We start from the raw sequence: 72,089 nt of genomic DNA, 5'->3' as shown, positions 1-72,089 counted from the left end.
AGCACAGGTAATTAAAGCAAAAATAGACAAATGGGATTTCATCAAACTGCTAAAGAGCTTGTGCACTGCAAATGAAATAATCAACAAAAGGAAGTGACAATCTATAGAATGGGAAACAATAATGTACAAGCTATATATATGGCAAAGGGTCCCAAAATAGATAAATATTCATTTTTTAAAGCCTCCGTACTTGGTGTAGTAAATCATACAGGCTTTGATGTTGAGCTGCATACTAAGTCTACTGTCCAGTCATATACCCTCAGATGCAATAGCTAACTTTTAAAAGCTCAATTTCCATAATTCTGAAATGTAGAATTGTGGTACAAACTAAACATATTAGCTATAAATGCTTGGCATAATGCTTAGAATATGGAAGGTGTTCACTTCCAAGAATGTTACTTTCATATTACCATTATCACTGAAACAAAGACTCTGCATGTTCTTTAAAGTATATTAACTTAGTATTTTTCCTAGTCATTAGCATTTCCTCACGTGATCTCTGATCTATCAGCCCACAATTTATCCAGAATCTATATTATTTTAGTGGCTTGAGCCATTAAACTACTTGGGTCACATTAAAGAATCCTTTCTTTCTGTTTAGCTTTGTCTCATTGATCAGTTGCAGTGCCTGAAGGTCACTCTTATCATTCTATTCTCTAAAACTCATGGCCTTTTCTTGTTTCTTATGCTCATTGATTCTTGTGCAGCCTGTGGGCTATTGCCCATTCTCCCTTCTTGAAATTATACTTATTCTATTGTCTCCCATGATGTTGCACTGACTAGTTCTTCTCATACCTCCTTACAAGTTGTTTCTTTTTCTTTGTTAGCTCCTTCTCAACCTCTTCCTACCCTTTAAAAATGAGAATCCCTTTTGTTCAATCCTTAGCTTTGATCATGTCAGTATTTGCCTTCTTTCTCTGTAATTCTTTCAAATAAATAAATAAGTAAATCTTAAAGAAAAATGAATACTTACAAAAGACTTTCCAGGCATCAAATAAGAGTGGCAGGTTATGTTAATTTTTTTTAATTAATAGGGTTAGGTACGACTGCTAGGGTAACCTAGAGTGTAAGTTGCTTGTTATAACCAAGATGGCTGCAGTCGGGTCAAGCTGGATCCCCGCATTCTACCAGGACTGCCTTACTAACCTTATGCTACTCTTCAGACCAAGCCCAAGCCCCATTTCCTTAGTAATGAGGATTCTTACTCTCTGGGCTTGAACTAATCAGTGTTTCTTTAAAAACTTCCAATAATTATTACTCAAATCATTCTTTAGGTATTTAACAAAGTGTTGCCTATTGAAATCTCTTCCATTATTGCTTGCTATTAAATGTTATATTGTTGGGGCCGGCGCTCAGTGGGTTAAAGCTCTGGCCTGAAGCACCGGCATCCGACATGGGTGCCAGTTCGAGACCCGGCTGCTCCACTTTCCATCCAGCTCTCTGCTATGGCCTTTGAAAGCAGTAGAGGCTGGTCCAAGTCCTTGGGCCCCTGCACCCACGTGGGAGACCAGGAAGAAGCTCCTGGCTCCTGGCTTCAGATTGGCACAGCTCAGGTCATTGCAGCCAACTGGGGAGTGAACCATCGAATGGAAGACCTCTCTCTCTCTGCTCCTCTCTGTGTAACTCTGACTTTCAAATAAATAAATAAATCTTTAAAAAATTCTATATTGTTGCTTAAGTTTTCATGTTTGTAAATATTTTACCTTCAACTGAATTGTTTACTTATAAATTTTTTAATTTATATATAGTGAACAATTTTGATATATTTCACATATACAGTTTAAGAGCATAATGATACTTTTTGCCCTACCCCCCCTACTCCTACCCTCTGTTCTTTTCCTGTTCTTTTAATTTTTACAATGACATATTTTCAATTTTCTTTATAATGACAAGCTTAAGACTCCACTAATTATGGAATTCAGCAAGTAGTAAGTAGAAAAACCACTGTTTCTCAAGATTTATAGACAAGGGCTATAAGCAACAATTAAATCTCAAAATGTCAAGTTTGCTCATATACATTACTTTTTTGCACTGGATGCATGGATTAATTTCTGGTGTCTCTAGTCTGTTCTGTGGAATGACGTGCTTATTCTTCTGCCAGCTGTTTTGATTATAATCACCCTATGATAATGTCTTTTTTTTAAAAAAGAACTGTTTATTTATTTGAAAGTCAAAGCTACACACAGAGAGAAAGAGAGGCAGAGAGAGAGAGAGAGAGAGAGAGAGAAGTCTTCCAATCACTCCCCAATAGGCTGCAATGGCAGAGCTGCACTGATCAGAAGCCAGGAGCCAGGAGCTTCTTCCTGGTCTCCCACATGGGTTAAGGGGCCCAAGCACCTGGGCTATCTTCTACTGCTTTTCCAGGCTATGGCAGAGGACTGGATTGGAAGTGGAGCAGCAGGGACTCAAACTGGTACCCATATGAGAAGCTGGCACTACAGTCAGTGGCTTTACCTGCCTTGCCACAGTGCCGATCCCTGTAATAATGTCTTAAAATCAGGAATTGTGATGTGTCCTACTTTATTTTTATTGTTTAGAATTGCTTTAGCTACCAGGGGTACTTGTGATTCCATATGTATTCTTCCAATAAATGAACATGGAAGATTTTTCCATTTTATGTGTATGTGTCTTCTGTTTCTTTCCTTAATGTTTTATAATTTTTGTTGTGAGATTTTTCACATCCTTGGTTGTTGAGGTGGATTAGTTCTAAGAGGAGAAGCACAGTGAGGGCAAGAGGCACGGAGTCACAACACAGATACTGGGAGTCGGGTGAAAGTGGGCTAGAGGTGAGCAGTTCTCAGACTCATTTATTTCAGTTGGTGCAGCAGCTTATATAACCGAGGCAGCCAATCCGGTCAAGGGGCTGTTTATGCTGTAACCAATCACTGCCTGTTGCTATGCAGGCTCCTTTGTCAGGTGGGTTCCAAAGCCATTCCTGAGTAACTGATGCTTGCTTGCCAGCGGCCATCTTGGTACAGGCTTCTCATTCCACCACACTTGGTTAAATTTATCCCAAGGCTTTTAAATTTTTTGTAGCTATTGTAAATAGGATTGACCTTACATAACTTCTTTCTCAGCCATGGCATTGTCTGTGTACAAAAAGGCTATTGATTTTTGTGTGTTGGTTTTATGCCAACCTTTCTTATGAGTTCCAATAATCTTTCAGGGGAATTTTTGGGTTCTCCTATGTATAGGATAATATCATCTACAAACAGAAATAATTTGACTTCTCCCTTTCCCATTTGTAGTCCTTTGATTTTTTTCTTCAATTTAGTTATGGCTAAACTTTCCAGAACTGTATTGAACAGTGATGATGAGAGTGGGCATCCTTGTCTAGTTCTGGACCTTAGTGGAGATACTTCCAACTTTTCCCATTTAATATGGTGCTGGCTATGGGTTTGTCATGTTGTCTTGATTATGTTGAGGTATATTACTTTTATAGCCAATTTGCTCAAGGTTTTTTAACATGAAACAGTGTTATATTTTATCAACTGCTTTCTCTGAATATATTGATATAATAATATGATTTTTATTCTTCAATTTGTTAATGTAATGTATCACACTTATTTATTTGCCTATAGGGAACCATCCCTGCATACCAGGGTAAATCCCACTTGGTCCAGTTGAATGGTCTTTCTGATGTGTTGTTGGATTCAATTAGTTACTATTCTGTTGAGGACTTTTGCATCTATATTCATCAGGGATATTGGTCTTTAGTTCTCATCTCTGGTTTTGGAGTTAAGGTGATGCCAGCCTCTTAGAGTTTAGGAGGATTCCCTCCCTCTCAATTGTTTTGAATAGTTTGAGAAGAATTGAAATTAATTTTTCTTTAAAAGCTTGGTAGAATTCAGCAGCAAAGCCATCCAGTCCTGAGCTCTTCTTTGTTGAGAAAGTCTTTATTACTGACTCAGTCTCTGTTTTGTTATTAGTCTAGTTAGGTTTTCTGTGCCTTCATGACTCTTTTTTTTTTTTTTTGTATATTTTGTGTGTCCAGAAATCTATCCATTTCTTCTAGATTTTTGAATTTTTTGATATATAGGTGCTTGTAGTAATTCCTGATGATTCTTTTCATTTCTCTGGTATCCATTGTAACATCTCCTTTTATCATCTCCTATTTTATTAATTTTGATTTTCTTCTCCTCCCTCCCCCCACACTTTTTTGGTTAGTTGGACCAATGGTATATCAATTTTTTTTTTTTTTCAAAAAACCAGCTTGCCATTTTATTGATCTTTTATATCATGTTTTGTTCTGTTTATTTCTTTCCTAATTTTTATTATTTCTTTCCTCCTACTAATTTTAGCTTTGGTTTATTCTTGTTTTTCTAGATCCTTGAGATTCATTGTTAGATCAATTATTTGATGCCTTTCCAATTTCTTGAAGCAGGCACTAATTGCTATAAACTTCCCTCCTTTTAAAGATTCACTTATTTTATTTGAAAGGCAGAATTACAGAGAAAGAGGGAGAGGCAGAGGGAGAGAGAATGAGAGAGAGAGAGAGAGATCTTCTATTTGCTGGTTCACTCCCAAATGGCTGCAACGGACAGGACAGGGCAAGGCTGAAGCCAGGAGCCAGAAGCTTCATTCAAGGCACCCACATGGGTTCAGAGGCCCAAGTACTTGGGCCTTTCTTAGTTGCTTTCCCAGGCACATTAGCACAGAGCTGGATAGGAAGTGGAGCAGCTAGGACTTGAACCAGCGCTCACGTGGGATGCCAGTTCAATGTGCTGCACGATAGCATTAGCCCTTAAATTTCCCTCTTAACACTACATTTGCTGTATCCCATAAGTGTTGATATGTTGTGTTGTCATCTTCATTCGTTTCCAGGAATTTTTCTATTTCCTTTTTGATTTTTTCCATGACCCACTGTTTATTCAGCAGCCTGTTGTTCAGTGTCCATGTGTTTACAGATTTTCTAGAGTTTCATACATTATTAATTTCCGGCTTCATTCCATTTTGGTCAGAAAAGATACATGGTATGATTTCAATTTTTTTGAATTTGCTGAGACTTAATTTATGGCTTAGCGTATGGTCTATCTTAGAAAAAGTTTCATGTACTGATAAAAAGATTGCTTTTTCTGCAGTTGTAAATTGAAACATTCAAGAGATATCAGTTAGGACTATTTGGTCCATAATGAAGATTAGCTCTGTTATTTCTATGTTGCATTTTGTTTAGTTAATCTGTCCATTAATGAAAGTGGGTTATTAAAGTCCTCCATAATTATTGTATTGTTGCCTGTGTCTCCCTTTATATCATTTGTTTCAAATAGCCAGGTGCCATGATCCTGGATAAATATACATTTACTATAGTCACATCTTCCTGTTGAGTTGATCCATTAATTGTTGCATAGTACCCTTCTTTATCTCTTTAAAAAATTTTTGTATTAAGGCTTATTTTGTCTGATGTCAGGATGGCTACTCCAGCTCATTTTTGCTTTCCATTAACATGGAATATCTTTTCCCATTTTTTCACATTTAGTCTGTATATATCTTTTTTGGTGAGGTGTGTTTTTTGTAGGCAGTAAATAGATGGGTGTTGTTTCTTAGTCCATTCAGCCAGTCTGTATTTTTTAATTCAACAATTTAGGCCATTTACATTCAATGTTACTATTGATAAGTAACAACTTGGTTCTGCCATTTCCCCATAAATACACCTACTGTTTGTTTTGGATTTACTTTGTACTTGTACCAGGAAAATTTCTGCCTTCACATCCTTTCATAATTTTGACTGTGTTTCTGTGTGCAGCACATTCTTAAGCATCATTTGTACATCTAGGCAAGTGGTGACAAATTCTTTCGATTTCTATTTGTTATGGAAGGTCTTTATTTCATCTTCATTTATAAATGAGAGCTTTGCTGGGTACAGTGTTTTGTATTGACAGTTTTTTTTCTTTTGGGACTTGGACTATATCTCTATTCTCTCTTAGCCTATAGAGTTTCCTTGAGAAATCAGCTGAAAATCTATTTGGATTTCCTTTGAAGATAAACAGGTGTTTATTTTGTGTACATTTTAGGATCTTTTATGTTTTACTATTGAAAGCTTGACTATACTGTGTCATGATGAAAATCTTTTCTGCTCATATCCTTTTGAAATTCTATGTGCTTTTTGTACCTGAATGTCCCTATTTTTCTTCAAACTGGGGACATTTTCTGCTATTTTTTCACTGAATAGGTCTTCTAATCTATTCTCTTTCCTCATCCTCAGGATTTCCTAAAACACATATGTTTGGACATTTGACAGTATCCCATAAATCTTGAAAATTATTTTCATTTTTTCTATTTTCTTCTTTTTTTTGCCTGAGATATTTATAGGGATTTGTCTTCTAGCTCAGATATTTTTTCTTCTGCCTCACAGAGTCTGTTGTTAAGGCTTTCCACTATAAATTTACTTGACATATAAAATTCTTCATTTGCAATATTTCAATTTGATTTCTCTTCAAAATCTCTATCTCCCATCAGAATTTCTTACCCATGTTATGTCTGGATTTTTTTAACTTATGTATTTGATTCTCTTTGTTTTTGAATAATCTCATGATATTGTTTTGAATTCTTTTGACACATTTAATCAATCTCTTCATCTTCACTTTCTAGTATTGAGGTGTTGTGTTCCTTTTGGGGAGTCACATAGTTTTCCTTGTTTATCTTTCTTGTATTTCTACATTTATTTTTAGGCATTTGTGTAAACACTGGTTTTCTCCTTTGAGGGCTTTGATCTTTGAAATATTCCTCTATGGCTTTGTGGAGTTTCTGCTCCTTCGACAGATATGCAGAGGCATGTGCTAGGGGTTGGCAGGGGGCTCTGGTCAGTACTCAAGGGTGGGGCAAGGGTCCAGAGTGTCACCCAAGTTGTGCATGGTAGATCGCCTCTAACATCAGTAGAGGGGAGGAGGTATGATTGCATTGACTGTTGTGATCACAGCCTCAGTTTTCTCTGCCAAGGTGAACCAACTGCTCAGAGTTAGCCAACAGTGGTTATGCACCCCATCCACACAAGTGCACAAACCACACAGAGTATCCATATGCTCCTCATTGTGAGCACAGAGCCCTCCCTGAGGACATATCCCAGCACTCATGGAACTCTGAGCCTCTGCAACCTGACTCAGTGACTGCCCAAAGATCTGGCCATAGCCCATGTTCCAATATACAGTCACAGAATGCCCACAGTCACAGGTCACAGGGCTCCCAAGTCACAGCAAGGTATCTAATCTCAGCCCCACAAGCCTCCCTCATCACAGAGAGAGCCACAACATCCCTATAGCCAGCTGCCTGCCCAATGGAAGTTGGTCAGTGCTCCAACTTAGCAAATTGAGTCCAGTCGCCTTGCTCCAAGAAGACACCATCCCCTCTTGCCACCAGCTGCAAAAGCTACCAGTGATGTCCCACTCACTGCCATGTGCTTGTACTGTCCCTGCTGCTCCACAGTGTCTCTCTTATTTCTGTAGAATTCTCACTTTAAACTTCTGACTTTCCCCTGGGTACACAGTTTCTCCTCTTTTCTTCTGTTATCTTCTTGTAATCAAAATCAGCATGTCTTTTTTCTATTAAGTCATCTTGGATAATCCCACTTCTTTTTTTTTAACTTTTATTTAATGAATATAAATTTCCAAAGTACGGCTTATGGATTACAATGGTTTCCCCCCCATAACGTCCCTCCCACCCGCAGCCCTCCCCTTTTCTACTCCCTCTCCCCTTCCATTCACATCAAGATTCATTTTCGATTTTCTTAATATACAGAAGATCAGTTTAGCATACATTAAGTAAAGATTTCAACAGTTTGCTCCCACACAGAAACATAAAGTGAAAAATAATAGATGATTTTTTAAATGATGATGAAATCAGATCAGACCTATTGTCATGTTTAATCCCAGTGAGAGTCAAGTTGGGAATTGATAATTTCTTTCTTTTTTTTTTTTTTTTACAGAAGATCAGTTTAGTATGCATTAAGTAAAGATTTCAACAGTTTGCACCCACATAGAAACACAAAGTGAAAATATACTGTTTGAGTACTAGTTATAGCATTAAATCTCAATGTACAGCACATTAAGGACAGAGATCCTACATGAGGAGTAAGTGCACAGTGACTCCTGTTGTTGACTTTACAAATTGACACTCCTGTTTATGGCCTCAGTAATCTCCCTATGCTCCAGTCATGAGTTTCCAAGGCTATGGAAGCCCTCTGAGTTCTCCGATTCTTGTCTTGTTTAGACAAGGTCATAGTCAAAGTGGAGGTTCTCTCCTCCCTTCAGAGAAAGGTACCTGCTTCTTTGAAGACCTGTTCTTTCCACTGGGATCTCACTCACAGAGATCTTTCGGATAACCCCACTTCTTTAAAAATGGACAAGTTTATGCTCTTCATATCTCACAGAGCATTTAAAAGTAAGTTGCATATGGTAGGTTCTCAGTAAAATGTTGTTCCCACTATTTAACTTGTTGTCTACAGAAGTCCAAATGCACTCACTTTTAACAGTTTGCACATATTCAGGATCATCACTTCATATTCTTCCAGTTAACATGATGGTCCTACAGCTTTGAGAAAGCATGGTTTCATACTCTGTTTTTTCTTCTTATACCACTACATGCATCATTTGCCTTTTACTCTATAATTAAGCCAACTGACTGAGATTTCTAAGTGTTGAGTGTAAAGAGGTAGATTAATTCCACTACAGTTATGTGAAATAAGAATTTTATTCCTCTTACCCCCCACATATCTTACTTAACAAAGTTGTGAAAAAAAACCGGGCTTAGTTACCCATGGTTATTTAAATTTGGTGTTACTGAAAATACTCAAGGAGTTGGTGCTGAGGCAAAGAGGGCTAAGTCTCCACCTGCGGTGCCAGCATCCCATGTAGAGCATCCCATACAGGTACCAGTTCATACCCCAGTGGCTCCTATTCTGATCCAGCTCCCTGCTATGACCTGGGAAAACAGTAAAAGATGGCCCAAGTGCTTGGGCCCCTGCACTCATGAGGGAGACCTGGAAGAAGCTCCTGGTTCCTGGCTTCAGATCAGCCCAGCTCCAGACATTGCTGTCATTTGGAGAGTGAACCAGTCAATGGAAGACCTTTCTTTCTGTTTCTCCCTCTCTGTAACTATTCCTCTCAAGTAAATAAATAAAATCTTTAAAGATAAAGAAAGAAAATACTCAAGTGTTTTGAAAAGGAATGAGTGTGATATGTTCATTGACGATATCTGCAAACTCTGAAATACAATTAACTATAAGGACAACTATCATCATACAGATTGTTTTCTTGTCGAGTGGTTAGTGATCTGTGCTCAGCTGCTCAACTATCTTATTCTTGAAAAAATTTTTATTTATTTATTTGAAAGGCAGACTTACAGAGAGAGAGAGGGAAAGAGAGAGAGAGAGAGGTCTTCCATTTACTGATTCACTCCTCAAATGACCACAACAGCCAGAGCAGGGCCAATCCAAAGCAAGGAGCCAGGAGTCTCTCCCAGATATCTCACGTGGTTTCAGGGACCTAAGCACTTGGACCATCTTCCACTACTTTCCCATGCACATCACCAAGGAGCTGGATGGGAATTGGTGAAGCTGGGACTTGAACCAGCTCCAATATAGGATGCCAGTGCCACAGGCTTAACCTATTACATCACAGCACCAGCCCCCAGCTATCTTCTGGTTCCAGTTCACATCCAGCCAACTTCACTCACACACACTGAAAGCAAATGCTCTCTTGATCTAACTTGCTAGATCAATCTAAGATAGATTGGGAAGTAAATTTCTTTTCCTGTGCCAGTTTCTGCTGATTTGTCATGGCTGCCTGGAGCTCAGTGATGCAAAGAATTCTAAAGTCAGATCCAAGTTCAACAGGAAGGACCCAATAGAGAGTATGCCATGGGCACCAACATGTGTTGGCAAATGTCAAAATATATTGGCACCTGAACCATGAATTTGCAGTTCCTAGCCAAAGCAAGACACAATATGCTGAATTCTTCAACGGCAAAGATTCTGCTTTGTTTATTTTTATACTTATCTATCCCTTCTTTTCTATTGCTTAGACTTAGTCCAGTGTCAGCTGTGACTTTGGCGCCATTTGAGAGGCACAGTTGGTAAGATGTATTTATGCTGGAAGTAAACATATGCACCATTTCCCACTTTTGTGAAAATAGTCCCAATTGTCATTGGGGAATCTATCCATAATTCATGTGGTTCCAGGGGAAACAACTCTTACACAAGCTCACTGTGACTCATGATTCAGGCCACTCAAAATATCAATTGCATTTCTTGACAACTGACTTGGGAAGGTCATATGATCCTATCAGAGTCAATGAGATACCTTGGAATTTTGCTGGGATATTTGTTACAGAAATATTGTTCCCTGTATCTGAAGTTTAAAACTATCTTTCTATCACATGAAGTTGAAACTCCTTTGGAAAAAAAAGATTGATTGATTGATTGATTGATTGAATGTCAGAGTTACAGAGAGGGAGACACAGAGAGAGATCTTCCATCTGCTGATTCACTTACCAGATGGCTGCAAAGACTAGCACTGGGCCATTGAGCCAGGAGCTTCATCCGGGTCTCTCACATGGGTGACAGGGACCCAGACATTTGGACCATCTTCCACTGCTTTTCCCAGGCACATTAGCAGGAAGCTGGATCAGAAATGGAGCATCCAGGACTTGAACCGGCCACATATGGGATGTTGGCATTGCAGGTGGCAACTTTACCTGCCACACCACAATGCTGGCCCTGAAGCTGAAACTTCTAAGCTAAGAAAGAATGACCAAATCAAAATGTGATGATATCGATGGTCATGATTATATCAACTGAACCCCTAGATCTATCATTCCTGAAGCCCTGACCAATTCTCTTAAATAGGTTCCTTTTTCTGCTTAAACCTTTTGAGTTTTCTGTCACTCATAACTGACACAGAGATCCTGAGTTAAAAACTATAAAGACCTGAAGCCAGAATATGGTGCATCAGTTTAAGCCATCACTATCACAAAAGGCAGCAGATGATGGTCAAGTGCTTGGACTCCTACTACCATGCAGGAGAACCAGATGGAGTTTCTGGCTCCTGGCTTCAGCCTGACCCAGTCCTGGTTGTTGTAATCATTTGAAGAGTGAATAAGCAGAGGGAAAATCTCTCTCTCTCTCTCTCTCTCTCTATATATATATATATATATATGTGTGTGTGTGTGTGTGTGTGTGTGTGTGTATCTCCCTCTCTCTCTCTTATTCTCTATGTGTCTCTTTCCCACCCCCATCTTCTGATGCTCTGCCTTTCAAATAAATATTTAAAAATTTTTATAAAGGCATTCTTGGTCTCCGAACAACTGCAAAAAAATATTATCTACTGAAAAGTCTGGGAAAAGTCTGTGTGGGAGGTATTTATGCTGATGTTAGGAAAGATCATATTCTGGCAACAGAAAACATAGCAGTTGCAAAGCAGAAGTTCTGGGAAGTGACTACTCGTTGTGTCTGTGTTTTGTTTTATGTCAGTGCTCTCTTCTGTAAGCAGTAATAACTGAGGATACTCTAGACACTTTACAAGTGCTTCCACAGCTGTCCAGTCAGGCCAGTAGGGAAACTTGGCAGCTGAGTCAAGTGCAACCTCCAAAAGCAAGAGAAGGTAAGATGGACCAGGCAGCTGTGGGAAAAGTTAGTTGCTATCCACAGGTAGGATCCAGGTACCAGGAAGAGCCCTCTAATCTTACACACGTTGAACTTTTCCATAGTAGATAGGGCAGTCATGGTAGGGCAGGTTCAGGTTACAGCCCTGTAAACCATACGTTCTCCATATTGGATTCAGCCAACCACAGATCAAAAATATTTGGGGGGCTAGTAAAATGGTGCAGCAGGTAAAGCCACCTCCTGTAGTGCTGGATTCCCATATGGCACCAGTTCAAGTCCCGGCTACTCCACTTTCAATCCAGCTCTCTGCTATGGCCTGGGAAAGCAGTGGAAGATGGCTCAAGTTCTTGGGTCCCTGAACCCACATGGAGGACCCAGAAGAAGCTCCTGGCTCCTTGCTTCCTACTGGTGCAGCTCCAGCCATTGCAGGCATCCAGAGAATGAACCAGCGGATGGAAGACTTTCTCTCTCTCTCTCCTCCTCTGCCTCTCTGTAATTCTCCCCCTCTGCCTCTCTGTAACTCTACCTTTCAAATAAATAAATAAATCTTTTAAAAAGTTCTAAAAAGAAAAACTTGAATTTATCACACATCAAGCATTATATTGAATCCATGTGAATTAAGTGGGAGGTATAAACTTGTATCAGGTATTACAAATAATCTAGAGATGATTTACAGCACACTAGAGGATATATGTAGGTCATATGTAAGTACTACTCCATTTTCTATTAGAGACTTGGGCATCCTTGGATTTTGGTATCTGTGCATGTTTCTGGAATCAACCCCCTGTGGATATTCAGGGACAACTGTGGTTCTCAGGATGAAAGTTATCCGCAAAATCATCTACTCTCACTGCATTCTGGCAACTTTGTTGCATTACTTGAATACTGGATTGAGTCAGGACAATGCCCAGAGGGATTTGCCCATTGCTTAGGGGGCAGTTGGACATTATTAATATTGTGTAACTTGGAGAAATAGTAGAATCTTGGCCACAAGTTATTCTCTTTGTCTCATGTTGATATTTTCCCCCGCTAAAAATAGTAGCTTCCTGCTTCTCTGAGATCAGGCTCAGAGGACGTCTTAACGACAATGTTGAAATACTTACTTCAGCTGCAGGAAAGTAAGTCTGTTGTGTCTCAGCAGAGTTGCTGTTGCAGTAACGCCCCCACAAAGGCCTGGAGGAAAGGCACACACAAGGATCTACAAAGGGAAACACAGCCAACATTCTCTTTCTTCTCTCCCTCTCCCTCTTTTTTTTTTTTTTTTTTTCTTCTTCTTTTAGCTCTGAGCTATGGATGTGCTTAAAAGTCTGAATGATGAGGCCAATTCTGAATGGTCATTGTTCATTGGGGTAAGTTCAAAGGTATCAGAAGTCAGCCTCTGAGACTGAAGGGAAAATGCTTTCTACTAAGCCGCCAGAAGAATTTAAACTCAGAGGGCTTCATAGAAATTCAAAGCAAACCCAAGAAGGAAGTTGAAGATTGTTCCCTGACGTCTGGAAAGATGACTTTTTTTTTCCCTGCAGGCAAATCAAATTCACACAGCTGTGCCTTTAGAACAATTAGACACACCTAGAAGATCACACTGAGATGCCAAGAAAATGTCCCCAGGAGAGAAACAGCGAGTATTCTGACATCATAAGCACTGATTGACTTTTATAATTCTGAGATCTTTTCATGCAGGTTCTATTCAGATAAAAAAAAAAAAGCAAGCATCTGTGCCGAATGCCTAAGTGTTTTCTCTCTGCAGTGGGCTGGAGCAGCTGGCAAACATGATTGAGGACTGATAAACCCGTCCTGCCCATCACTTCAGTGCGGTCTGCAGGGCAGAATTGGAAGGATGTCTGAATTTTGAGAAGGCACTAATTGCTCAAAGGATGAAACGAGTCCTCTGAAACATAGGCCAGTGCCTTGCTGAAATCCAGGATGATGCTATCCGAACCTCAGAGAGAAAACCTACTGACAGAGAAGAGACGCACACACACTAAGAATAGGAGGGTGCAGGAAGATACACTGACAGGGACTTGACAGGCATCAGTGAAACCTTCAAGAACTGTACCCAAAATTTGACAGTCAAGCATGAAACAGAACAGCAAAAATCTGTTTCCTAAGAACTATTGGAAATCAGGTTACTGGTTTAAGTACAAGCCTCTGATGTTCATCAGTTCAAGGAAGGCAGAGGAGACGGTACCCAAAGGGCGTTTAACAATGTCCCATCGTCACTGTCAGCATCACTCACCTGCCAAGGAGAACTGGAAACCTGAACTGGGCCCTGACTCACTTCGGCACAATGCAGTCAACAGCTATCTGATAATTTATCAGCATATGAAACCCCTGTTACCAGGCCATGACACCAGGTAAGGGCTGGAAAGGCCAGATGCCATCTGAACCAATCAGAACTGGGGACTTCAATCACCACTGCCATGTTTAATGGAACCACAATGCCTCACATTGAAGGATCTCGAAGATCTTGGACCACCAATGATCATTTCTCACACCTACTTTTAGCTGCAGATTTGAAGGAGGGGCTGGCATTGTGGTGCAGCAGGTTAAGCTGCTGCCTGCAGCACCAATATCCATACAAAGACCAGTTTGAGTCCCAGCTCCTCTACTTCCTAGCCACCTCCCTGCTAGCATGCCTGGGAAAGTAGTAGAATACGGACCCACGTGGAAGAACCAGATGGAGTTCTAGACTCCAGCCTTCAGCCTGACCCAGCTCCAGCTGTTGGGGCCATTTGGGGAATAAACTAACAGATGGAAGATCTCTCCCTCTCCCTCTCCCTCTCCCTCTCCCTCTCTTTCTACCCCTCCCCCTCCCTCTCTTTGTTTCTCTGTAACTCAATTTTTCAAATAAATAAAATAAATCATTAAGGTAAAGTTTCGTGGAAAAAATGCATGGATTTCAAAACTTTCGTAAAATATCTTATATGCTGTTGATGGGAATGTAAATTAGTACATCCATTATGGAAAATGGTATGGAGAATTAGATCCACCAGATGATCTGGCAATCCCACTACTGAGTATACAGCCAGAGGAACTGAAATCAGTATGTCAAAGAGACATCTGCACTCATTCCCTTGTTTATGTCAGCACTACTCACAAAAGCCAAGATATAGAATCAACCTAGGTGTCTACTGAGAAATGAATGCGTAAAGGAAATGTGGTATATATACACAATGGGATATTTTTCAGCCACAGGAAGGAAATGAAATTCTACATTTGCAGCAACACTGAAGGAACTGGAGGATATTGCGTTAAGTAAAATCAGACAGATACAGATGCATGTTGTCACGTAAAGTGATCACTTGAAAAGTTGTTCTGAAAAATGTAGAAAACAGAATAGTGGCTACCAGAGCCTGACAAGGATCCAGAGGAGGGTGGATGGAAACAAGACGGTTAAGGGGAACAGTTGGGCAGGAGCAATAACTAAGGTTATCCAGCACAGTAGGATGAATTTAGTTGACAAAAACTAATTGTATATTTCAAGATAGCTAGTAGAGAAGATTTTTACTTGTTGAATGTTGTGGTTAGTGGTGCATTAAGCCTGTGATTATAGAGTGGCTGAAATTATGTTTTTGTAAAAATTCTTAAAAAAAAGAAAGGAAGGAAGGAGGGAGAAAAGGAAGGAGAAAGATGGGTGAAGAGGAAGAGGGAGGGAGGGAAGTATGGTTATCCTTTAAGAACTGTGCCTATGAACGATGTGAGAACTGTTTTGAACGATGTGAGAACTGTTCTCTGTATATTAATTTTTAAAAATTTTGGATGGTTCCAACACAAAGAAAATAGTAAATGTCAATTGTGATAGATATGCCAATTTTCCTGATCTGATCATTACACACACTGTATACATGTATTGAACTATCTACCTCTACCCCATAAATATGTACAATTACTATGTGTCAATTAAAATAGAAGTATATTGTAAAATAAAAATAAGAACTAAAGCACTTGAAAGTGAAAACAAGGGAACAGCCTGACATCTAACACACCAAAATATGTCACAGTAGGATCTTCTACTCTTAATCCCCATCACCAGTGGTATTTGCAACAAGAACGGATGAGGCAAATTAAATAAAGAATGATAGTTTGGGATAGTTATTTTACACCCCAAGTGAGCAATTAATGTATTACTGCTTTCTGGAAAAATATGATCTAAACAAATAACAACATTAAAAAATCCCAAGATTATTCAGTATGCATAAAAAACACATTAGTCTCTGGCAACATCTCCAGGAATTAATTGAGTATAAAATATTGTGCAGAAATGGGGGAACACTTGCAGTAATGAGAAAAGATGATGGTTTTACAAAAGGCAGCACCAAGCCCAGCGCCCTACTCCCCTCCCCTCAGCTCCCTTTTCTGCCTCGTCCTTCTGCTGAGACAGCAATGCACAAGACTGTAAACAGAGAGCATGATTTACAGATGAATCACGGCTGTGTGGCCTACAGCTCCAGCGGAACTCGGGAGGGAACCACTCTGGATGGTGACGGCCTCATTACTGGCGTTGTGAAGGCGGCAGCCTGTCTTCTCTGAAAGATAAAGTGGTATTACGCACACTTCATAGGGCAAATTAAATGCCTTTGAGCTTATTTACCAACTTGAAGATGGTGCTGTTCTCCATGAACTAAAGCTTCAAAGCAAGATTATGCAAATAACTCATCCTGTGTCCCCTGGGTGTAGCAGCCTTCTGCTTGGCTGGGTTTTTGACTTTTGGGGTCTTTTGTGTGTTTCACTGGGAGGGAGAGAGCACTCGTCAACTTTGCAGCTACTTATCATGGAGATCCTGAAACTTCTGGGTCACCTATCACCAATGTGCCAGGTTCTTAGTCCATGTGTATACATGATCTCATTTAAGGACAATAACCACTCCTTGAACTAAATAATATGGATCCCCAGTATACAGACTAATGCACCAAGAAAGCAAGTTTCTGCCCCAAGGTCAAAAGAAATAGTAAATGACTGAGATGTTGAGAACTCCCTTGTACCCACTTCACCACCCCAGAGTCACCGCTCCAGACCTGCAGCTTTGCACACTGCTTCAGATCCACGCAGGAGCGGCCACATAAACACATCTGCAATGTTCCCACTTACCCAAAAGTGTTCATGTGTCAGTATCCGCATGGGAGACCAGGAGCAAGCACCTGGCTCCTGGCTTCAGATCGACGCAGCAGAACGGCCACAGCGCGCTGGCCATAGTGGCCACTTGGGGGGTGAACCAACGGAAGGAAGACCTTTCTCTCTGTCTCTCTCTCTCACTGTCTAACTCTGCCTATCAAAAAAATTAACACACACTTTTGGATTATTTGTGAATGTACTTGCTCAGGTTAGTGCAGAGAAGTCGAACCACATTGAAGGAACCTGGTTCTCAATGTGAAGACGAGGTGATGCATCCGTGTCTCTGTGCCACCTGTAGTTTTCTTATAGTGGCAAATCGGCATGACTCACCGTGGTGGGAACAGCGAGCATGAATAGCTGTGTCTGAAACTTCATAGGTCTTTAATGTGCTAACTTTCTGCACACCTCTGCCTCCCAGTTTGGCTGAGCAAATGGTCACAAGAAATCACTGTTTTCCAAGAACAGCTATAGAGATGGCCAAGGCCAAGGGTCAGCGAGTCCTAGGAGCTCGTCTCAAACTTCTGCATCAACATCTTCCAGGGGAAGCAGAGCCAGCACTCGGAGGGTTAGGCTCAAGACCTTCCACAAGGCAAAGGCCTCTTCGAGCTCTCATGCTTTATCAATACCTATGGAGATCTTCCATTTGTGCTTATTAGAAATCCACATCTTTCAACATAAAATATGATTTCATATTTCGTATCTACTTAGAGCTGAAGCTTCAAGAAGATGCATCCTATGGCTCTGGCAGTCTGTACCACATTGCAGTCTGAATGCACAAATACAGACTAGAAAGTCCTTGGTTCTTAAAACTTCAGGCAAAAGAGAAGAGTGGGGAGAAATGGAGGAAAGAAAGCTATACAGCTAAGTGCAGCCAAATGTACAGCAAATTAATAACAAAGACAAACCCCAGCCTGCACCATTTCAAACAAGATCTGCAGACGTGGGTGCTCTGAGTCCCAATGGTGCAGACAGCACCACCCCATATCCCAAGAAGGGGCCCTTGCTGCTGGCTGGACTTCCCAGGCAGGGCTCCCAGGCTGGACCCAGGAGGGAGGCTGACTCACTGGACTGCAGACTAGCCTGGAAATCCCTGGAGGGCCCTTCCAGGCTGCCCTTCTTCAGACGTGAGCTGGGCAGGTGAGTGCCGCACTGCTGTTCTCAGGGACCTGCCGTAGCTGTCCTTGGCTTCACAGATCTCCTGAAGGGGATCCTTTGTGGAATGGGCCCCAGGGTGGAGAAGGAGTGGCCTCCACAGTGCGGTTCTGTGACACACAGTGCAGGCTGTTGTCACCAGGCCTGATGTGGCCATCGGTGTATGTCTGTGAGGGTGGTTGCCATGGCACCAGGCCTGTACACAATGAGTTCCATGCTGAGAGTAACACCCAGGAGTTATACTGACTGTGTGATGACTTGTACAGGCCATACGAAGTGGTGGGGCCTCAGAGACATCCTGGAAGGTGCTAGCGATGACACCAGAGCCTGAATAACTCTGGGGGTTCTGGGAGGGGATAGACAATGCAGGGAGGGGCAGGGAAAGTTCTGGAAGGTTGTGACAGAGGGAGTGTTGCTCCAAAGGTTCCCACAGAAAGAGCCATCTGTCTCCTTTCCTTGCCAGATCTCCTTGGCCCCCAGCTTGGCTTGCACTGTGCCTGTCCTTCTGCTGGGGCCTCCATGCTGTCTCTCCTCATCCTCACCACCACACCTCTGCCCCTCTTTCTGCTTTCCAAGCTGCTCAAGGACACCACCTTGGTGTCTGCCAAGGGACCCCGAAGCACTCCCCTTGATGCTCACATCTTCATACACAAGGGTGACACAGAGACGGTGCGTATGTGCAAGGTGCCCTGACAGCAGATCAATAAGCCATACCTGGACAGGGAAAGCAGGGTGGCACGTTTTAAAACAATGAAGCTAAAATAAATCCTACAATTTCCAAGTGCAGAAACGTGTCTACACTGAAGCTACTATGCCTCTGTTCCCTCTCAAATACTTAGGCAGTAGGGGGCTGGAAGGTTATAATATTTTCTGGTGTGAAGACAAAATAAAAAAATAAGAGGAAAATAAAGGAGAAAGGGGAAAAGGGAAAGAGGAGGACTCAAGAGCAGGAGAGAGAGGCCACTGAGGAGTGAGCTTGTGGAGCCAACACCCACAGCAGAATATGAAGACACGGTAAGAACGAGGTAAGACTGGATCAACAACCTGGACTTCCCACATTCGAGCTACCAGAGGAAATGTACCTCCTGCCCCAGGAGGGCAGCGACAACTAAGATTAACATGAAATGCATTACGTGTAGGCACTCCTTCAGTGCTTCCCTTTCCAAGGAATTATTTTGTAGAGACAGACAGAGCTCCCATTTGTGGTTTACTATCTAAATGCCTCCAGCGGCTGCGGCTGGGCCAGGGCCACACTCAGGCCCTGGGAAGTCAATCCAGGTCTTCCCTCAACATGGGAATCTTAGCCACTAGAGCAAACATCCATCTCACTTGCCGTGTTCTAATTCACCTGAAGCTCACAGAGATCCTCTGAGAAAACAATATTATTCTCCACATTTATGTATGTGGGACCTGGGGTCAGAGAAGGCAAAAGTCGCACAGCTGGTAAGTGGCAGACCCAGGAGTTAAACACAGGTGTTCTGACCCAGAACCCATCAGCCTGATCACCACTCTCTCAGGAGTATGGATGCTATTATTGGTAGTGTAAAATTCCACTGCTACTATGGAAAATAGTATGGTGGTTACTCAAAAAAATTGGAAATAGAATTGCCCTGTGTCCAACAGTTCTACTTCTGGTCATATATCTTGAAGGACTGAAAACAAGTTATCCAAGAGATATGCGTACGCTCGTATTCAAAGCCATGTCACTCGCAATGGTCAAAAAGTAGAATCAATCCATATGTGTATCAACGAATGAGAGGACAGCAACATGCAGCATTGACATATAATGGAATATTATTCAGCCTTAAAAAGGAAGGAAATTCTGCACTTGATGAAACATGGTTGAAACTTGAGGACATTATGCTAAGTGAAATAAGCCAGTCACAAAAAAGATAAATACCGTCCATGAGTAGTCCGATAGGTAGAGACAGAGATGGAGGGGGGTTGACAGGGACTGGGGGAGGTAGGGAATGGGGACTTATTATTTCATGGGTACAGAGTTTCAGTTTTGCAAGATGAGTCCTGGAGACTATGCACCAATGTGAATGAATGCATTTAGCACTACTAAATCACTGATTAAAAATTGGTTAAGATGGTAAATTCTACTTGAATTTTTAAAAAATTGGTTAAAAACTAAAAGATCATTGCAACTCTGGGGCCATAAGAAGGCATTGCACGTTAAGTGTTACCCAGCGCATGCGCACAGTGGAAAACCCATGCAGACACAGAGCAGTGGGAAGCAGTAGGGTACTGCAGAGACCTTTCTTCTCTCGACCTTTCTCCTTTTCCTTCAACTTCTTCTTCGTCTGCACACTTGGCACCAGGGCCTGTTGTGCAGAATCGGGCTCATTTGCCCTTTCTTTTCTGCCCTCTCCATCTCTCTCAGCTCATACAATCTGCCTTCTTAACTCATCTCTTTGACTTCACTCTTCTCTTTCCCTCCGATGCTTTTGTATGCCACTTCCACTCAAGTATTTCTTTTTTTTAACTTTTATTTAATGAATATAAATTTCCAAAGTACAGCTTATGGATTACAATGGCTTCCCCCCATAACGTCCCTCCCACCCGCAACCCTCCCTTTTCCCACTCCCTCTCCCCTTCCATTCACATCAAGATTCATTTTCAATTCTCTTTATATACAGAAGATCACTTTAGCATACATTAAGTAAAGATTTCAACAGTTTGCACCCACATAGAAATACAAAGTGAACAATACTGTTTGAGTACTAGTTATAGCATTAAATCACAATGTACAGCACATTAAGGACAGAGATCCTACATGAAGAGTAAGTGCACAGTGACTCTTGTTGTTGACATAACAATTTCACAATAATCTTTATGGCATCAGTAATCACCCTAGGCTCTTGTCATGAGTTGCCAAGGCTATGGAAGCCTTTTTTTTTTTTTATCTTTTATTTAATGAATATAAATTTCCAAAGTACGACTCATGGGTTACAATGGCTTTCCCCCCCATACCGTCCCTCCCACCCACAACCCTCCCCTTTCCCACTCCCTCTCCCCTTTATGGAAGCCTTTTGTCCACTCAAGTATTTCTACAAGACCTTTGTTCCTATGCCTCCACCTGCCCAATGAAATACAATAATCCCTACTCACTGGATCTAATCCCAATACCCTTTGCAGCAAGCCTCATTTTTTGTCACTCTTTTCCCTGAGTGTCATCTCTAGCTGGATCAAGTTGCCCATTGATCTCCCCACTGTGTCTCATGCTAAATCTCCCCATCTTGCAAGTTACTAAGAACCCTGTTTTCAACTGCCCACGAGCAACCTGGAAGGTCTCTGCCCTGTCCTTATCTGTCATCAGTATGAGCCCTAACCCAGGAGTTACTCAGTGAGGAGGGGTCTGCCATCATCTGCTTCTCACCCTGACCTTGTGGTTCTCTGAGTGTCACTACAGGGGTAAAAGCTCTCGTGTGTTTACTGTGGTTTGTGGGAGAAATGAAGTACATCATGGTGTTGGAGGAGCTGTGAATTCACATAAGTCTGGGGCCTATTAGACCTCCTTTCTCTTCCCCACAATTTAATCATCTCCTTCAGGAAGCCTTCTCTGGTTATTCGGAGGCTTGATGTTCTCTGCCCTCTCTTGGTTCTAATGGCAAAAGAGGAATCTTTCCCCCATAAACTCTTAGCACAGGCGATATGCTACATGATACCATTTGGAATGGCTGCATTTGAATGAATGTCACCTCCAGAATCTGGCAGAAGACAACTTTAAAGCTTAGGAAGCCGGTCCTCCATGTCTCTTGCTTTTACATCACCAAGCACAAAGCTGAACACATTGCAGGCGCTCAATGAAGGTCATGAATTCTTCATCTAGAAATAGAACCTTGTGCTCTCAAGAGTACATGATGAGCCTACAGTGATCCTCCCAAGAGGACAGATGTCATCAGGGAGACGTGGCCCATTCCAGTGAGTCACCTTGCTTCTCCTTTACGGCCATGTACTTGCCCAGTTTTTCTCTTTTCAACCTGTAGATGATACTGACATGACTTAGGATGATCAGTGATTCAGGAATTCTGAATCAGTGCAGAATCAGGAGTGGGGAAATTCTGAGAAAGTTATTTCTTTTTCACATTATAGTTTCCTTATTCCAAAATAGGATTAAATTGGGGCAACACCAGGCACTGTAAAGATTTGTTATCCTGGGGCTGGTGCCATGGCTCATTTGGTTAATCGTCCACCTGCAGCACCGGCATCCCATATGGGCGCTGGGCTCTAGTTCCGGTTGCTCCTCTTCCAGTCCAGTTCTCTGCTGTGGCCCAGGAGGGCAGTGGAGGATGACCTGAGTGCTTGGGCCCCTGCACCCACATGGGAGACCAGGAGAAGCACCTGGCTCCTGGCTTTGGATCGGCATAGCTCTGGCAGTGGCAGCCATTTGGGGGATGAACCAACGGAAGGAAGATCTTTTTCTCTGTCTCTCACTGTCTAACTCTATCTGTCAAATAAATAAATAAAAAAAGATTTGTTATCCTGTAAAATCCTTTCGCCCAACACACTCAAAATGTTACATAGCTTTTTAAAAAATATTTATTTTATCTGTTTCAAGTACAGAGTGACAGAAAGGAAAGGAGAGATAGGGAGAGAGAGAGAGAGAGAGAGAGAGAATGAGAGAGATTTTCTATCCACTGGCTCGTGCCCCAAATGGCAGGGATGGACTACACTGAAGAGAGGAGCCTGGAACTCCGTCGGGATCTCCCATGTGAGTGGCAAGGCCCCAGATCCTAGGGCCAGCTTCTGCTGCTTTCCCAGGCACATTATCAGGAAGCTAGATTGAAAGCAGAGTTATCAGGACCTAAATCTGTGCTCTGATTTGGGATGTCAGCTTTCTAAGTGGCGTCTTAACCCCCACACCACAATGCTGGTCCCATAATGTTAGTTCTCCAGTTACCCTGGGTTAATGTAGGATGGAAGGAGAATATCGTGGAAGTCAAATCTGCGGGGGACTCACACTCCACAAACCTGGTGGCAACAATTGGTTTGCTCTACCCAGAAAACAACTTCAGAGAAATAGGAGACAGGGTCTCTAACGGCATAACAGCATCAGAATCACTGTCCTTACAGTCCTGGCAGGAGTGGGTGGGTCACCAGGAACCTGATCAGGAAGCCACGCCCTGGTGAGGATCTCCTAGATGGCTACCAATTATGCATGGCCTTTACTGAACATTCTGGGCTGGCTTCTCCTGGAAGCACAGAGGAGGACAAACAATCAAATACAATCCTCCCAGCCCTGGCACAATAGCCTTTTGCTTTGTCTATTCTCTATGCAAGAACATGGCAATTATTTTCTGAGCCAACGTGTCTGAGCAGTAAAGTATTGCATGATGAAATGCAGAGATATAATTAGAATATCAAGGCTAATGAAACTAATCATTTCAAATTAAGCCCATATACAACCATGGCACCACAAAACTGTCTTCTTCTCTTTGCTATCTTAGAAGAACATCCGAGATGCCCCAGGAAAAATTAGCTGTCTGTTCTGGGAGTTAAAAATGCTAAAAAGCCTCATGCACAGAACATACTGCATAAGCCTTCAGTGAACCACGTGAAGCTTCTATCAACTGACAGCAACCTCTCTGGAGGTGGCTGACAGTCCCCAAGGTGCAACCTGGCTGGCACCACACACACAAGGATATCAAAGCCCCTATTCCCTTTCTTTCTTTGCCTCATCAGACCACAGTCCTCGAATTGTAACATGTGTGTCACCAAGGAAACCATGGCAACCTCCGTGCTTCTGTTGAGCCTCGTGTCTGCACACAGACGGAGAAGTCTGCTCAGCCTACAGCTGAAGATCCGAAGTGTGACGGGGGAAAATATTCCATGATCTGAGGAAATGGATCCGTAGCTAGGATGATATGCTAGAGTGTACTCACAAGTTACTAAGGGCAGTGTTGGGCTGAAAAAATTCCCACAAAGTTCCTTAAATTAGGAAGCAATATTGGGCCTAGTTAATGGGTTAAACTCCCAGGTGAGCAGCACTTTGGGGTTTGCTGTATTTGATTGTCTGGTTCTGGTAGCAGTGCCTAGTGAAGTCCTAGGTGTCTTTGCTGACAACCTTGATTGCCTACCATTTTGTACCCACTTGTGTTGAACCCCCACGCACAGGCTGTTGAATTTAGCTGTTTATGGAAAAATTACACTGACCGCATGCTTAGACAGAAGGAACACAATACATTGCTTATTTTGTATCTGCAAAGCTAAGCAATGTGGAAAAAACCAAGCCTCAGTCACTTCCATCAGGATAAATGAAGATGCTTCAAAGTAACCTTAGGCCAAGCATATTAATCTATAATCAGATAAATACTAAGAGGACATTAACTGCATTTTAGAATTCAATGCTACTGAATGTGTCATCTGAGAATTCACTAGAAGGAGATAGCTTATTGGAATTGCTTGGGTTTGTCAATCAAACGTTGCAGTGGAATCTATCACTGACCAGTTACTTCATTTGTAAAAGTAGACATCTCCTTAGTAGGGGTATTTCAGTTGCCCCTTTGTATTTCCTCCACAATACATAAGCCAAACTCTTGTCCATAGTTGATGTCCAGGAAATATTTCTTGAAGAAATAAATGAGTCAAAGAATGAGATAGTTCACAATGTGTGATTTGGCTGCTGAATGAGGAAAGCAATGTAAAATCATTTTTTAAAGCTAATAGATAATAAACATAAGAATTTGTACTTGTGTGCAGTGGAGGATGGCCCAAGTCCTTGGGCCCCGCACCCCATGGGAGACCAGGAGAAGCACCTGGCTTCTGGCTTCGGATCAGCACGGTGTGCCGGCTGCAGCGGCCATTGGAGGGTGAACCAACGGTAAAGGAAGACCTTTCTCTCTGTCTCTCTCACTGTCCACTCTGCCTGTAAAAAAAAAAAAAAAAAAAAAAAAGAATTTGTACTCGTGATAAGGCAGTTGCTCTTTCTTTATCAATGCCAACTTATTTAATCAATGGAAATAAATACGCCCAAATAACACTTACCTGGTCAGTTCAATCAAACAACCAGAGATGCAGTAGAAACATCGGCTTAGCCAGGTAATTCTTTTTAAGTGTTATCTTTTTATTTTTATTTGTGAGAAAGAGAGACAGACAAAGCTCTCATCTGCTTGTTCACTCCCAAAATGCCCACCAAGGACAGGGTTAGAACAAGGCCAGAGCCAGGAGCTGGGTACCTAGTCCAGGTCTCACATATGGGTGGCAAGAACCCACCAACTTGAACCATCACCTACTGTCTCCTGGAGTGTGCAATTTCAGAACACGGGAATCAGAAATATAGCCCAAACCCAGGTACTCCTGGTTCTTGCACATTCACCCAGTATCTTAACCACTAGGTCAAATGCCTACCCTTTGACCAGACATTTGGATGAAGTGCCTGAGAAGTATAGTTGACCTAGTTGGTCATTTTGTAGTTGATGTCCAGTTTGCCTTGGTGATGACCCGAAGTTCTTCTTGGGAATCAGAAGGAAGGAGAAAGAAAGGCATGGCGTTGTCAAGAAAATTTTGGCTGAGAGATAGGTGCTTTGTCTTCGGACTTCTGAGAGGTTTTCTGGCTATGTGTTCTGGCAGGGACTGGTCTGCAGGGACCGGACTATTGCATTGGTCCCAAACTCTATGTACTCTTCCATGCTTTCCTCTATATTGCAATCCCCATGCCAGAAGGGAGACGAGCAGACAGAAGAAAGAAGCAGCATTCCATGTCCTCTGCTGGTCATGCCACCAACAGCACTAGAACTGTGACCAGCAGTCTACTGGCTTCCTGGGTGACTGTGACCTCTGGCAGTATCAGGCCTGGTTTCACCAGCATCAAAACAGGGTGTCCTAAGCTCCTGTTCAGAGGGGGCATAAAGATTCAACTGCAGCTGTGGCAGCAGCAGCATCTTCAGCAGCTCCGCCGAGAGCAAGGGGCATCAAGGTTCCAACCCAAGCTGTCTTAGGGGCGTCGCTCTGCCTGTGCTCCCCCAGCCCTTCCAACACATCTGTAACCTTTTCTATCAAGCCCTGCTGTTTGAAGCACCCAGCGCAGTTTCTCTTTTCCTGCCTAAATGCCAACACATTCCGTAGCAATACCCCTCCCCGCTCCCTGGGCAATCTTAGAGGGGCAAGGGAGCTACAGCCTGCTTCATCTAGGAGGTGAACAAGAAAAGGAGAATCGAATAGAGTACTTACTTTATGAAAATCAGCTCTAGTTTGAAACATCATGAAATTTGACGAGACACCCTTAAGTCAACCAACCCATTACGACATTCACTCCGCAGATGCTGTGCTGTCCCGCAGAGAGCTCCGGTGAGGAAGGAAGGACAGACTCTCTCAGCTGCTGGGATAGCATCCTACAGCCCATCCCAGCCGTCAGCCCTCTTCAGAATTTTCCTCTGCTGATGAAAATTTCCTCAGCAGAGGTCACACCTCCTTCCAGGGGCAGCCCACACTCAAAGACCGATCAGAGGGGGCTTAAAGACCCAACCTGTGTTCTAAGATGAAGGGGCAGCCCAGCTCCAGAGCTCCCCCACGGAGCCAGCTGGGGCATTTGCCGGGACTATGCCATGGCTTAGGATACTCCCTAGCACCCCTCCCCAGTGCTCACCTCTGCTGCAGAGTCTGTAGCTGCAGAGACCAGACAAATGGACTGCGTTAAAGGACACCCACACAGCTCACAGAGTGTTATCTGTTTTCCATGCATCCATAGGCACTGAGTCTGCCCCTCTTCTGCCCCGAGGAAAACCCAGGTGGTCTGGCATTTGATTAGAATGATACGGCTGTCCCAGCTGTGTTTCTGGAAGGAAGTGGCACATGAACAGGTGGTCTGAATGGGGGAGATCTGCCTTCAATGTGAATAGGCACTATGCAATCAACTGGAGGCTCGGATGGGTGGAAAAGAAGGAGGAATGAGTGCAAGTTTACTCTTTCCTCTGGAGCCAGGTGCCCTTGGATGTCAGAACTCCAGGATCTCTGTCTTTTGGACTCCAGGACTCACCTTTAGCCAGTTTCCTCAGTTCTGAGGTCCTCAGACTTGGACTGAGCCACACTACTGGCTTGTCTCGCCCTCCAGCTTGCCCTTCTGTCTTGTGGCTTGCAAGGACTGCTGTAACAAAGCACCATGGACTGAGTGGCTTTAAAAACAGGAATGCATTGTCTCACAGTCCCAGAGGCTGAGAATTCAAACTGAGGGCTCAGCAGGGTTGGTTCCTTCTGAGGGTGAGGGAAGGATGTGTTCCTTGCCGTGTGAATGGTATCTCCATGCTCATGTGGCATTGTCTCTGGTGGGTTGGGGGGTCCTGGCTCAATTCCCTGTTCTTATAAGGACCTCTGACTAGATTAGGGTTCACTGCAATAACCTCACTTCAACCTGATTTCCTCTATAAAGACCAACAAGGTCAAGTCTGAGGGACTGGGAGTTAGGACTTCATCAAATGAGTTAGGGGGAAGTTCAGCGTGTAACAGGACCCAACCTGCATCCACACTCAGTTGTGTGTTCATGACATTGACATGAACCTGACAGCTCTATGTGCCTTCCGGAAGATTCAAGCCCAGTCACATCAGGCTGCCTTATTAAAGGGTCTGCCCACTCAAAAAGAAAAGACTGACTTACAGGTTCCTCAGCACAGGTTGGCAAGATTTAAATCAGAAAGGACAGAGGCTGGTTCCCAGGCTAGAGGGAAACCCAAAATGGGGATTCTGTTGGGAAATCTGTATGAATTTACAAGGAAGCTATTTATTATACATAGCTGGATGATGACAAGTGTGGCTGATAGATTAACCTTTGGAAAGGTGTCTGGGAATCTAACATAATTAGCCCTTCATGTCCTTTGTTCTTAAAATTAATAACAGGATAAGGATGAGGAAAGGTGGGAGGAGGAGGATGCAAGGAAGTAGATGATGGACTTTTCACTAGAGAAAGATGGATTTTTTTAAAATTTACTGATGGGGTTATAATGGCATCGCCGTGGCTTTTCTGTATATGCACTTTGCTGTAGTTTCACACTGGAAATGTGGAGACACATTGTTGTAAAAGCACTGTGGCACTGAAAAGCCTCCAGCAGCAGTATTTTGTTGGTTAGAGCCAGACAGCAAGAAATATGCGATGCAGAGAAATGTACACACAAATGCTTGAAAGCAACATGGGGCCGGCGCCGCGGCCCAATAGTCCTCCGCCTTGCGGTACCGGCACACCGGGTTCTAGTCCAGGTCAGGGCACCGGATTCTGTCCCGGTTGCCCCTCTTCCAGGTCAGCTCTCTGCTGTGGCCCGGGAGTGCCGTGGAGGATGGCCCAAGTCCCTGGGCCCTGCGCCCCATGGGAGACCAGGAGAAGCACCTGGCTCCTGGCCTCGGATCAGTGCAGTGTGCTGGCCGCAGCACGCCGGCCGCGGTGGCCATTGGAGGGTGAACCAACGGCAAAGGAAGACCTTTCTCTCTGTCTCTCTCTCTCACTGTCCACTCTCCCTGTCAAAAAATTTAAAATAATAATAATAATAATAAAGAAAGCAACATGGAGTCAGTCTGCACTTTGGAACTCAAGTTGCTGTAACATTCTCTCCAGAGCCCATGTTGGGATGGGGCATGGGAAGCACAAACAGGTAGGGTTACAATTTGGCCCTGGGCCCTAAGTCCCAGGAACACTGGCCTCAAAAACATCAGAAAGCAATGGAGGTTGAGAATCAAGTAAGTGCAAGCGTGCTCATGTGCCAAGAAAACCTAAGAGGGCTATTTTCACAGCATACTGGGGCTTGGCCAGCTTCCAGAAGCCCTCAGCAAAGTAGCCTGCCCCACTACTTCAAAGGCAGAACTCGCACTGCGAAATCCTTCCCCACACTCACTACAGCACACCCTTAATCTGAAGGTATAGAATACCACAGCAGTGAGTCACTAGCCTGGAGCCTCAGGCTTCTCCACAGGACAAGGAGAAAGAAAAAGGTCTCCCCTGTCTGTCTCTTGGGCGATTCTCCCCACTCCCCCAAACTGCACATAAACAGGATAATAAAAACTGGCACGGGACAAATGAGTTATGGCCTGGTTTACCTGTGCAGGGCCTCGCAACAGAACTATAATGAACTCAGCCCACCGTTTTTCATTGCCATGTTTTATCACATTTTGATAAAACTCATGAAGCAAGGGGTAACTAATCTATTTTATTTCTTGGGTTGAGCTCAGAGGATCTCAGGAGGTCTGAAACAAGCTGAGAGCCTCTCTTAACACACTCACACATGCACATTCACGCACACGCACACACACACACACACACACACGGTTTTTCTCAGGAGATCAGACATTCGGAAAGCCGCTGTCTTCTGAACTCTATTCAGTGTAAATTAAAATTCAGCAAATAGTCACAAGAATATCGAAGATAAAGAATATCAAGCCTAGGTCTCAAGGAAGAGAAGAAAGCAACAAGGGAACGCCAAGGTCAAGGGTGGCAGGGGGTGGGGGGAGTCGTCCTCTGCCTTTTTGTTAGAGGAAGAAGAAGTGGAAGAATGCCTTTGCTACAAATCCTGCACTGGCAGGAACCCTCACTGGTGATTGGCAGTTTGGTCATGCAGTGTTTTTTCCCATCTGGTCCTTTAGCAATAATAGTTTGTGGGAGGAGAGAAGAAAGAGTCCACATCTTTTGTTGGGTAGGACAATGATTTCACAGTAAACTGGGAGCTAAATTCCTGGGACAAACACTTGTTTGTGTGTGTGTGAATGCTTGTGGCCTTGATGCCCCAGGTGGATTTCTGTGCACACAGATACTTCCCTACCCCATCCCAGCCCCACTTTTTTTTTTTTTTTTTACAGATTTATTTATTTGTTTGAAAGGCAGAGTTAGAGAGCAAGAGGTAGATAGAGAGCCAGGAGTTTCATCTGGGTCTCCCATGTGGGTGCAGGGGCCCAAGCACTTGGGCCGTCTTCTACTGCTTTCCAAGGCCATAGCAGAGAGCTGGATGGGAAGTGGAGCAGCTGGGACTCAAACCAGTACCCAAATGTGATGCCACTGTCATAGGCAGTGGCTTTACCTGCTGTGTCACAACGCCACCCTGCCCACACTGTCTTCTTGAGGCTGCTAGGATGCGTAAACTTTCCGCTGGATCTATCCAGGGACCTTTTCCAAAGACTGCCGCTGGTTTCAGCTGAGTTCTTTTAATTTTCTTTTTGCTCAGGTTTCCATTTCTCCCTCCTAGAGTACCAAATGCAGTTAGAGTAGCTGCTGGCAGGCGTTCTCACCACATCTGTGATGAAAAAGAAAACGAGGAGCCTCCAGTTTGTCTATTTATAGGTGCCAATAAAACCCTGCTCAGGACTTCGGTCAACAAGACGGTTCCAGAAGGGGTGGCCCCCAGAGCGGCCTTTCGCTGGCCAGGGCCAGCTCAATCATCACCTAAGAAATAAAACCTGTCAGGTTTTATGTGGGGCCCTCAATAAATACTGTTGAGTAATTCCATGCAGATCAGCCACCTGATGGAAGACAGCAAGCGCAGTGCGCACTCTGTGATTTGCCCAGATAAGGAGCTGGGAGTGTGGTGAGAAACCTCACGGCCCCTTGGAGCTGTCAGTCAGTCCTAACCGCAGGCAGAAGAGGAAGAGGCTTCCAGCCTTCTCCAAACACCTCCAAAGCCAGGAGCTTTCCACCTGAGAAGGCGGAGGGGTGGTGGGCATTGAAGGGGCCCCCGGGTGCCACGTGGGAGGAGGGCATTGGCAGACAGTACGTGGGTTTCTGAGTTCTGAGAGATGAGTCAGATTTAAGGGGTTCACTGGGGTTCCTATTGCTCAGCTCTCTTCAGGAAGAACGTCTCCAGCATTGAGACCTTCTCCAAAACATGCTCCCAACAGTGGGTAGCTCTGTGGGAGCAGCACAACCTCCTAACTCACGCGAGAAATCCTAAGCTAAGGGTTTTACCTCCTACCACGTACTGCCCTACAGCACTTGGGAAAATTGACTTCTCTGAGCTTTAGTTCTCATAAAGTTGTTGTGATGACTAAACAAAAAGGTAAATAATGTTAATAATAGTTTCTTAGGCATTTTCTGTAAGCCAGACACATTGTTAAGAAAATAAATATAACTTATTTGAGAGGCAGAGAGAGACAGCTCCCATCTGCTGGTCTACTCTTCAAGTGCCCACAATAGCTGGCACCAGGCCAAGCCAAAGATGGGAGCCATAAACACAAACCACGTCTCCCACGTGGGTGGCAGGAATCCAATTACCTAAGCTGCCACCACTGCCTCCCAGGGTTGCATTAGCAGGAAGCTTGAGTCAGGAGCTAGAGCCAGGCACTCTAATGTGGGGCTGAGGCATCCAACCTGCCAGGGTAAATATCTACTTCCAAGATGCTTACTCATGGCAAGAAAGCTATTGTGAACCGAAAACCAGAACCCAAAATAGGACTCAGCTTTGGCCAAGCATAATATTCTTGACACTATACCACATATTTTCTTTAAAATATGCTTAAAAAAAGACATTTCAAAACCCCTACATTTTTCTTCCGTTTCTCTTTTCCTTCTCCTCCTCTTCTATGCCATCATTGCTGTCACTATCATACTTTGAGATAGTGTTTATTCAGTGTGTGTGTGTGTGTGTGTGTGTGTTTGTAGGGCATATCTCATACAAGCCACTGCTCCTACTGACATACAAATGGAAAGTAAGCTGTGTGTTGTCACATATGTGCTGAATGGTACAGTGTGGGGTACTTGCCTACCAACACACTCCCTCCATGCCATCCCAAGAAGTCCCACAAGCATCTCCTAGCCCAAGGAATTCTTGGAGCATAAAGTGCTATCTGCTTCTCTGACCACAGGCAACCCGTCCAGGGATGAAGCCAGCCCTCAGAGCAGCCCATCCCTGAGTTGGCCAATAGAAAAGCCATGCCCAACAAAGACAGTGGGGATTAAGAGAACTACTGAGATTCTCTCTCCTTGAAAGTTTAAATGAGAATCATAGGTAGGAAGAAAACTGAAGCCAATGAGATGTTCAGCAGAAACCAAGAGAAACCAAGAAAACTCAAATAGACAGGACTTCAAGTAAAGCGGGGATACTGGAAAGCAGAAACCAAACGAGATGCACAGATGATATGCTTGGTTGTGTAGTGGCATGAATAGAAAATGAGCATTTTTCTGCTGCTCTAGGGCAACAAGATGATCCAGTTCCCAGAGGTGCTCCCACCGTACATTCCATTCTGCCTGAGAGTTGGCTCTTCGTCATTTCCCATGAGGTGTGGTACAGATTTCTGCCTACACATATCCATCAATGAATCTCCATTTCATCACTGTAGCCTGAGTCAGTCTCTCATTCCTGTCATCGAAAGTCCTATTAAATATAAAATGTCACTGGACTCACTGGCAAAACAATAACTTCTAACCTGTTCACAATTCTATTGACATTGACTTTTCTGTTCTGGAAAATTCTAAGGTTCATCTTCAATTTTTATTGAGTTTATCTCTTGCCTGTTTTTTTTTTTTTTTAAATGCTCTAGAGGCTAGTGTTGTGGTGGGTTAAGCCGCCACCCATGACCTGACATCCCATACTGGAGTGTTGATTTGAGTCCGAGCTACTTTGCTCCTGATCTAGCTTCCTGCTAAAGCACCTGGGAAGACAATGGAAGATGACCCAAGGACTTGGGTCCCTGCCAGCTGCATGAGAGACCAGGATGCTGTTCCTGGCTCCTAGCTTTGGCCTGTCCCAGCTACCGCAGCAGCTATTTGGGAGGTAAACCAGCAAATGGAAAATCTCTCTCATCTCTCTCGCATTTCTCTCTCTCTCTCGCATTTCTCTCTCTCTCTTTCTCTCTCCATCTGCATCTCTCCCTTTTGGTGTCACTCTGCCTTTCAAATAAATCTAAAAATGCTCTAAGCTTTTTATTCGCACACTGTCCTTGTATCCTCTTTGACACACTTTTGCAGTGTCTGTAGCCACTCATATCTAAACGTGCTGATATCATTACAGTCATGCATTGCTTAGAGACAGAGACACATACGGCAGGTTCATCATTGTGCAGGCATCACAGAATGTCCTTGCACAGACCTGGCTGGTATAGCCTCCTGCACACTTAGGATTGTGTGCATAGTTGTATTACTATACTTTCATACAACTGGCAGCACGGTGGGGTTTTTTTGCACCAGAATAACCTCAGGCATGTTAATAAGGCTCTGAACTAGGACATTACAGCAGCTATGGTGGCACTAGGGATAGGAATTTTTCAGTTCCAATATGATCTTACGGGCCCCCACCCTGTATGTGGTCTATCACTGAGACATCATTAAAGAGGCACAAGTGCACTTCCAGGATCATCTTCCACCTGCACTTTTCCAGACAGACTTTTTCAAGTACTTTTCCCAGCAATTTCACACACATTATTTCCTTTGTGCCTTATAAGGTAATAATATTAATAATAGTACCTAATATTTTTACAGTGTTACATATTTTAAAGACCATTTTCACATATATAATCGCATTTGATTAGATCCATTTAAGAACTCTGTGAGGTATTTTTCTCACCTGTAAGAGATGACAAAGGACTCATTCTGTTCACACAGCAGAGAATGGCTGCTCAGGCGGGTTATGGCCTTCACTTCATGTTTAAATGCTCCGTGTTCATGTTTTCCACCGTGGACACCCAGGAGGTCCTCTTAGACATGCTTGTGTGGCATTGGAGATGGTCTAGTTCCTTGTCTCTATTAAGTCAGTGACCCCTTAGATTTAATAGGCACCACCCAAGTGACTTGGCCTGCCTGTGAGTCCTGGGAATGGCCTTAAGAAAACTCACCTTCGTCTTCCATAGGTGCACTAACAATGCATTGTTATTAATTTAGCACATATGCCTGTCTCTTTCTGGCCTTTTTACTTGTATCTTAGGACATAGCCACTTAAGGCAGAACTTTACTCTAATGCACAGAGATTCCTTTATATAAGAAAGCTTATATTTTCAGAGTTGCAAATCAAACCAGCCTACTCTAAACATACTGTGCCATTTCAGCTTGCAGGAAGGGATGTTGAGGTCATTTTGGTTTGAAAGAAATAAGAGGGAGGAAATTAGAAGGAAGAAGAAGAGAGAAGGAGAGAGAGAGGCAGAGGGATTCAAAATATAAATTGTTCTTTTTTATCTGTAGCAAATGTGGTTGTTCTGATGATAGCACATGAAGCTGGTTGTTTTATCATTTCTTAAATAAGACCTTGACATCCCGTACCTCATCTTCCTGTCATTTGAAAGCCAAGGGAGTTTAAATTTTGTGTGCTCCAGTAGCTATTTCTCCCAGGTGCACAGATGGCTGATGCCGTTCCTAATGGTAACTCTGGTGATTAGAGCAGTACTGTACATGTAATAAGGTAAACAATAGGCAAAGCAACATGGGCTGCATTCTAGAGGGCTCCTTTGTAGTGTCAGAACAGCACAGAGAAGCAGTTAGGTAAGTGCAAACCCACAACACATGGGTCCCTCTCTGTCAGCTGAGGCTTCCTTGCTGATGCCAGATACAGCCTCAGATTCTTCAAACCATAACATTCTGGGCACCTAATTACTAATCAGACCCAGCTACAAGATGAAACTCAGTTGCCATACAAAATTCAGGGATCCTGGCCGGCGCCGCGGCTCACTAGGCTAATCCTCCACCTTGCGGTGCCAGCACACCGGGTTCTAGTCCCGGTCAGGGCGCCGGATTCTATCCCGGTTGCCCCTCTTCCAGGCCACCTCTCTGCTATGGCCTATGGCAAGGGAGTGCAGTGGAGGATGGCCCAAGTCCTTGGGCCCTGCACCCCATGGGAGACCAGGAGAAGTACCTGGCTCCTGCCATTGGATCAGCACGGTGTGCTGGCCGCAGCGTGCCGGCTGTGGCGGCCATTAGAGGGTGAACCAATGGCAAAGGAAGACCTTTCTCTCTGTCTCTCTCTCTCACTGTCCACTCTGCCTGTCAAAAAAAAAAAAATTCAGGGATCCTTGACAAACAAGGCTGAACAAAATTAATCTTGCTCTCATAACAATTGAGCCCCTTTGCCAGTATATGGCTCCAGTGCAACTGGATTCCATGAGCAGTGCTATGAAGGTTCTAACTCGAAATGAGTCCATCCACCTGGATTATAAATGTGCCCATTCTTACTGTGAACTCCAGTTAGAGTTACTCAAGTGTCACACTTCAAAAATACTGAACTGTGGTTCCTCCAACGTGTCTCATGTTTTCATTACTTGATGCCTTCTCACACTCTGTTCCCACTGGCTAGATGACCTTTCTCTTGCAGGAGACTTATAAATCTTCCTGATACTTTAAGCCTTCAAGATTAAATATTACCAACAAGCCATAATTCACTTCCTCCCTGTGTTATCTGTAGTCCCTCCCCAACTCCTGCCAACCCCGAGTGAAGGAGAGCACTCCTCTTCTTGCTACAATAAACTTTGGACATTCCTCTGTTGCTCACTTATCACACTGATACTGTTATTGTTGTTACTACTTCTTCTGTATCTGTATCCCTAATAACCTACAGTCTTCTTGAGGACATGAATATTGTCAAATTTAAGCACTGGCACCTAGCATATAGAAATTTAATGCCTAGAATATAGAAATGCTCCAACCAGTTTGGGATCATTCTGCAACAAGAATGACCTATAAAAGAACAGAAGGGATGCTGTGTGGCTCAGCACACCAGGCAATGCTCACCCTACGGTGGGCAGGTGCCTGCCCCGAACAGCTGGCAGCTACCACAAAGCTCGCTGCCCAAGGAACTCCACAAGCAGGTTGGTCTGCAGGAATGGCAGCCTCAATGAGCTGGACATCCACCTACCTGGCAATGAGAGCATCCCGGACAATCAACTCTGCTCTTCCGTTCCTTCCTCTCCTTGCTTCGAGTGAATGATGCGCATTATTCACTATATTTGGAAATTTGTTGTGACTGATTCATTTGTGGTTGTTTGACAAATAAATCTGACTTTGTAGAAAGACAAAAACAAAAGAATTAAAAGGCAAATGCCGTTCTCCACGTGTTCATGTTCAAATTATTCAAAGGCAATATTGTTCAATCTACTCCCCTTTGAATTACAGATCTCTCTACAAAGACACTGGGCTTCCTTTAGTGCATTGGTTAATACTGTCCATTGGTTATTGACTGTACAATGACAACAGCAAGATGATCAACCAGTGTAAACAAACACGGGCTTATTTTCTCACGTAAGAAGCCTGGAAGAAGATGGCTGCTGCTGTTGATTCAGTGGCTCATCATCATTGTCAGGGCTTTTTGATTCGGTCCCATTATTGCCTCCAGATGGTTCCTAGTGCTTGGAGTAATTTCAACATGCAGGGGAGGAAGCAAAGCTGGAAATGGGGGGTGGGGCGAAATTCCAGATGCATCTGCTTCCTTCCCATGTTTCCCATATTCACTGGCCAGAACTAAGCTCCATAATGTCCCAGGATCAAGGGCACGCTTCACTGCCAGAGTGAAGGAGGCTGGGAAAGCTAGAACAACGAGATTGTCTTGATTGATTTAGGCCATCACCAATGCTGGGGACAAGGCTTCTCCAACACTCGGAGTTCTGTTGGTAAGGAAGGAGGGAGGTCATCTGCAGATACAGAAACCATCTCAGTGCTTTCAAAGTCAAGGATTATATCAGAATGAAGGGCAGTCAACATGGCCACTCTCTAAGAATCTAAAGACCCAGTGAACATACCATCTGGTGCCCTCTTGGCTTCCTGTTGCCCAGGCTAAGGCTAATGGCCATGACGTGGTATCAGTGACCCAGCATGCATCTCTTGAACAGGAAACCTATTCAGATTTACTCAACTCCTGATTTGATGATATTACTGCAAAGAAACACCCCGACCACTTGGAGAGGAGCGTTGATGCACTGGTGGCGGGTGTGTAAATTGACACAGCTGTTTTGAAATGCAATTTGGCATTATTTCATTGTTCTGAAATTATACCCAAGGTTTAATTTATAGAGATATGAGTGATTGATGATGTGGAAAAGCTGAAGACATTGAAGACTATTTTATTATTTGTGTTTCCCAAGGGAAAGGGGTGCACCACAGCATGTAGGGCCCCAGGGCAGCACCAGAGTGGTGAGGAAGCAGGAGACAGGAAGGAAGAGAAAGCCAAGGCCAGGACTTTTCTGGGGTTTCCACAAGAAAGCCGAGGTGGGGCAGAGGGAACAATTTAGGATTGGCTCCTTTGAACCGTTCTGCCAGGCTTTGGGCTATTAAGTGCTCTCACGTGGCCTGGCGCCTGGTCCAGGATGATTTAGAACTGAAGAAACACTGGCTTGGAGTGTGAGAGTTAGACATGGATGAGGTAACCAGCATAGCTTTTGGATTGGTGGGTTTGCAAATGAAAACACACCCTCCCAGCCAAGCCCTTTGCCATCTCTAAGAATTGGAGAGCCCTGGAGGGAAGCTATCTCCCCAGGTCTGTAAGCAGAGCATTGAGCATATAGAACTAAGAAAATATTGTTGATATAGTCAGCCCTGTGATGAAGGGATGTCACATAGACAAAGACAGATTCTAAGAAAACACAAAACAGCAGCCAAGTTGAACATAATCCAGCCATCCTATTCCTACATAAAAACCATAGAGAAACATGCTCATGAGGTGGGCATTTGGCACAGTGGTTAAGCTGTAGCATGGAAGCCCACATGCCCTATCTGAGTCCCTGAGTCCCTCTGTTTCTGCTTCCAGCATTCTTGCTGATGTATACCCAAGGAAGCAGCAGGAATGAATTAAGTAGTTGGGTCCCTACTACCCACATGGGAAACCCAGATGGAGTGTCTGGCCCAGCCCCGGCCACTGCAAGCACTTGGGGATGGAACCAGCAGCTGGGAGATCTCTGTCTACCTCTCCCCACTCCCTGCCTCTCTCTCTCTCTCCCTCTCTCTGTCATTAAACAAAATATACTAAAAGAAAAGAAGCATGTACACTAGGACTGAAAACACCCCAAGTGTTCATGCCAGTGGGTAAATACCCACTAAGAGTGAGTGCCAAGCTGTGGTGCACTCCCTCCCTGGGATACGGAACGGCAGTAGAGAGAACAAACCAGAGATGCACATGGACATTAACGCAGCTCATAATACTACAGAACGACAGAGACAAAGACCAAACCCCATGTTCTATATGACTTCCTTTGTATAAGGTTCCAAAGTAGGCAGTGTCCAGGGATAGCCAGGTGGCCAACCCGTGCTGGAAAAGGAAGTTGTGATCACCAGGAAAGTCAGAACAGAGTGGTCTCCTCTAAGAGGAGGATGCAGCTTCCAGGGAGCAGGTGATGCTCCATTCCCTGAAGTGGGTCGTGGCTGCTTGACGTTGGTTATTTGTTTGTTTGTTTGTTTTGATAGGCAGAGAGAAAGGTCTTCCTTCCGTTGGTTTACCCCCTTAATGGCCACCACGGCCAGCACGCTGCGCGGATCTGAAGCCAGGAGCCAGGCACTTCCTCCTGGTCTCCCCTGTGGGTGCAGGGCCCAAGCACCTGGGCCATCCTCCACTGTCTTCCTGGGCCACAGCAGAGAGCTGGCCTGGAAGAGGGGCAACCAGGACAGAATCCGGCGCCCCGACCGGGACTAGAACCCGGTGTGCCGGTGCCGCAAGGTGGAGGATTAGCCTAGTGAGCCACGGCACTGGCTCCTGGTTATTTCTTATACTGGGCTTTTCTGTTACACTACACATAAGGAACTTGAAGAGAGACCAGCGGTGGTGGTGGTAGCAGAGTGGGGGATAACGACAGAATTAGTCTAATCAGAAAGATGTGATTAGGGAATGCCGTTGAAAACTGGGACCGATGACTGGCACCGCGGCTCACTAGGCTAATCCTCTGCCTTGCGGCGCCGGCACACCGGGTTCTAGTCCCAGTCAGGGCGCCGGATTCTGTCCCGGTTGCCCCTCTTCCAGGCCAGCTCTCTGCTATGGCCAGGGAGTGCAGTGGAGGATGGCCCAAGTGCTTGGGCCCTGCACCCCATGGGAGACCAGGAGAAGCATCTGGCTCCTGCCTTCGGATCAGCGCGGTGTGCCGGCCGCAGTGCACCAGCCGTGGCGGCCATTGGAGGGTGAACCAATGGCAAAAGGAAGACCTTTCTCTCTGTCTCTCTCTCTCACTATCCACTCTGCCTTCAAAAAAAAAGAAAAAGAAAAAGAAAAAAAAAAAGAAGAGAAAAGAAAAGAAAACTGGGACCGAATCTTTGTGATCCAGGAGTCCATTCTAGTGAGCACAAAGACTTCATCTGGTTGTTGATTAGGTTGGCCATCCACCCTCAGTGCAAAGCCTGCTGCTTCCACGGAGGGTAAAATAGCGAAAGGCGGCTTGTAACATCAGCTATAGGTTCATGAAAAAAAAAAAAAAACTAATTCACACTTTGCTGACCTTCAATTCTTGCTCGGTCATGTATGCCAGGAGCGAGCCTGTCAGAAATGTGGCTCAAATTGTTTGTATTCTCCTCCTGAGGTCGTCTCTTGTGCAGAGGCACATTTTGAAGCTGTTTGTAGAAGCCAGCATTGGCTGGCATTTTGATCACACATGAATTTTTGCTTTTCTCCACAAGGAGGACTTATAAAGCTCCTTGAAGCTGCGAGCAGAGAGATGCATCAAGGGTAATTACACCTGCCTACTTCAGTGCTCCCCATGGCTGCAATTGGATGCACTCCCTTTCTTCTTCTCCCATCCTGGACCATGTGAGCTGCTGCTCTGTGTTACACAGCTGCCAAGGCCCACCGCAGGCAGCTGCTTCTTGAGGCTGTGTGAAATGAGTCTGATATCCCTGGCACTAGGGTCTGCGGTGTGCTCCGGGTGCAGGTAAAAATTACACACTGAGACCTTGAGATTTGCTTCTGTGATTCTTTTGCAAGCACCGAAGATCAACATTTCATGGGAGCTTAAGTACTCAAGGGCTTGGTTGTGGGGAAAGAGCTAATCAACTGAGGATTTTGAATTTTTGCCCATGAACCAAAAATCCTGAACCAAAGCAGGTAGCAGGGGAACTGTGAGGCAACTCCAGGACCACTCTGAAATCTCCATAGACAATCTCATGCGTAGCCAAGTGCCTTGCTCTGGCTGGAACTGACAAGATGCCTAAAATAAAGAGAGTCAGGCTGAAAGTAGAGGAAGTACTATAAACGTTTTGTTTTGGGTATTGTTCTGATTTGGGATACCTTACATACATTATTAGATATTGCAATGTTTTAACAATTTATTGAGAAAGAGGATTTTTGTAAAAAAGACAAAAGAAAGGCAGTCATTGTGGCACAGCAGGGTAAGATGTCACTTAAGGTACCTGCATCCCACATCAGAGGGCCTGGGGTGGAGTCCCACCTGATCCAGCTTCCTGCTAATGCACACCTGGGAGGCAGCAGATGGTGGCCCAAGTAGTTAGTGTCTTGCCATCCATGCAGAGACCTAGATGGAGTTCCTGGTTCCTGGCTTCAACCTGTCCCAGACCCCGCTGTTGTGAGCATTTGGTGAACCAGTAGATGAATGATATCTGTCATTCTTCCTTTGTAATAAATCAATTTTGAAGACAGAGAGATAAAGAAGAAGAAGGATAAGGAAGAGGGGAGGAGGAGGAGGGGGAGGAAGAAAGGGGATAGGAGGAGGAAGAAAGAGGGAGAGAGAATGAAATAAGGAAAGAAGGAAGGGAGGGAGTGAGGGAGGGAAAAAGAAAAAAAGGAAAAAAAGAAAGAAAGAAAGAAAGAGAAAAAGGAAGGGAGAGAGGGAGGGATGGAGAGAGGGAGGAAGGAAGAAAAAACTGTACTCAGAATATTGAGAGTTGGGATTACACAGAAATAGATTCAAAGAGACACAGAACGCAGAGAAAAACAGATAGAGACACTAAGAGCAGAGGTCGAGAGGGAGATAGTGAATGGGAACTTTTTTCGCCTTTGGTCAGTTTTCTAGGTTAAGATGTCAGAACGGAACTGTGCACTCTCCGGCTGAGCACTGTGCTTCAACCGTGTAATGACTGCGATAGATTGAGTGCTTACCACCAATAGCCTTGTTCTCACTCGCCTTAACTACTGTAAATACTGCCTTTGAAAAGAAACGCAGGGTTAAGGTGGATGTGTGCTCACCTGTGCTAATGAGCTGCTGGCTGCCTGGGACTCACTGTGCTGTGTGCTGCACCAATGACCTGGCCTGGCCCTGTCCAGCTGGACAGAGGGCACGCCTGACCGTATGCAAATCCAGCCTTTTCTTATCGAAAGGAACCTCTCTAGCAAAGGCAGCACTTCTGCAGGAGCAAGTGCTGCTCTGGTCGTTTGGGAAGAGGCTGGCTCCTAGCTGACGCGTCAGGTGATGAGAGAGCACCTTCAGCTGGAAGCGCAGAAGACGCTTTAAAGGGAAAGGGCTCAGGGCATGGGGAGCAGCCAAAGCCTTTCAGGAAATTCACCCCAGACAGTCTCAGCGATGGTCCAGCCCGGCCGCCCAGCTGTCCCCGGGCTCCCTCCTCCGCAGGAATTAAAGTTTAATTCGGTGTTAAAGGGGCATGAGGGGGACGGGCAAGCCTCACAGGACCACAGGGAGAAATCTGTGCACTTCTTGGAAGAGGGATGGCGACATGGCCACTCCTCTGGCCTGGCTCATGGCGTGGGCAGGCTGAGGTGTTGGATGGCCTGAAGCAGACCGGAGGCAGCCTGCGTCTGGGCGGTTTGGGAAGGAAATCATGGAAATATGGAAATGTCAGCCTGATGCCTGGAGAAGCTATTTGTTTTGACTGCGAATCTGCTATTTTCCTTTAGGTTGAAGCTCACAGGACTGGGAAACCAGTGCCCAGGGCTGAAGGAGAGCCCTCTTCGTGTATCTGGAACCTGTGTCGTGGCCGCTACCAGCCTTCTTGGGCCTTCTGTGCTCGGAACAGGGAGACCCAGTCACGGCCTCTCTCACACAGTTAGCCCGAGAGATCATTTGTGCTACCTCCTTGTGTGTTCAACAGTTACTCTATTCATAATGTTGAAATGAAATAAAAAATGTTGTAGCCAGAAAAGGCAGTAAAAATTTTCCTTTATTATACTTGTAGGTGTGATCTTGCCAGGAAAGAAAACGAGAGAAAATTTGTTATATGTACATATAAGGAAAAGGCACAATCACCTATTCACGAGTTTTGTATCACTTTTCAATTTAAACTTTGACCTCTTTATATTATTTTATATCCAAGTTGTCCATCAACTTCTAAGTAAATCTAATAAAGCCAAAATAGCTACAGAAAGTACAAACCAGGCAACCATTAAAACATGTTGTGATAATATTTTGTCAAAAGGATTTATTTTTTAAAAGATTTATTTATTTATTTGAAAGGCAGAGCCACAGACACAAAGAGGGAGAGACACAGAGACATAAAGGTCTTCATCCACTGGTTCACTCCCCAGGTGGCCGCAATAGCCAGAGCTGCACCAATTCGAAGCCAGAAGCCAGGTGCATCCTCCAGGCCTCACACGCAGGTGCAGGGTCCAAGCACTTGGGCCACCTTGTACTGCTTTCCCAGGCCATAGCAGAGAGCCAAATCGGAAGTGGAGCAGCCAGGACTTGAACCAGCACCGATATGGGATGCCAGCACCACAGGCCACTATACCACAATGCCGATCCATCTTTGGTTTTAAAACAAATAATTCTGAAAGAGTACATTTCAATTTTAATAATATTGTTTGCATTCAGCAAAATATTTCATTATGAACTGAAATTTTCACCTAACCAAAATAAAATCCACAGGTCTAAAAACATCCCATAAGCTTAGAGTGCTTCACTGTTTCAGACTTCCAGCACACTCAAGAATGGCCACATAGGATGAGGGACATGACGTAACCCAGTTCTGTTTCTTTGTATGTTGTGATCATTGTTCATTTCCAATCTGCTCTTCAAATGCAGGAACATGCAGTACAATGGGTGCTGAATAAGCTGAAAGGAAAGCAATGCAAGCTCAAACCATTCAAATCGTCCTGAACTGACTCTTCAAGTAAGAGCGTATTCCCTTCCCTTCTAACTAGGGAGTCTCTCGACTGATTCCCATATAAAATGCAGTGTTTATTAAAGGACAGATGACTAAAATGTGCTGATGTGGAGTAGATAGATAGATACATAGAGAATAGGTTTATACATCATTAAGGCTCAACCACAACTATCATTCAACATTTCGATCAACAAAAAATGGTTTTCAGGGAAGACTATTTTATCACAGTATTATTTAGAATCAGGTATACATGGTGATAATAAGAGGTAGATCCTATTTTAGGTGATTTTTATCACCATTTTTAAGTTCTTTACAGATTTGCACCTGCTGCTGACCTTTAGCTGGGCCTCCCCATGGCCCCGTCATTCTTACCTACGAGCCCAGTCCCTTGTAACCTCAGCAGGGGCAGTGCAGGGCATCTCCAATAATACCTGGCCAGAGAGCCAGAGCAAAGGGACAGAGCTTAAGTTCCCTCTACTGAGGCGCTTCTCCTGTGGAAGCCTCCCCCAAGCAGGTTCACTGGCAATGGCCTTGTAGTTCCTCTCCCAACAGCCCTTCCAGGAGTTGGGGGCTGGGGGCGGGTAAAATCCCAGGGCTGAGAAATGAGCAAATGCAGGCTGCAGAAATGAATGACATCCTAAATGGCCCAAGGTTTGTGTAAGGGGCGGAATCAGATTGCAGTCCAGATGAGGCTGGTCAGGAGCCAAGCTCCAGCTTCCTCCTAACGGCGACACAGCAGATGCCTTGACACCCACGGAGAGAGCCTGGAATTCCCTGACTACGGATCCGTGTGGAGGAGACTGCTGTGGCCTCGTGCAGTGAGGAGAGCGACCCCACTGCTCCTGGGCCCCTTCCTGAATTTAAGTAGATCACCCCTCGAGCACTAACCCAATGCCAAGAAAGGTTTTGGTTCAAGAGGGGAGAGGAGATTTTCTTCCTTCCTTCCTGCCTCCCTGCCTCCCTGGTTTTTCCTTTAGATTCTCTTCCTTGCTTTCTCTGTCTATTGGTTTCTGTGTTTCTTTCCTTTTTTTCTCTCCTTTTTCAGCCTACTTCCTTTATTTATTTATTTATTTATTTATTTATTTATTTATTTGACAGGCAGAGTGGACAGTGAGAGAGAGAGACAGAGAGAAAGGTCTTCCTTTTGCCGTTGGTTCACCCTCCAATGGCCGCCGCGGCCGGCGCACCGTGCTGATCCGATGGCAGGAGCCAGGAGCCAGGTGCTTTTCCTGGTCTCCCATGGGGTGCAGGGCCCAAGCACCTGGGCCATCCTCCACTGCACTCCCTGGCCACAGCAGAGGGCTGGCCTGGAAGAGGGGCCACCGGGACAGAATCCGGCGCCCCGACCGGGACTAGAACCCGGTGTGCCGGCGCCGCTAGGCGGAGGATTAGCCTAGTGAGCCGCGGCGCCGGCCTTCAGCCTACTTCCTTTAAAACCTCTGTATCTTGTGTGAAATTGCTGGAGCAATTCCGGAACATTAAGTTCCAAAGACTTTCTCATTTGGGACCTTGTATATTACACATGGCTCCAAAGGGCTCATGGATCCCTTTTATGTTCTCTTTACTACTAACGCTTACTGGGAACATCCTGGGTCGCTTTCTTCTCCCTGATACATTAAAAATGATAATCCAGCTCTCCATATGGCCAGAGTTCCACCAAGGTCTTGTTTACAGATTAGTATTGATTGGTATTCATTTGTAACTGCTCTAATAATTTCCTTACAGGATATATTACAATTTCCAGAACCAGGCCACCTAAAGCTTTGAAACACTTATATTATAAGTGCAAGATTTGGCAAAAAAAAAAAAAGGAGCCTGTAATCATGTTCTTCCTCATGCCCTCTTCCAGGGGGAGTCATTTTGTCTGCTTTTGTTGCAGGGGCTGGCACACCACAGAGCTTCCCTGGGCAGGCTACTCTGCATGCACGGCCTCGCTGACTCTATGACAACAAGGCAGGTGGTGAGAAAGATGGACAGTGATCGCTGCCTCTCCCTCCATAGCTGCAGATGGACAGGTGTCCTTACTGTTACTTTCCTCTTGTCTAGTTCACTTCTTTTTTTTATTATTTAGTAAATATAAATTTCCAAAGTACAGTTTATGGGTTACATTGGCTTTCCCCCCCATAATTTCCCTCCCACTCGCACGCCTTCCATCTCCCGCTCCTTCTCCCATTCCATTCACATCAAGATTCATTTTCAATTATCTTTATATACAGAAGATCGATTCAGTATATATTAAGTAAAGATTTCATCAGTTTGCACCCACACAGAAACACAAAGTGTAAAATACTGTTTCAGTACTAGTTATAGCATTACTTCACATTGGACAACACATTAAGGACAGATCCCACATGAGAAGTAAGTACACAGTGACTCCTGTTGTTGACTTAACAATTTGACTCTTGTTTATGGCATCAGTAATCTCCCTAGGCTCTAGTCATGAGTTGCCAAGGCTATGGAAGCCTTTTGGGTTCGCCGACTTCAATCTTATTCCAACAGGGTCACAGTCAAAGTGGAAGTTCTCTCCTTCCCTTCAGAGAAAGGTACCTCCTTCTTTGATGGCCCCATTCTTTCCACTAGGATCTCACTCGCAAGGATCTTTCATTTAGGTTTTTTTTTCCCATAGTGTCTTGGCTTTCCATGCCTAAAATACTCTTATGGGCTCTTCGGCCAGATCAGAATGCCTTAAGGGCTGATTCTGAGGCCAGAGTGCTATTTAGGACATCTGCCATTCTATGAGTCTGCTGTGTATCCCGCTTCCCATGTTGGATCATTCTCTCCATTTTTTTTTTCTATCAGTTAGTATTAGCAGACACTAGTCTTGTTTGTGTGGTCCCTTTGACTCTTAGACCTATCAGTGTGGTCATTTGTGAACTGAAGTTGATCACTTGGACTAGTGAGATGGCATTGGTACATGCCACCTTGATGGGATTGTATTAGAATCCCCTGGCACATTTCTAACTCCACCATTTGGGGCAAGTCCGATTGAGCATGTCCCAAATTGTACATCTCCTCTATCTCTTATTCCCACTCTTACATCTAACAGGGATCACTTTTCAGTTAAAATTTAAACACCTAAGAATAATTGTGTGTGAATTATAGAGTTCAACCAATAGTACTAAAACAAAAAAATACTAAAATGGATAAAGTATTACATTGTACATTAACAGTCAGGACAAGAGCTGATCAAGTCACTGTTTCTCATAGTGTCCATTTCACTTCAACAGGTTTCCCCTTTGGTGCTCAGTTACTTATCGCTGGTCAGGGAGAACGTATGATATTTGTCCCTTTGGGACTGGCTTAATGTTTTCCAGATTCCTCCATCTTGTTGCAAATGACCAGATTTTGTTGTTTTTGACTGCTGTATAGTATTCTATAGAGAACATGTCCCATAATTTCTTTATCCAGTCTACTGTTGATGGGCATTTGGGTTGGTTCCAGGTCTTAGCTATTGTGAATTGAGCTGCAATAAACATGAATGTGCAGACAGCTTTTTTGTTTGCCAATTTCATTTTTGTCTCACCTCCCCTTCCAGTGCTGGCGCGCAGACTCTGCAGCTGGGCTTCCACACAGTGGGCGACCTTTCTCTCCCCGTAGGTCCTCCGTGTCACATCCACTAGATCCGGAAGAGTTTCCTCTGCAATTTTTTCCTGAGCCTTTTCCTAAGGCTACAGTAACTCCACTTTTAAACTATCTTTTCCCGGACTATCGGTGCGTGCCCTCACTATTCCGCCATCTTGACTCCGCCTTCAAGTACTTTGTCTAGTTCACTTCTTCAATACACCTTGGAAGAAAACATCTACATTCAGAATAACAACAACAAAAAGTTTTAATTAGGATTAGGCTCAGCTACATTAGGCTCAGCTACATATTATAGTAGCCCAAGTAAGTGACTCAATGCTATACAAGTTGATTTTTCCCCCACACAGAAGACATTCTGAAGTGGTGGCCCAGGGCTAGAAAGGCAGCTCCAGTGGCACTGGGTTTCTAGATCCTTTTTATCTTTCTTCTCTATCACACCTAGCATGTGGTCACCTCACTACTAAGATGGCTGTCAGAATGCCAACCATCATCTCTATCTTCCAAGAGGGAAAAAGAAGGGAAAGCAGCAGGCAAAAAGGCTAGTTCTCTCAGCTGAGGCGGCATTCTGGAATTGCAACCAACAACTCCTCATTATAGGAAGCTAGGAAATACCCCTTCATCTAGACACACCAGTGCCCAGAATGAAACAAGGTCTCCACCAGTGAGAAAGCAAAGAGGCATCAACACTGAGAAAGCACCAGCAGTCTCTGATGTCAGCTGAGTGCCGGCGCTGAGAACTTGATCTACATTACCCTACTTGCTCCTCAAAATACCCCTACCAGCCACATGCAATTAGTGCTAGAAAAGTCTTAGGGATTATTAATCCAACTATTCGATTGCATGTTAACTGACATTCGAATAGAGCTTTAGCATTTATAGAACTTCTCCAAAATTTCATTTAATTCTCACAACATCCCCTGAGATAAATATTGTTATTTTTAATATTGGCTTTCCAGGGGAGGAAACTGAACTCTATAGAGGTTTCCGTGATTGACTCAAAGTCATAAAATGAATTAAAGCAGAGCTGGTACCAACACGCAGATCTCCCGATACCTAGCCCATCAATTTCTTCCTCCCTCCCTCTCTCCTTCCTACCTTCCCTCCCTTCCTTCTTTCCTTCCTCTCCCTTTTTGAAAGAAAATAAAGATACAAAGTGTTCAGAGAATATTACAAATATGTAGGTACTATTCAAAATTAAGAAATACTAATAATTTATCTTTTTATTTCAGGAATTTTTTCTTTAATATTAAAAGAAGTACTGGGGGTGCCAGGTTCTAGTCCTGGTTGCTCCTCTTCCAGTCCAGCTCTCTGCTGTGGCCCAGGAAGGCAGTGGAGGATGGCCCAAGTGCTTGGGCCCTGTACCTGCATGGGAGACCGGGAGGAGGCACCTGGCTCCTGGCTTCAGATCGGCGCAGTGCTGGCCGTAGTGGTCATTTGGTGGATGAACCAATGGAAGGAAGACCTTTCTTTCTGTCTCTCTTTCTCACTGTCTATAACTCTACCTGTCAAATAAATTTTTTAAAAAAAGTACTGGGATTAGTGTTGGGACACCAACACCCCATATCAGGTGGAGAATCTGGGATACAATCCCACCCCCACTTCTTTTTTTAAATATTTATTTATTTATTTATTTGAAAGGCAAAGTTACAGAGAGAAAGGAAGAGACACAGAGAGAGAGAGAGATGTTCCATCCACTGGTTCACTTCCCAAATGACCGCAACATCCAGGGCTGAGCTAGGCCAAACCCAGAAGCCAGAAGCTTCATCTGGGTCTTCCACATGGGTGCAAGGCCCCAGGCACTTGGCCCATCTTCCACTGCTTTCCCAGGCACATTAGCAGGGAGTGGCATAGGAAGTAGAGCAGCTGGAACCCGAACCAGTGCCCATATGGCTTGCCAGCACTGCAAGCTGTGACTCAACCCACTATACCACAGCGCTGGTCCTCCACCCCCACTACTCATCCAGCTTCTTGCTAATGTGCTTGGCAGGCAAAAGGTAATGGTTCAAGTACTTGGGTGCCTGCTACCTTGGCTCCTGGCTTCAACCTGGCCCAGCCTCAGCTGTTGTGGCCATTTGGAGAGTGAACCAGTAGACGAAAGGGATGTCTTTCTCTGAGTGTTTCTCCCTCCCTCTGACAGACAACCTGCCTTTTAAATCAATCAATGAATAATATTTAATACTCAATAAAATGTTTACACCCATTTTGTACCCTTCCTCAGTCCCATTCCTTTCCCTTCCTAGACATAATCCATGTCCTGAATCCGATGAGTGTCCTCCGCGTGCATGTTTTAATTTCTTGTGTGTATGCCTTCATAAGTGCCATAAGTTGTTATTTTGCAGTTTTTTTCCACTCAACTTTTTTTTAACTTGATCCAAGTCAATGCACAGAGCTCATTTATTCTAATTGCTCTAGGAAATTCTATTTCACATGCATATATTGTATATTTTATTTATCCATTTCCATTTTCCTAGAACATATACTGAGTGTTTACCATATATGTGGGAATATCTAGGAGCTTCTTATGTATTATCTCAATCTTCATAACACATCTATGAGGAAGGCAGTGTTATAATCCCTGTTCGACATGATGAAGAAGCTAAAGTGGAAAACTATTAGGAAAAAACCCAAAGGTCCACAGCTCTCCAGCAGCGGAGCCAGAATTCAACCACAAAAGATCTGAATCCAGAGGCCCTGCCCCTGACTTCTACTCTCTGCTACCCAGGCCCAGCTTTGTCATCCTGGCCTGGACAGCCATACCTATTATTGAGATATTGTCCACAGAGCCCTATCCGACCCGTTAGGCCCTGCCCAACTCCATGGCCACCATGTGTTCTGATTAGTTATTGCCTGTACCATATTTGATGGCTAAATATTTTTAAAATCATTCCTGTTCCATATTGACAAGGCTTTTTTTGTAAGTTCACCTCTACAAACATAAGAAACTAGAAGTAGAAATGCTGAGTTGTAGGTGATACACATCAAAGAGGGTACCAAAAACTACTGGTGCCGGCGCCGCGGCTCACTAGGCTAATCCTCTGCCTTGCGGCACCGGCACACCGGGTTCTAGTCCCAGTCGGGGTGCCGGATTCTGTCCCGGTTGCCCCTCTTCCAGGCCAGCTCTCTGCTGTGGCCCGGGAGTGCAGTGGAGGATGGCCCAAGAAGTGCTTGAGCCCTGCACCCCATGGGAGACCAGGAGAAGTACCTGGCTCCTGCCATCGGATCAGCGCAGTGCGCCGGCCGCAGCGCGCTGGCCGCGGCGGCCATTGGAGGGTGAACCAACAGCAAAGAAAGACCTTTCTCTCTGTCTCTCTCTCTCTCACTGTCCACTCTGCCTGTCAAAAAATAAAAAAATAAATAAAAATTAAAAAAAAACACTACTGGTTACTCTTGAGAGTAGACTAAAGTTGTGTACTAATAAACTAATGTGAACTCAAATTCCCCACTAATATTTTGCACCATCAAACTTCTGGATTTTGTAATCTATTTGACTTTATTTCATTTTACTGGTTACTAAAAGAGAGTTTTAAAAATGTTTATTCACCATTTAGTTTTAGATTACTCTTGTCTGAGTTGCCTTTCTCTGCTCTTGGCTCATTTGTCAGTAGCTTCTTTTGTCATTTATATACTTTGTTTTCTTTACATAATTTGGACAGGAATCCTTTGCCTATCTATCCGATGCAAGTTCTCCCCACTCTCCCTTGCTCCCATTTCTCCTGTCTGCTCACACAGAAGTTCTTCATTCAATATAATAAAATCTATGAATCCTTATTTCTAGAATTTGCTCTTTGATGCTTTAAAGAGATCTTCTCACTTGAGGTAGTGAGGAAATTCTATACTCTGTTCTCATTTCTTTATAATTTTATTTCTCATGCTTATTTTTGTGTGTGATATGAGGAAGGAATTTAGTGATGTTATCCTCCTTGGAAATTATTTCAACATCATTAGTTTGATCAATTACCTTTTCCTCTTTGATGCTTTAGTCTCAATTTCAGCATGCAGCACCATGTGCACTGAGGTGTTTCTCAGTCTTCCGTGCTAATTCATTTTGATTTGTTTTTCTATTATTTATAGTTTTTTAGTTTAATGCTTAAAAATACCACATTTCTGAGCCTGGTGCTTTCTATCTACTCATATCATTCCTGTTGTCCCGATGCTAATAACAATCCTAAAAATTTGGGAAGTGCTGGGGTGGGTATTTGGCACAAGAGAAAAAAGACACTGCTCGATACAACCTCATTCTATATCAGAATGCCTGGAGTCCCAGAGTGGTTGGAGTCCCAGTTCTACTTCCAGCTCTAGCTTCCTGCTAATGCACACCCCAGGATTGACTCAGATACTTGGGCTCCTGCCACCCATGTGAGAGACTCAGGTTGAGTTCCTGGCTCCCAGCTTTGAACTGGCCCAGACCTGGCTACTGTGGCATTTGGGGAATGAACCAGTGGATGGAAGACTCTCTCTGCCTCTGTCTCTTTCTCCTTCTCTCTCCCTTTCTCTCTACCTATCAAATAAAATTAAAAATAAGTAATTAATTTAAACATCTAACAGTATAGTAGGTGCTGGCAGCTCTTCAGGAGGGTAGGCTAGAAGGCAAATTGATCTTTTGATTTCCAAGTCAGTGATTCCTCTGGCACTGGCAGGGTCTAGCTATGCAGAGAGCATTCCTCTGCAGCAGCAGAGTAAATGCTAAAGACAGTAAATTATAAGGAATGAGACTCAGGTCCTGCATCCAAACAGATGACAGGAGTAGTACTAACAGCTCAGTAGCCAGTACTAACACCCATTTTATGACATTTTCTGAGTAAATAACAACAGCAGCCCATCATTCATAATCATCACTCCTACTAATTGACTAAGTACCCCAGTTTTTGATAACACATGTACATAAAGAATATGGGAAAAAATCAGTTCAGTAGTTTAGGAAATGAAGCAAATCTAAGACAGTATTGTTTTTTGTCAATGATTACACCCACATTATGTGCAATGATCTGTAGCCTACAGTACTTGCAGGGTTTGGCTGTGTGTATATACACATGGTCTAGATTCTGGTTCTGGGGAAAGGTTCCCTCCAACACAGTTAGAATGTGAGGACAGACCAACATCTCCTGCATATACAATGCCCTGAAACACAGAAGGGCAGAAAAGAAGTGAATTCCTGCAGGAATCCTGAATTTGATTGTAGCAACTCTCTCCCCTCTGCTTAAGAATCCAGATTAGGCTAGCAGACAAGGGAGTGGGGAGATGGGGAGCTCCCAGAAACTGGTATCTCATGCAGTTCAGCATTGGCCATCACTGAACCCAGCCATAACGGTTAGGAATCAAGCCATTATTGTTGGTCAATATTTTTTTCTTTTCAACTTTTATTTAATATAAATTTCCAAAGTACAACTTTTGAATTATAGCAGCTTTCCCCCCCATAACCTCCCTCCCACCCGCAACCATCCCATCTCCCACTCCCTCTCCCATCCCATTCTTCATCGATTCATTTTCAATTATCTTTATATACAGAAGATCAACTTAGTATATATTAAGTAAAGATTTTAACAGACACACAAAGTATAGAGTACTACACACTAAGGTCAGAGGTCCTACATGGCGGGGGGGGGTGCACAGTGACTCCCGTTGTTGATTTAACAATTGACACTCTTATTTATGACGTCAGTAATCACTCGAGGCTCTTGTCATGAGCTGCCAAGGATGGAAACCTCTTGAGTTCACCAACTCTGATCTTATTTAGAAAAGGCCATAGTCCCTTCAGAGAAAGGTACTGCTTCCTTTGTGGCCCGTTCTTCCCACTGGGGAGAAGAGCATCGGCCGGCATGTGAAAATGCTCTATAACTCTGACCACCAGCCTTATTATTCATGTCCAGTGGAAGGTGAAGGTGAGGAAGTGGGGAGAAGCAATTTCTAACACGTGTTGGCACTCTGGTTCTGCTAGTGCGGCTGTATAAAATGCAGCTATCAAGATACGGATTGTGCTGGGGCAGCATTAGGAGATCACTGTCTCCATGACATCCCCGTCCTTTCCCAAACGAAATTCTACAGAAGTGAAGAGAGCTCACTTTTATTCCTTCAAGGAAAGCTGAGGATATTTCTTATTTGTAGCCTCTAATTTCCATAATTAAAGTTACATATTAATCAGATTAAATTAGACTAAAAAGCTGATCAACTCTGTACTCGCATATATTTACTTTTTAAAATACGACTCTCTCCCGTAATAACACTGGCATGTTATTTTAAGCAATTTGTTTTCAAAAGGAGAATGATCCAAGCCATTCACTCATTCTAAACAAGAACTTCAAGAGAGGATGAAATGAGAAATTCACTTTCCTACTTAAAGCCACTGTGGGCCCTCCCTGTGCGACCGTCCTCTGGATCCCTGTGTGTGGATCACGTTTTAGGTAAAGCTGTGTGTAGAACAAGATTCTCCCGCTTCCTCTACTAATAAACCACCTTGGACAGGATCCAATGCAGAAATGGCTTAAACATACTATGTATAATAGCCAGTCATGCTTATACAAGGTCCCATTGCAATTGCTAATCAATTTTTACTTCTTTTCATTCCATTTTTTTAACATGCAGACTTGACCAGCATGCTTATGTAAGTTGCTCTGCTTTCCTTTCTTGATTGTGGTTGTATGTTTCAATGAAAATACTTCTTCCTCAGAGACATTCCGCCCTGTGCCACATTTATGGAATCTGTAGATTTTCTTCCTGGATTATAAAAGGAGAACTCGGATTCAATTGGCTAACAGATACATTTTCTAAATGAGGTTTTCCTCAAACGTCATGCATTCAACAAGTACGTATTGAGTGCCTGCTAGGCTCTAGGCAGCATGCTTGTCTGGGCAACAACGATGAACTCGACAAGTGGACAGGACTCCTGCCTCCGTGGCGATCACAGCACTGCAGAACAGAAACAAGCAAATATTTAACTGCATGTTGTGTTATGTGAAGGGAGTGAAAATTAGGATCCCCTGACAGATAACAATGCGGTGGAGAGGGCTGCTTCTTGGAATTGTCCAGGAAGAGCTCCCGGAAGCATGCCATGTAAGCCCAGACTGAAATGCAGAGGGGCCCCTACCATCCAAGGAGGAGAGGGCGTTGGCAGAAGACTGGCAGCCGTGAGGGTCCTGCCAAGGGGTTTAGGCAGGATCTGTGTCGCTACCCCGGCCAAGCTTCCCAGGCAAGGCCAGGGCTCCCTTTCCCTTAGGAAGACTTCCTGCCCGTCCACGCCTGGCACTCTCCTCACTGAACTCCTCCAGCCCAGCCCTTCTTCTCTTCCCCATCACTTACCATGTAGCCACAAGCTGACTTGTGTTGTTCTCAGATGGTTCCTGTGGATCAACTGGTCTCCCCAGCAAGGTTTGGAGACCCACCAAGGACAGAATGCGTGCACCCTTTGGTGCCCCATCCCATGTCCTCCTGCAGAGCTGGAGCAGAACTGATGTGGACGATGTCAAAACAAACTAAAGGTCAGGCCTGGTGGGGGCAGGTGAACAGTGGGGGCTAAGCTGCTTTTCTCTCTGCATCTGCTTACACTAGACAAAATGCAAATACATAGGCCCATCCCTCTCTGTTCTATTTAGCATTTATATGACACCTTTCAGCACAGAGAAATGAGTAAGTGGAAGCAGAAGTGGCCATTCCATGCGCTCATCCCCCAGCTCGGCCCTGACCAGGCATCTGGTCTCCACCTGCCCCTCACCCCCCTCCTCCCCAGAGGGGCAGGCTGCAGGCACCACCGCTTTGCTTTCAGCAGGGCTTGTCCCACTGAGCCGCTCGCTGTTGAAAGAATGCATTGTCCACGCTAAAGGGAGCGCGCGGGTAGCACATGACAAATCTGAGCTGTTAACTGATAGATGAGCAATGAAAAGCATCCTGACATCATTAAGGTGTTCCTGAACATGCTGTCTGCTGCAGCTTCAGCCACATGCAACTGCCTGCAGACAGAATGGCTGGCAGTGGCATCAAAGCCTGGCTTAGGAGTCACCAAAGTGGGCATTCCAACCCATTGGGATTTTTCCTGGGCTCTGCCATTCTGTGGTAACTGCTACAGAGAGACTCACCTTTCCACCGACATTCTTAGATGGCAGTGTTCTCTCCAACCTATGAAAATAAACTTGCCTGTGACTTCTCAAAGTATACCCAGACTTTGCGAGCAGTTCCTCTGTGCTACCTCCCACCTCAGCTTCTGGAATCTTCCTCGGATCCCCCAGGGCATCCACATCTGGCCACGCCCCTCTGTGGAGCAGGCAGCGAGTGCTACAGCTCCTCATGGCTCCACCACCAGAGCTCAGCACCGACAGGGACTTGGGGGCAGACGTCCTGCTGAGTGGCGCGTGAGATGAAGCTTGCCAGGGCTGGCAAGGGCAACTCTTGAAAATTCTTAAGCCCTGGAACACTGTGTGCAGGGCGAGAAGCAACTGCTCACCCTCACTACCAACACTGTGGCATTCTGAGTGTCTAAGGAAGACCGTGGGTGTAGGTCAAGCAGTGAGCAGGCTGACTCATTTCCTCCTGGCGCAGTCACGCGACTTCCTTTCAGGGACTCCAGTGGCCAGAGGGCTGAAACCCATGCGTCACTGCACAGCAGCAGGCTCCACTCTTGGGGGTAAGTTGTTTTACCTCCCACCACGCATGGAGACTTTTGTAAATCTGCTTCCGAGTCAGGGGTTCCACGGGGCCAACTCTTGGTTCTGTCTCTTATGAGCTGTGTGACTTTGAGCAGGTCACTTAGCAGTTTGGTTTTCCTGTCTGTAAACCAGGGGGAGGTGATGGCACCTGTACCATAAAAGATGCTGCAGACCAAACAGTAGCAACAGCGAAGAACTCAGCCCAGTGTTGGGCACTCTGAAGGGGTGTTGTGAATATTCACTACTGATTGCTAGACCTGTTTATAGGCCACCCTCTGAAGGAAGTGCTTGAGTCACTTCTTCAGTCCTGTGACAACTCTCAAAGGTAGGGAGTGTGTTTATAATCACCATGCCGCACTGCTGAACCTGGCTTCCCTAAGAGAAATAGGTTAATGTCAGTGGCTATTCCTGTCTGCAATTTTCCCTTGAAAAATTGCTCCAGGATGAGCACTTCCTAAGGGGGAGCTTTCTCCATTAGCTAGATGGGAGGGGAAGTGTGAGGGCAAACCCTGACCTGCCATTACTGAGAATCAGCTGTGGAAGTGAGTCGTCCATCTCTCACCACTGGGCTGGAAGTGGTGATTAATGGGCAGCATTTAAGAGTAATAGTCTTTCTGGCCCAGCGCTGTGGCATAGCGGATAAAGCCACTGCCTGCAGTGCCGGTATCCCCTATGGGCTCCGGTTTGAGTCCTGGCTGCTCCTCTTTCACTCCAGCTCTCTGCTTTGGCCTAGGAAAATCCTTGGACCCCTGCACCCACGTGGGATACCTGGAGGAAGCTCCTGGCTCCCGGCTTCACATCAGCTCAGCTCCAGTCATTGCAGCCATCTGGGGAATGAACCAGCAGATGGAAGATCTCTCTCTCTCTCTCTGCCTCTGCCATTCTATAACTCTGCCTTTCAAATAAATATATAAATCTTTTTTTAAATGTTCAAGGAAAATATAATTAAAAGCTTATTAAAGATTGTATTAAAAGATTAATATGCTTTCGGAGGGAGGCCAGCACTGTGGGACAGTGGGTTAAAGCCCTGGCCTACAGTGCCAGCATCCCGGATGGGCGCCGGTTTGCATCCTGGCTGCTCTACTTCTGATCCAGCCCTGAACCAGTGGGCCCCTGCACCCATGTGGGAGACCTGGAAGAAGTTACTGGCTCCTGGCTTTGGATCAGCTCAGCTTCGGCTGTCACGGCCATTTGGGGAGTGAACCAGCAGATGGAAGACCTCTTTCCACTGGATGGAAGACCTCTCTCTCTCTTTCTGGCTCTACAACTCTCTGTTACTCTGTCTTTCAAATAAATAAATCTTTAAAAAAGATTAATATACCTTCTTGTTTAAGTTTTGTAAATTAAAAGCCTCAGAAATATGAACTCAGAGAGTGAAGAAAAGAAGGACAAAGTAGAGCAGTATCCTCTTTCAAGTTATCACGTTCACTCAATCCCCTCCTGCCAACGTTTAGAGACTTGCCTGTCACTTGTCCATGTCACATGGCTTTCCTTTTCTCCCTTCTCACCTAATATCACTAAGGGACATGAGTTCCAACCAAAATGCATACCATGGATCCTGAGCACAGTTTCCAAGTTACCAGCTGAAACACGAGCAGTCGATTACACTGGCACAGGCCAACACTGGAGACAAGGAGGAACATGCAGGTCCAAGCAGCTATTGTTGCTGCATTTTTTTTTTTTTTCAAAAACATGAATGCACAGGTTGTGCTGGCCTGAGCCCTTGAGATTCCTGACAAAGAAGATACTTCAGCTGCAGTTGTATTGAGGCCAAGTTTTTAAGCACTCAGTCCTTTCCCTTTCAACTTAGTCATCCTCAGATGGACCCCAAGCTCCAGCCACCTGGAGCCATCCTTTGGCCCCAAGTGTCACCACAGAGCTAAGCTGCCTACCAGAGCATGGCTGATGTTTGCTGAATATTTCCCACGGGGATAAAAGTGCTTTTCATTTAGAGCTCTAAACAGATGTGTTTGGAAAGGGACTCTTCCTTTATGATTTATAGCAAAAACAAAGCTGAGCCCGAGAGATCTTGAGACCCTCACCGAGACTGGCGTTCAGCTGCAAAGGGGCAAAGCAGAATCTGAGTCCAGTGTTTTGCCTTCGACCTTGAATCTATTGCTTCTCAGGAGGGGAGAGAAAAGGGAGACAGGAAGAGAAGACAAGATGGGGACAAAAGAAGAAAGCACGATGTAAGTCCTCAACTTAAGCTTCAATATTGTGTGCTGCTTTGACAGCTGGCAAAACACAGCGGGTCTCAAACGGTGTGGCTGCAAGCTCCCCGCCCCACACGGCCCCTCAAGACAAAGTCCTCTTGTTAAACAACCCTACTACTCAGAGACCAGGTTCAGTTGCTGCTCATTCCTGGGTATTGGTTTCAGTGCTCTGCCAGCTCATGGAATTATTCACAGGAACCAATCACATCCTCCCTTGAGAAACAAAAGATACCCACCCTTTTGATCCTACAACACTTGCCTCTTTCTGTTTGTTGACACTGAACCCAAGAACAAAACCAAGTATGCCCACCTGGCACGAGGTGTTCTGGGCTGAGTGTCTCTGACACATACACTGCTGTCCTTCTCTTCTGTCTAGTGTTGGTATCAGGTATTCAGTGGATCAAGAGATGATGGAAACAGAAACTAACCAGATGAAAGAGGAGTGGATGAAGGAAAGGAGTGGACCTGGAGGTGACCAGTCCATAGATTCACTCACAGCAGTGCCCACAAAGGTGCAGGGCCTGTACGCTGTGGTTAGGACAGTACATCTGGAGACAGACCTGTGCTCAAATCCTCTCTCTACTTCCTCCCAGATGCAAGACCCCAGGCAAGTTGCTTGACTTCTCTCTGCCTTCATTCCTCACTGATACTGGAGCAACTATTCATATGATTCGAGCATAAACTAAAAAAGAAGGCCTAGAACCTAGCAAAGGCCAGTTTTCATTAATATCCTAAATCATTCATAGCCTAACTATTTAGGCTATGGGATCACTTTTCCTCCTAAATCTGTAAAGAATTCACTTGCCCCTCCTCCATGGATCTGGCCAGCCTAGTATCCACCTGATTTCTCTCTCTCTCTCTCTATCTCTCTGTTTTGTTTTGTTTTGTTTTAAATATTTATTTATTTATTTATTTAGCTGAAAGGCAGAATTACAGAGAGGCAGAGGCAGAGAGAGAGAGAGGTCTTCCATCTGCTGGTTCACTCCCTAAATGGCCGCAAAAGTCGGAGCTGCGCTGATCCAAAGCCAGGAGCCAGGAGCTTCTTCCGGGTCTCCCATGTGAGTGCAGAGACACAAGGATATGGGCCATCCTCTACTGCTTTCCCAGGCCAGGCCATAGCAGAGAGCTGGATTGGAAGTAGAGCAGCCAGGACTCGAACCAGCACCCATATGGTATGTCAGCACTGTAGGTAGTGGCTTTACCCACTATGCCACAGCACCAGCCCCCACCTAATTTTTACAACATTAATTTTGGAGTCGTTGACTGCAATATGCTGAAAAGGGCTCTAAATTTTGTGCATCTAGTTAGCCACTTATGAACCAAGGCTTCCTGTAACGCCCAACAAGGAGTGCTGGTTTTAAGTACTTTAAATCTGCCAAGGCCTTTTCTGGAAACAGATCATACAGAAGGCTATTCTCAGAGGTTCTCAAGGGAAGAGGAATCAAAGAACCTGGCGCCACGGCTCAATAGGCTAATCCTCTGCCTTGCGGCGCCGGCACACCGGGTTCTAGTCCCAGTCGGGGCGCCGGATTCTGTCCCGGTTGCCCCTCTTCCAGGCCAGCTCTCTGCTGTGGCCAGGGAGTGCAGTGGAGGATGGCCCAAGTGCTTGGACCCTGCACCCGCATAGGAGACCAGGAGAAGTACCTGGCTCCTGCCTTCGGATCAGCGCGGTGCACCAGCAGCGCCGGCCATTGGAGGGTGAACCAACAGCAAAGGAAAACCTTTCTCTCTCTCTCTCTCACTGTCCACTCTGCCTGTCAAAAAAAAAAAAAAAAAAAAAACCTGTAAAGCTGAGGCAGAGTGTACAAGGTAGTCACATCTGAATATTTGTTCACCAATAAGAGTTCACATTTCTTGAGTGCTTACCCTGTGCCAAGCACTATTACAAGTATTTACACACATTAACACATTTCATTCCTCTAACAACTCTTTGAGGTAGACACAAATATTGCCCTAATTTCACAGATGAGGAAATTGGAGCACAAAGAGGTTTACCAATTAACTCAACATCCAGAAATTTTGTTTTAGTTGTCTCAGAAAGTGTCCCAGGCAACGGTCTGCTTCCAAAGCAGTATTTTAGAGTTTCCTGTGCTGCCAGGATTGAGACTGCTTAACCGAACCAGCACCAGAACCTGTGGTCCTGCAATCGCACAAAGCCTGGCACTGTGAGCTGTTTCCTATGAATGTTTCATGCCCCCAGTTAGATTACAAATTCTCAGGTCTGAGAAGGCTGCACGGGAATGATGTCTTACAGTAATTTGGCATTCATTCCGTCCGTATTAGCAGCATGAGGCATGCCCAGAGCAGATACTCCATTTACTTGAAGATTCCATACCAGGGTTAGGCACAGTGACCTTGAACTTCTGTTGTTTAAGGGAGGAATGATTCTAGGTGCATCGTCTACTTCGATTCTTTCATTTATTCCATGAAGACAGTACTACTATTGTTATTCCCATTTCATAAATGCTGAAACAAAAGCATAAAAAGGTAAAGATCAAATGGGAAAGCTATGAGATACCTGATGTGTGCAGGCATGGTCCAATCCAATAGGATATAATAAGAGGTTATCCAGGAAGGGGCAAGAGAAGAAACCACACACATGAAGACAGAGAAAAACAAACAATACAAAATTGTATGCAACATATTCCATAAAGCCCACGGAAAATGTACATATGAAAAACTACCCATAGATTTCAAAACTTTCCTGCTCTACAATAAGTATATCTTTTAATTCTGCTTTCCGTGAGGTTTGAAGTATCCTCAGATTCACTTGGCAGAACTATTGTAACATTGCCACATAGATTGGGTGTCTTAAACCATAGGAACTGCCTAGCTTAGAATGGCTGGAAGTCTGCAGGGGAAAAGACATGCTTCTTCCCATCTTAGGTTCATGATTGAGGTCCCTATAATAAAAGACAGATCATCAAAAGAAAAGCAGGTTTTATATAACACCAGAGCCTTTGGAAATGATGGCTCAAAGACAGGAAAATCTGTATATTTTTATGTTAAGCTTGATGAAATGGCAGTCCTTGAGATGCATGATTGGACAAAGGTAATCAACTGGGGGGAACTTAGCAAAGTTGGTTTGTTCAGCTCTGTCTCTGTCCTGTGTGCTCAGTGATAAGCACATTCTTTTCTGCGGGTTTAGGGAAGGCACCCCTCAATGGAGAGCCGTATGAGCTACCTCAGGGGAAAGGACAAAACTCTTTCTAGGTCTTATGATCTAGGAAGGAAAGGAGAGGGCACAGTGAGAATGACCTTCTTCTTCTGTTGCTAAATTGCCATATCTGACATGCAAAGTTTATGCAGTCTTTGACATCCTGCCATGTTAGAAGCATCACCCCAATCTCTGCTCCCTTTGTCTCCAAATTTCCCCTTTTTCATGAGGACACCAGTGGTATTAGATTAGGGCTCACCTTTATGACCTCATTTTAACTTAGTTACCTCTGTAAGTTCCTCTTTCCAAACACAGTCACATTCTGAGGTACTGAGGATCTGGACTTCAGTCTATGAACTGCGGGAACCCACGGTTCAACCCCGCAATAGAAGTCAACAGCCACATGACACATAGGCAAGTAAAACAGAGCATCATAGAAGTGAGACAGAAAAGACCCCAATACTGGGAGCTGCTGGAGAATCCGCGCTGTGTTAGATGAGGGTGAGTGAGTGGAACCTCAGCAGAGGCAGTACCTGTGCCCAGGCTTCCTCCAGTGCCGGGAACGAGTGGTGACTGACTGGCATTGCCTGGTCCACTGGATTGCACAAATATCTCAACAATGAAAACCAATATGCTTTTAAAAAACTGAACAAGAAAACACACAAAGAACCACATACAAAAAAGAGTAACCTTATGTTGTCTATGCAAAATCTCCAAAAAATGTCAACAAGTGCTGAGTCAGGAAATTCTGCTGTAATAGCTCTTGTTCACATCTCAGCTTTATCTCTTCTTCTATTTCAGACAGCTCCTTGGAGGTATTCAAGTGCGACAATACCACCATTCAGGGCTGTGGTTCCCAGAAGACTCGCCCTGAGCCACAGCCAACATACTCCCTTACAGAGTGGCAGCTACTTAAACTCAGGGAGAGCTGAGTTGGGGAAGAGGAGGGATCACATATCTGATGCACCAGGGTCTCATTGCCATCTGGCCACCAAACAGTTGATCAATCAAAGCTATCCCCTAGGTAAGACTGATGAGAAGACTCATGGCACAAGCTAAGGTTTTGTGTCTGCCAGTGACCAAGAACTACCAAGGAACCTCCATTAGGAGGCGTTGGGTGCCAGCCAGGACTGATGGGAACCTTCTCACAATAGGCTAGAGTTCAGCCTAACACTGAGCTTGGGGACAAGAATACAGCCAGGGGAGATCTCAGAACCATCTCATTGCTCCTCACACCCACTCTTCCACTTGGGCATCAAGTGACTCTGATGTCACAGGGCCCCTGTGAGGCTCCTCCATTGTTTTTTTTTTTATTTCAGTGTCTCACCTTCTCCTGAGCCACGCCAGCACACAGGCAAGCACAAGGGAGAAGTGGTGAGACGGAGTGGGCTGGAAGAGAGCACCCAAAGGAATTTGAGTCATGCAATTTGGTTGCTGGCCTAATTACCATGAACCCTTCCTCAGGAAAACACTTGTCTGTCTGCTCAAAGAGGAGAGAGGTGTTTTTTAATGTAAAGTACTAAGTAGCAAAGAAAATATAGGCAAATTCCCTCCCTTCTCTTGGCCCAAAGGCACAACCTACTCCTAAAGAGGATCCATGAACTTCTGGGTTGGCATCAGTGAGCCTTAAGTCTGGCAAACTCTATCCTTCCTAAGACTTGAGTGGAATCAAGGAGCCCATTGTTCTAGAGCTGGTTGCAGAGGTGCCCTTGGCTACACAAATCATCATGCTTGAATAAGTTATACGTCAATACACACTGATCAGGGAATGAGGTACTGGTTGTCCAGCCATTGTGAAGTCATTATTCCTGGACACAGGGTTTAGAAGGGGCAGAGCCAGCAACCTTTGCCCTTTTCAGTCTGAGCAGAAAGCCTCATCCTGGAGACACAACAGAACAGAAGCCTCACCACCCAAAGACGCGAGGTCTCAGTGCAACAGCCACCAACAGGGAACCACACCAGAAAGGCTGGGGAGACTGGCACAGGCCTCACTCACATGCTAAGCAGGGTTTTCCCATTTCTCAGTTTCAGCCACACCAGTGCCTTCACTGCCTACAGAGAAAGGGACAGGAAACAGGTACCTGTTGAGCACCTGCTCATGGGCACTTACTCGCTGTGATCCACCTAAGCCTGGGCATAGGTACCCTCCTTCTCATCTTACAGAGCAGACGCATACCCAAGGGCCAGTTCTCAGAACAACACCCATTTTCCTTGCAAATGGATGCTCAAGTCCAACTTGAGGACTCACTCTAGAGTTTTCTGGGATATCTCCACTTATATGAACAAGTCCCATTCTTGTAACTAAGAGCTTTCAGGTATTAAGAAATCTCATCTAGGGCGACACCATGGCTTGCTTGGCTAATCCTCTGCCTGTGGCGCCGGCATCCCATATGGGCACTGGGTTCTAGTCCCGGCTGCCCCTTTTCCAGTCCACCCCTCTGCTGTGGCCCGGGAAGGCGGTGGAGAATGGCCCAAGTGCTTGGGCCCCTGCACCCCCATGGGAGACCAGGAGGAAGCACCTGGCTCCTGGCTTCAAATTGGTGCAGCGCGCAGGCCGTAGCAGCCATCTGGGAGATGAACCAACGGAAGGAAGACCTTTCTCTCTGTCTTTCTCTCTCACTGTCTAACTCTGCCTGTCAAATTAAAAAAAAAAAAATTCTCTCTCTCTCCGGGGAGTGGGAATTTAGCCTTGCCATGAATACATCTGCGTCCACATTGCTGTGCTGGGTTTGATTCCCAGCTCTGGCTCCTAACTCCAGTTTCTGACTAATGCAGACCGGGGAAGCAGTGGTGATGGCTCAATGCTTGGGTTCTTGCCACTCAATGTGGGAGACCTGGCATGACTTCCTGACTCCTGGCTTTAGCCCCCAACCCAGCCCTGGACACTGGAGGCATCTGGGGAGTGAACCAACAGATAGGAGTGCTCCCTCCCTCTCTCTCTCTAATAAACAAACAAACAAACAAACAAATACAACTTCTCTCTCTCCCCATTTTGAAGTTTCTTTCTTCCTGTGACTAAGGCCTGACTCCACTGGGTCGGGAGTGACGAGGTGAACAGAGTCGCTCTTCCCATTTTTCTTACTGATCACAACTCTTCCTCTCTACTTCTCTTTCTGGATCAGTGGAGAGAGATAGGGGACCAGAAGGCACTTGGACTGTTCTCTTGGTGGCGCTCTTAAAGGTAATCTCTTGACAAGACTAGTCGCTATGTTGAAGGCACTTGAATGCTGCCCGTGCCCTCCCATTGTGGAGGGCTCCATATAGGAAGCCCCTTCTCCATACAATGCCATAATATGGTTGGAGAACATTCTGAAAAACCTTACGTGTCCCTGCCCAAGCACTCCACCTTGACCCTTTGTGCCCTCAGAGAAGTTTGGCCCCTAGGAAGTTCACAAATTCTTGCCACACCAAATGTCAGGTAGCAGGCTGGTCACAGCCATCCCCTGTCTCACCCCACCACGTTCTGTTATTACAACTTGTTTTGCACCTGACTTGTTCTGTAATTGCAACTTGTTTCCCACCATAAGAGTGACCTGGACAGGCCAGCTCCGGGGTTTAAATTAACATCCACCCCCTGAACTCCCAGGGACCCCTGCAAATTTCTGCAAAGGCATTGGGCAAGCCTCTGCTCTTCTGCAGTTCACAGCCATCTTTCCAGGGGTGAGAGTCCTGTCCCGCTTCTTGCAGCACCCCCGAGCTCCAGGAGGAACTTGCCTACCTCCAACACCACGGCACCCAGGACAAGAACCAAACAGAGGCCCATCAGCCAAGTATCAAAAGATTTGAAAGTTAACAATCAAGTCTAAAAATCTGTTACATAAAGTGCATTCTAGCATGCTATTTACCTTGACAAAGGTACTTTCACAATGTCCTGGAAGGTCAGTTGAATTTCAGATTCTGTCTCCTTGGAATTTGGATGGGAGCGACTCTGACCCTGAGGCCAAGGCTGCTCTGCTTCCCTTCCCACCCCAACCTCCATCCTACACCATCACAGACACGTGACCTCCCAGACTGCACATCCGACATCTACCCACAGCCACCCCCATGCTGTTGTCTCTGGACCGTGCTCAAGTCTGAGGCCCACCACCCAGTCCTCACTGTGTGAACAGAGCTCACACAGGCCTGCACAGGCTCAAGAAGGGGACTTGGCATCCTGAGCAATGTGGACACCTGCACTATGGTGAGGCTGGGTGAAGAGAGGGCACAGGCCCCAGAAAGATGTTCCCCTGAACCCCACAGGTCACTGGCTACAGAGGAAGCAGGGTACTATGGGGATCGCAGAGAAGTCTCTCTAAAATTTGGAGGGCAGGGCAGGGACCCCACCTGAGAGCAGTTCTGACCTTGCCAAGGGGAGAGCAGAGGTCACAGCCTCGTCCCCGTGGCTCACTTCCCAGCAGTTGTCCTTTCTCTGACTCGGCATCTTCTGCTTCCATAGACAGCAGGGGCTGGTGGGAGTGGAGGGCAAGGGCCAGCTTTTGCTCCTTCATCAGCACTGGGGCTTTAGCCCACTCAGAGACAGTTGGTTCATCAGGTTACAGAATGGACACATGGTGCCAACATGACAAGGAGTTGGAGCAGGAGACTCATACGTGGCCACGTTTTAATATTCTGTGTGGAGGGCAAGAGTATGGTTTACACGTGGACAACTTCAAAACCAGGTTCTATCTCCAGCTACTGCTCCCACCTCAGAGTTGTCTGATTTCCTCTTGGAGAAGCAAGGTGCAAGGAAGCAGCGATGCTGTCAGATTAGCAGCCTTTCTGGCATCAGTTTAGCACAGCTGGGACCACCTGGTTGGTCACCAACCTCCCATTCAACTCTGCTCTGGTCTCTGGCCAGGAGGGAGCTGAGGATCTTTGGTCTAACTGACACCTGATATAGGGGCCAGCATTGCCTGTAGCGAGCTAAACTGCCACCTGCAAAGCTGGCTTTCCACAGAGGAGCACCAGTTCCAGTGCTGGCTGCTATGCTTCCAATCCAGCTCCCTGCTAATGTGCCTGCGAAAGCAGCAGAGGACGTCCCATGTAGCTGTGCTCCTGCTACCTGTATGGGAGACCCACAAGGAGCTTTGGTTTCCTGGCTTCAGACTGGCCCAGCCCTGACTGTTAAAGCTATTTGGGGAATGAAAGAGTGGATTTCTCTCTCTCTCTCTCTCTCTCTCTCTCTCTCTCCCTCCCTCCTCTACCCCATCCCTTTAAAATGAAAGTAAATAAGAATTTTAAAACATACTCAACATGGAGGAGAATATAGAGAAAGCAGGACTAATTTGGATTTGGAGGTGTTGGATTTAAGTTCTGATTTAGCTACTTTCTGGTTGTAAGATATTTAGATTTCAGTGTATTTGGGGGACTTCATCTGTAAATGTGGTTTCTTCTGCTGAAAATTGCAGATAATGAGAAAGCCATTGTTTACCTCAGGGCAGGGGGGGTGTCAATTAGAAGCAATAAGTTCTTTTTTTATCATTACTTTTGTCGAAGAAGCAGAGAGACAGAGGAGGACAGATAGACAGAGGAAGCTCCCATCTGCTGGTTCACACACCAAATGTTCCCATGGCTGGAACTGGGTTGGGCTGGAGTTGGGAACCAGGAACTCAATCCAGGTCTCCCATGTGGGTGGCAAGAATCCAATTACTTGAGCCATCACTGTTGCTTCCCAGGGTCTACGTTAGCAGAAAGCTGGAGTCAGGAGCCCAGAGCCAGATACGGACCCAAGGCACTCCCCTGTGAGATGCAATTGTCCTACCCAGCGCTAGGCTAAGCGCTCATCCCTGGAAGCTGTAGCACTGCTAGTGTTAGGAGAAAAGGCTCAGGTGGACACACTATGGCTTTGGTTTATGGTTTAATATCAGCTTTCTCTGAACCATGGCTCTACCTACACTGGCAGACAAAATAGTAATGAGTCTGTAATAATAAGATAATAATAGCCTAGTATTTGTTGAGTGTTTCCCATGTGCAAGGCCCCACGCTGAGTGCTCTGACTTGTCTCATTCAGTCCTTATTATACTTCATGAGAGCATCATATTGCTTCACGTAGGATCTGCTCGTGCATACCAGCCTACTGCATGGGCTGAAGGAGCCTACACTTCTGGATATTATCTATTCTGCCTCCCACGGGGACACCCTGCTCTCCCGGATGTGAGCCAACTGCACCTTCATGAGTTTGCACTTATTCTCCAAATGCCACCCTTTTAATGCTGGATGGGACTTTCTCCTCCGACGGAGATGCCATGAGCCCAGCTGTTCACATGGGCAGCACCTGCTCTTCACAGATCTCAGCACAACCTGGTCCATGAGAACTCGGTTTCCCCGTGGTCTTAGTTTTTGCTGCACCGCAAACCATTCCCAATAGTAGTAGCTCTAAACCTATGCAACAATTTTATTACCTCTCATGTTTGATCTGCATCAGGAATTTGGGAGGCACTCGGCTGGGTGGTTCTGACTAGGAATATCTCCCACAGTGGGAGCTAAAACAGCTGGACACTGGCCACACGTGTCCCTGTTTGAGATGTTTCAAGGCCATGCTTGTTCCTCCCAGCCTGGTGATCTCAGGGCTGTTGAAATGTTCATGAGGCAGTTCAGGACACCAGTGCTGATATTTCAGCGAGCAAGAAAGACACTGCAGTATCTTTTGTGACCCAATCTTATTAGTCATAGAGCGGCCGGCGTTGTGGCTCACTAGGCTAATCCTCTGCCTGTGGCGCCGGCACCCCGGGTTCTAGTCCCGGTCGGGGCACCGGATTCTGTCCCGGTTGCCCCTCTTCCAGTCCAGCTCTCTGCTGTGGCCCGGGAGTGCAGTGGAGGATGGCCCAAGTGCTTGGGCCCTGCACCCCATGGGAGACCAGGATAAGCACCTGGCTCCTGCCTTCGGATCAGCGCGATGCGCCGGCCGTGGCAGCCATTGGAGGGTGAACCAATAGCAAAAGGAAGACCTTTCTCTCTGTCTCTCTCTCTCTCACTGTCCACTCTGCCTGTCAAAAAATAAATAAATAAAATAAATAAATAAAAGAAGTCATAGAGCATCAGGCCGGCGCTATGGCACAGTGGGTAAAGCCACTGCCTGTAGTGCCGGCATCCCATATAGGCACCAGTTCAAGTCCCGGCTGCTCCACTTCCAATCAGGCTCTCTCCTATGGCCTGGGAAAGCAGTGGAAGATGGCTCAAGTTCTTGCGTCCCTGCACTTGCCTGGGAGACCTGGAAGAAGCTCCAGGCTCCTGGCTTCGGATCAGTCCAGGGATGGCTGTTGCAGGCATTTGGGAAGTGAACGAGTAGATGGAAGACCTCTTCTCTCTGTCTCTCTCTGCCTATGCCTCTGTAACTCCACCTTTCAAATAAATAAATAAAATCTTTTAAAAAAAAGAAGTTGTAGAGCATCACTCCTGCCACAGTCACAAACCCGCTGAGATGCAAAGGTGGGAGGGAACATAAAGTTCATGGGAGGAGTGTTAAAGTTGTTCCACTGTTTAAAAAAACATCATGTGGAATAGGGGACATTACCATAGGCATCCCAGAAAAATACAGCCAGCACTATGTCACTGAAGACGACGGTCCACTGGAAAACAAGTCATACTTGGCATCTAAATGCTGCGTGAGCATCTAGTGCCAATGTTCCCCACCCTGCCCTGCAGAGAGGGCTTAGCTGTTCACCATCTTCTTGTGAGAGCCTGGGTTTCCCGTTGCCTCCTGCATTTCTCACTGAAACTCTAGCCCCAGTGATTGAAAGTCCAGGCTTCCCCAAAAGTCCACAGCGGTCCCTTCAAGATGGCCCCTCCTCCTGACAGTCTCCAAGCTGACTGCATGGACACCGTGTGGTCCAATCGACATCTGGCAAACACCACTGAGGTTCCCTCTTTTGCCTTGCTGGCACCCTCCTGCAACACGCAGCCCAGCCCAAACACAATGCAAGTTCTCTCAGGGCGCCAAGTGCTTCCCACTTGCATCCTGAAAGTTCCAGGCTTTATTGGCCCTGACTCTGCTGCCTTCCAAATCAGCACAATGCTATTTCTTCTACGTGTCTCTGTCACTGGTTGGGTACCTTAGGATACCCAACGTGGTGCTTACCAAAGCAGCGGGATCGGCCTCTAGAGTGTGTGACATTTCAGCAAGACATTCTAAGGATACGACCAACATCGTAAACTTTGCACAAGTCACTTAACCCTCGGAATTCTTGTGATATGAGGATGAGAACTTTGCTGTGCAGTGAGCTTTTATCCTCAGGTTCAAATACGGTGCACATAAAAATGAGCGAAGATTGCAGCATGTAGAATAATCAGGACTACTATTACCACAGGTCCTAACATTGCTTCTGCACACAGGGGCTGTGCACCCTGCAGCCAAATAGGCGCAACCCTTCTCGGCCACACCTCTCAACGTCCAAAAGGCAGTCAATCGCTTTTCTCCTTCTCACCCCTGCAGAGGGAGATGGGTGCAGAGACTGCCGTCTGGCTCTGCCACCTCTGTCCTCGCTGTCACAGGTGTGCTGTGAGAAATCTCAGCCTCTTTGCAGACACCTGCTAATGCCCACATCGACTAGGAGGAACTAAGGGCTGGGTCTCCAAGACCGGTGCCACGCTCACAGGCATGCCCAGGTTGTGCTGCTTGTGTGGCATAGAGGCCTGTGACAGGGCCTCCGTGTCCTGCACCACTGGGCTACAGAAAAGGTGGGGCACAGGAGGACAAACCGACGCCTCAGAGTGGCAGCAGCCAGCACTGGATCAAAGAGCACCCCAGTTCTCTCCCACAAGATCCTCACAGGCCACTCGGACAAATGCCCGAGGACATTGCCTTTCCTGCCTGTGTGGACGGAAACCTCTTAGCGGATCCATCTTGCTCCTGCTGGGATTCGGGTTTTTTGCTTTCTCTGAGCTTTCCCACCAAAGAAAGGGGGAGGCTGGCCCAGATCTGACCTCCCTGTTTGTGACCCAAAGTGGCTGATTGCCCATGGCAGAAGTGCCAGGGGGGCTGGAAGGGGCTCAGGGAAAAGGTAGCAGAACTGTTCATCTTTCTTTAAAAAAAAAAAAGAGATATATTTTATTTATTTGAAAGCCAGAGTTACAGAGAGAATGGGAGAGGCAGACAGAGAGAGGTCTTCTACCCACTGGTTCACTTCCCAAATGGCTGCAACAACCAGGGCTGGGCCAGGCCAAAGCCAGGAGCCAAGAGCTTGTTCCCAGGTTTCTCACATGTGTGCAGGAGCCCAAGGGCCTGGGCCATCTTCCACTGCTTTCCCAGATGCACCAGCAGAGAGCTGGATCAGAAGTGGAGCAGCTGGGACTCGAACTAGCGCCCATATGGGATGCCAACACCGTAGACAGGGGCTTTTACCTGCTGCACCACAGAACTGGCCTCAGAACTATTTATCTTTAGAGATAGCCCAGAGGGCAGAAGCGGTCAGAATATGAGACCAGGCAGCTTGGCGGCCTAGACGAGACTGGGATGGCAGGATGAGAACCTGCCTCCCCATACTGCCGTGCATCAGGTTTAAAACGTCCACGTTCATCTGAACTCCTCAAAGTAGCTGCAGGGAGCAGAAGAGTGAGTGACGGCCTAATCTTTCTGTCCTCTCCCATCTTTATTTCCTCCTCCGGAACCAGCCATCTCCCCACCCTCCTTGCCTAGGAGATTCATTTGATGTCAACCAGGGCCAAGCAGTGGTTCACAAAAAGGAGCTGGAGAGCCAGACAGAACCAAGACAGAGTCACTGGGAAGAGCCTTAGGGCCATTGTCTTCAGGTGAGCTGCTTGGCCTTCCTGGGCAAAGGTGGGTATGCTGGAGGGAAGGGGGGTGGCAAGGACCAGAAAGATACAAGGCACGAGAAGAGGCCTGGGCTAGTGAATGGGATGAGAATGTGGCAAACAGAAGTGGTCACAGCATGCAAGAAGAAAGAGAGGAAAGCCTGCTGCTATCAAAGGAGGGGAGAGGAAGGGGAGGAGGGGGAGAGGGAGGGGAGGGGGAGAAGGGAGGGAGGAACAAGAAGCAGGGAAGAAGATGTGCTCTAAATGAGGGGAAAAGAAAGAGCAGGAAAGAGGCTTGGGATGAGAGGATCTAAAAAGAGAGATGACCTTAAGGGAAGCAGAAAAGGAAAGAAACGAAGAAACTCCCGTGGTGTCTGTCCTGGAGTCAAGAAATTGTTTGGAATGACCACCTCTCCTATCGGTCATTTGAGCACCAGCTTCTCGGCTTCCAATTGAGCTTCCTGCTGTCATGCACCTGGGAACCAGCAAGTGATGGCTCCACCCAACGCCAGCCCTGCCCATTGTAGGCATTTGGCGCAGATGGAAAATGTCTCAATTTATCTCGTTCTCCCTCTCTCTCTTTCAAGCAAATAAAACTTTAGTTTTCTAAAAAAAATTTAGTTTTTAAAAACTAAAAACCCATCTCCACCCAAAGCTCTGAATCCCGCGTTGACTAAGTTCCTAATGTGCTGGCCCCAAACAGGGCCAAGTTGCACGAGCCTGAGGGGGAGCACTTCCACACATTCCAGGTCTCTCAGGTCTCTCAGGTCTTACCCCGGGCCTGATTGCTAAAAAGCTCAGGCTTCCCAACTCTGCCTGCACATTAGAATTTCCAGGGGAACCTACGCCTAGGCCCCTTCTTAGACTAAGTCAATCGGGATCTGTTGAGGTGGATTTGTTCTGAGAGGAGGAGCGTGGTGGGGGCAAGAGGCACGGAGTCACCACATAGACCCCGGGAGTCAGGTGAAAGCGGGCTTGAGGCAAGCAGCCCACAGACTCGTTTATTTCAGTTGGTACAGCAGCTTAAATAGCCAAGGCAGCCAATCTGGTCAAGCGGCAGTCTATGCCCTAACCAATCACAGCCTGTTGCCAGGCAGGCTCCGTTGTCAGCGGCCATCTTGGCATGGCCTTCTCATTCCACTACAGGGATCTCTGGTGGAAGGACATACACACTCAGGTGATGTTCAAGTACAGCCAGGGCGAAAGGTCAGCTGTGCGAGGGAACCGTGAGATCCCGGCTGTTCGAGAACAAGACTGTTTCTGAGGGTAAACGTGATTGGGTTTTAAGTCCAGGTGTCAGCCACAAAGCAGCCCCCACACCTGTGTCCCACCCGTGCTGCTTCAGCCAGTGGAGGTAGAAGCAAAGTCGCCGGTGGAAATTTGGCCCCCCGGGTCCCTATGGGAGCCCCTGTTCTGTTCCCAATGTGGTGAGGCCAGCGGGTCAGTCAGGTGTGGAAAACGAGTGAACACAAGAGGTAGAGTTACAGACAGAGAGAGGGAGAGAAAGAGAGAGGTCTTCCATCTGCTGGGTCACTCCCAGATGGCCACAACAGCCAGAGCTGCGCTGATCCAAAGCCAAGAACCAGGAGTTCTTCCCAGGTCTCCCACGCGGGTACAGGGGCCCAAGGGCCTGAGCCATCTTCTACTGCTTTCCCAGGCCATAGCAGAGAGCTGGATCAGAAGAGGAGCAGCCAGGACTTGAACTGCTGCCCATATGGGATGCCAGCACCACAGGCGGAGTCTCAACCTACTGCACCACAGCCACTGACCCCATGTCAGGGAGTTCTTCTGCAACTTCGGTTCAAGCTGAAAGACAAAGGTAGGGGTAAATCTGTCAAGAAAAACCATGAAAGGACAAGGGCTTTGCAAGAAATGGCAGTGCCTGTGAGTTGCTGAATAAAGAAGACACCTGCCTGCAACTGATGCTGACAGGAGGCTGAACAATCCCATCCAGGAAAACTGGCGATGCCAAGATGTCAGGGGACGCGGTTGGCAAAGCTGGGTTAACTTGTGTCAGACTTGCCAGACGTACCAAGACCATTCCGAT

General features: G+C 45.5%; 3 long non-coding RNA genes across 4 annotated transcripts in view; 1 reads left to right on the top strand and 2 right to left on the bottom strand.

Annotated features, from left to right (window-relative positions):
* Positions 1 to 18,199, bottom strand: part of LOC127487493 (uncharacterized) — a 37,432-nt gene extending 19,233 nt beyond the window's left edge. Inside the window, exon 1 of one of the 2 annotated variants that reach the window (XR_007914342.2) lies at positions 16,682 to 18,199. This is a non-coding gene — a long non-coding RNA (uncharacterized lncRNA). The remainder of the gene's footprint in view (positions 1 to 16,681) is intronic. The other variant, XR_007914343.2, reaches the window with a different exon arrangement.
* Positions 18,200 to 52,873: 34,674 nt separating this feature from the next.
* Positions 52,874 to 54,503, bottom strand: LOC127487499 (uncharacterized). Its single transcript, XR_007914354.2, has 3 exons — positions 54,377 to 54,503; positions 53,604 to 53,751; positions 52,874 to 53,213 (listed from the first exon to the last, which is right to left on the bottom strand). It is a non-coding gene; the product is annotated as an uncharacterized lncRNA (long non-coding RNA).
* Positions 54,504 to 54,615: 112 nt separating this feature from the next.
* Positions 54,616 to 56,259, top strand: LOC138845247 (uncharacterized). Its single transcript, XR_011382134.1, has 2 exons — positions 54,616 to 54,921; positions 55,677 to 56,259. It is a non-coding gene; the product is annotated as an uncharacterized lncRNA (long non-coding RNA).
* Positions 56,260 to 72,089: the final 15,830 nt, after the last annotated feature.

This window comes from Oryctolagus cuniculus, chromosome 14 (genome assembly GCF_964237555.1).
Source record: "Oryctolagus cuniculus chromosome 14, mOryCun1.1, whole genome shotgun sequence".
NCBI classification, from domain to species: domain Eukaryota; kingdom Metazoa; phylum Chordata; class Mammalia; order Lagomorpha; family Leporidae; genus Oryctolagus; species Oryctolagus cuniculus.
The sequence above is the reverse complement of the archived record's forward strand: the minus strand, read 5'-3'. Positions and strand labels throughout refer to the sequence as shown.